The sequence below is a fragment of the Xiphophorus maculatus genome, chromosome 20 (assembly GCF_002775205.1).
Source record: "Xiphophorus maculatus strain JP 163 A chromosome 20, X_maculatus-5.0-male, whole genome shotgun sequence".
Classification (NCBI taxonomy): domain Eukaryota; kingdom Metazoa; phylum Chordata; class Actinopteri; order Cyprinodontiformes; family Poeciliidae; genus Xiphophorus; species Xiphophorus maculatus.
In genome coordinates this window covers 20154092-20220885 of record NC_036462.1, presented here as the reverse complement: position 1 = coordinate 20220885, position 66794 = coordinate 20154092, and the positions used below count along the sequence as shown (strand labels likewise).

The following is a 66794-nucleotide window of genomic DNA, read 5'->3' as shown; positions in this document are numbered from 1 at the left end:
AAAGCACTTTATGCTGCAATCAGTCATTCACCCATTCATACAAACATTCACATGTTGATTGTGGTAAGCTACGTTGTAGCCACAGCTGCCCTGGGCAGTTTGACAGAAGTGAATCAGCCATTAACCGCCCCCCTCTCTATCATAATCATTAAAAATATCAAATCGAAAGAAAAGTTGAAGTTGCAGTTAATATTATGTTGTATTTTGTGCTGTAGTATGTAACATTTTCCATTTTAAATAGATTTTTATTTGTCAGTGAAACTCTCAGCTCAACCCCCCAGCCGACTTGACACAGTTTTGGTCTGTCACACACTCTAAAATCTGAATTAAAATTCATTCAAATTTGTACTTGAAACATGAAAAAAATGCATCAAAGTTTAAGGAATCCTTTTGCGATACCGTGTCTTGTTTATCAGAGGACAGAAGTGATAAAAAACAAGAATTCCAGCCAAATGTGAACAACACAGTCAGCCTGCTGCCTCCTCTTACTGAATCTGCAGCTACGCATCTTGTTTCCTCCACAAAGCGAGGACACAGTAGGTATTACATCAAAGCTGGTGACACATTCCTACTGTAGTGAATGTTTCCCCCACTACAGTACTGCACAGCCCATGTCTTTTTCATTAGATAAATGAAGATCCGTCATTTTACCCCAAAACATGCCTCAGGACAGGAATGTTTTCAACAGTTGGACCAGGAGAAACCTCTGCTACTGGCTCGTTAAGAAGAAGACCTCAACATGTAAGTCTGGATTCAGGCTCTGACTGAAAGACAACAACAATATTTAGCAGCTTGGTGTAACCCTCTCAAGTGTGTGTGGATGGCAGCAGTGAGATCTAGGCACTAAATCTCTTTGCAGCCGCTCCTGTTTCTCAAATAAACTTTTGCGTAACAGTTTGGAAATCTGAAGTTTGTTTTCAAAAATATTTAATATTTAAGAAAAAGTTTTCCCTAAGAGATTTCTTCTGCTTAAATTTTATGCATTAAATCAACGTTTTACATCAGAGAACCATTATCTTGAGTGAGTGACTGCAATTTAAAAATTTTAGAAATGTGAGTACATAAAAACATGTTGTGTTATAAAAAAAAAATGATGCTGTGACAAAACAAAACGAAAAAAAAATTCTAAACATGTTTCTTTTATTCCTTTATCTAGGTAAAGAATGCCTCATGGCTTCATAAAAACATCCTTGGGAAATATCTGAAATGTAAAAAAAAAAGAACAAAAACTCACTCTGGCATTTACGGAAGAGGATTAGGGCCACCGAAGAAAAAAAAAAAGAGTTCTGAGATTAAATTCAGAACTCTTTTTTTTTTTCGGTGGCCCTAATCCTCTTCTGTACTGCCATACATTTTAGTCCTCCTTCAATTTGTTTTATTTCAATTAAGGCCATTGCTTCTCATTTTGAACTAGACCCAGTGGCGCAAAAGGTGGCTATGCAGTGTATGCAACGCATAGGGGCGCTGCACTAGAGGGGGCGCAAAAACGATGTGGGGAATTTATTTTTTATATAGTCAGCATTTTATGTACTTAACAGCTGTTTGTGTATGAAATGATCAATAACAGAGGAACAGCACTGATTAGGCGCCCCCCTCCCATACAGGCAGCTTGGGCAGCGGCTGAGGCGCGTTTTGTTTTCTTTTAAATTTGTAGTAATGCCTCAACAACAGGGAGCTAAAGATGGGGCGCAGAAAAAACTCCGGGGCCCAAAACAGAAAACGGAAGAGGGGGAAGGATAAAGATGTTGGAGAGACGAAGAAAAGCTTTTCAAAGTGGTTGAAAGACAGAAGGTAAGAAATGTCCGTGTATCAACAAGAGAGTTGTAAATATTCAGGTTAGCTTAAGCTAGCCTACAATGATGATGTTCGCATCCACCTCAAAAATATGTAGTTGCGGCCCTGGCTGCAGCAAACACAGTTTGACTCTGATAATGTGTCGGATGAATGAGGATGTGACGTCAGCGCAGCAGGTGCAAAGAGCCCATTGGTACATTGATCTTGTAGCCAGAGAAACTGTAATCTGTTTTGGATTCTTTAAAGTGGACTGCAAACATTTGTTTTTGTTTTATATTGGCAATAAAAATAAAGGTTTTAGGAGCAGAGCTAATGGTGCATTTGAAATCTATGAAGGCTATGTGTTCCTCTGTTTGATCAATGACTATTTAATAAGAGAGTTAGTTTTAGTTTCACTGAATCAATTAAAAGTAAGTCCTGTAGATTTAATATTTCTCTATCTTAATAAAGTTTTGTTCATTATTAAAAGAATGTTAAGATGTCCAGAATCAGCTGCAGCTTGTTGTTTTTTAATCTGCGCAAAGAAAAATTAACATTCTTATCTAATATTTTAATTCTTATAATTCTACATAATTATTACTCAGATTTTTATAAACATCCTTTGGACCATGCAAAGCATTTTAGCTGTTTCTCTATAAGATCTATTTTCTATTTCCAGTTATTAAGTTTTTCCAAACTGCTATGAGAGCAACTTGAACACAACGATCATTTTAATTTGATATTTGTTCAAATCATCTTCCCATTCTCTTACTTTGACTCACTTGCTCCTTGCCTTTCTCCTTATTTCTAAATCACCACATATGCCTACTTACCAAACTACTCAGTTTATTAATTCCTGCAAACCATGAGCTAGTAGTTTTCATCATTATTTTTCTTTCTATGAAACTTTAACTGTTTAAAGTTTCCTCATCCTTTTCCTTCTTAAAAAAACTTTCATATTCCCCTTTCTTGTGTTTCACATTCCTGTCTGTTACTTGTTTTCCTTTATGACTTTTGTTCCAGTTTTCAGATATTTTTTTATTTATTATATTCATCTACTTATTCCTGTATTCATTTAGTTAGTGTTTCATTTAGTCATCTATTTATTTGCCAACACACTGTTATCACAATCTTCTGTTTCCTTAATTTCTTGGCTCTTTCTTTAGTTTTTTATTTTATCCTATAGTTCTAGTTCTATTTTAGTATTTAATTAACCTTTTAACCTGTACTTTACTATCCATTTATTCAGATATTTTGTATTTTATCAGGGTCCTGCCCTTCAACACACTCCCAATATTTTCACTGCTGTTAATCTTCTGATTTACATTTACTGTTGAAATATAAAGCAGTAATTCGTTCAATGGTTGCTATGCCGCCATCTGCTGTGTATTCTCCAGTACTGCAGTTATTTTTCTACCATTCCGGACAATTTAAATGAATTCATTTATAAAAGAAATTAAACGAACACATATTGAAACACTTCTCTCCACTTCCTGCTATTTTTACCCATTTTAAACAATTTAGACCAGTTTGTCAACACCTAGGCTGTTCTAAAAACTGGTTTCTTTTTTATAGTGGGTAACAATTAAAAATACCAATTGTGGTAATCCTTTCTTGGACTCTTACGAGTGGAGGATTCTTGCCTCTGCATCCACAATTGGTTTGCTCCTTCCAAACCCGCTACTTTAAATGAGATAAAATACCTAAAGGTGTTTATACCTCCAATCACACTTCAGTTCCGGAGCTGAAGCGTCTTCACGCAGGACTCCGCCGCCCTGTTTTTTACGGAATGAAACTTTTAAGACGGATTTAAGCGGCTGCTCGCTGGACTCCGCCATCCAATTATCACCACAACAGCATAAAGTTAAAGCCGTTTAGTTTCAGCTGTTAGAGCCCAGGATTCACAGCGTTTCTTACACAGGATTTCTTTTAACGCGAACGCCATCAACTCATTCACGCTTTTCTTTTAAAAGACAATTTACTCTCAGTAAACGGAGTCCCGTCAAGCGTCAGATTCCAGCTGGTAAACCAAATACCAGTCCCGGAAAAAGATCTAAACTCATTCTGAAGAGTTTAGCCGTGCGCACGGTCCTTCTGGATTCGGTCTCACCCGCTGGAATCCTTCAGGATCTTGGGATCCGGCTTGGAAGGACCAAATTAATGTCAGGTTCATCTACCTAAGCATTCTCAAACTGAAAAAGAAGAGAGAGGCAAGTGAGTTTTAGATTTACTTGCAAGGAGAACGGACAGCAGCGTGCTTTAGTTACAATCTACCCGCTCTAAAACAGCTCCTCCCAGAGACTTTCTTTTTATTTCCTTAGGGCGGTCCTAGTTACAGAGCCTATTCAGGGGTCTCAAACTCCAGTTCTCGAGGGCCGCAGTCCTGCAACTTTTAGATGTGCCTCTGCTGCACCACACCTGAACAGAATAATTAGGTCATTAAGGCTCTGGAAAACTGATCTACACAAGGAGGAGGTCATCAAGTCATTTCAATCCAGTGTTTTGTACCTGTGGCACATCTAAAAACTGCAGGACTGCGGCCCTCGAGGCCTGGAGTTTGAGACCCCTGGATTTGGTTATCTTGAGTTAATCACATAGCAGCTGCTTCTTCTGTTCTCTTGAGTCACAGGTGTGTTGCACCTGCAAGCTGCCGTAATGTAGAATGCAAAATTCAGAGTTCTTGTTTATTTCCTTCTGTAGAAACGGTGCAGGAACTGATGAACCCACAGAACAAGGAGGTGTCACTTGCTCCTTGCCTTTCTCCTTATTTCTAAATCACCACATATGCCTACTTACCAAACCTACTACTCAGTTTATTAATTCCTGCAAACCATGAGCTAGTAGTTTTCATCATTATTTTTCTTTCTAAGAAACTTTAACTGTTTAAAGTTTCCTCATCCTTTTCCTTCTTAAAAGGAAAAGGACAGTTCCTCTGTTTCTGGTCCATAAACTTCGACCCTTAATCATCCGTCAGTCATCACTCTTGCTGCAGACCATCTGGTGTCAGCTTCCAGTTTGACCCGTTTAGATGTCTTCCTGCAAGCATCTCTCACTAGGCACAAATTCCAAAAGCAAACAAGAGTATTTATATTTGTAATTAATTTAAACGCATCACTATCCCACAAACATCCTGTTTCCAGCAACCCAAAATATCCTTTTCTGTTAAAAAAAAACCCAGGGTGGCACCCAATACGCCACCGTTGAATCGTACATGTGCATAAAAATTCTCCCTACTTTCTGACATACTGAAAGTTCCTCTTCCTGGATATTTTCCCCGACTGGTTCTTCCCTTTTCTGGACATCTTTTCTTTTTTCTGCCAGCCTGGATTCGATTCTGTCATTTTTAATTTTCAGAGATACAATCTCTTTATTTAACTCCTCATTTTCTCTCTCTAGCCACTCGAGTTTTTCTGTTTTTGCTCTTAATTTGTCCGCTGCAGTGTTTCTCTGTTTTTTCCGGTCCTCTTCCAGTTTAAGTGTTATTCTTAATTTGGCTTCATTATCACATCTTAATTGGCATATAGTTGCATTTTCTTCCTCCAGGTCCAGATTAATTTTTCTGATTTGTTTTTTGTAAAAAGCATTTGATTTTAAAAGTAAGCAATTTTCCTCATGCCAGTTGTGTGTCTTGTCCGTTCTGTTAAGTCTCTCTAGTTTAGTCTTCAGACTTTCTATGGTTTTCTGAAGCTCTTGGTTCTCCTCCTGCAGCTTGCTGCGGTTCTTCTCTAAATTGTTTATTTTTGTCAACACAAAATTATCCTCTTCCATCTTTGCTCTCTGGTTCAAACTGCAAATGAATTTCTCTGTGGAATCTGGCAATACAAAGGCAGCCGCCAGTGATGTCATAGACAGGATGAGTGACATCACTATGACATCAAAGCCACAAGAAGTCTGTTGGGTGTGGGGGAGGGGGGGATGTTTTTTTTAAAAACTTTATTCACAGACACACTGTACAACGACAGAGTGAAACATTTGTTCTGCCTCCAGAACAAAAACAAATACAGATAAATATATTCAAGATGAAGAAAAAGCTACGGGGCTTCGGTTCCCAACTGTTCATTCAAAGCAGTACAGAGTTCAATTGTTTTAATAGCTATTTTCTGTCTTTGATAGTCTGGATATAAAACTTAAGTTCATTGTAAAATGCAGCAAAGCATGGCTTCCCCTACCTGGAACAATGAATATGATATTTAAATAGTGACAATAGAGGATTTATGAGAAACTCTGAACTGTTGGGCTCTTTGCACCTCAGCTTCCGCGTTCGGGGCAAAGCGGCTCAATCTTTTCCGATCTATTGAAAAAGGCTCTTTACACTGGGCGTCTGCAGGGCTTGTCCAAGGTAACAATTAATGATGAACATCGATCCGAAGCCCCGACAATAAGCTGGAGAACGGTTTTAACATGTTCGCCTCGTTATACACAGATACGAAGGTGAGTTTTACTTTCTTTAAACTTTGTGGCTAACATTAGCTTTAGCTTATGCTAGACATTTTTCTTGTAAAAATGTGCTATTTAAGTATCTAAACATTTTTCATCCACTCTAACGGACAATGTTTTTACCTTGTTTTCAAGTATATTACCTGCGTTTATTGTCGTTAGTGTCAGAGACCAAGTAACGGTCTAGGGTACTATAATGTCCCCTCCAGTTCTCCCCGGTTCCTACGCCTACGGCTCTGACTGTAATCCTGGACCTGTGCTTCTGTCTGCTCTGTCCTCTCAACCCTCAGCCGATCACAGTACAGTCACAACGCTCATACTGCTGTTCCTTCCTGTTGAAAGGGAGTTGTTCTCCACCACAGTCGCCCCGTGCTTTAGATGTAGAAATTGTTGGTAAATCAATAATCAGATGGGCTTAATTTATATCTACTAATCAGTTTGTAACAGTGATGAACTAAAATTGTGACTGGATCTGAATCTAAGTATTTTTTGTTCAAATGAATTGAATTGATTTAAACTGAATTTAGACCAAACCAGACAAAAACTGGTTTGGATGAATTTGACCTGGTTGAATTATAAAGTGGACTAAGCTGACAGCAGTGCAGTAAATTCCCTGGTAGATGCTTTGCTGACTTTATATTTGATAAAAACAAAGTGGACATGAACGTTGCTGTCCAAATCCTCTCTGACTGTGGAATAAACTTCACACTGGACTTCAAGCACGGTCGATTCTGTGCCTCCACACTTTTCCTTTAGGTTCTGGGACCTTAATTCCCAAATTAAAGTCAAACTGTATTTTCATCTATAAAGGCAACTGGGCAACTTTATATCACAAGTATGACGCTCATGATGTTGTCAGATTACTTTACGACTAAGAGTCTTCAGTCAGAGGCTTCATCAAGTTTGCTGTAATGCAGACTGCTACAAGAGATCCTTCCTAACAACCATTTGAAGAACCTTGAATAACATGATATTTAACCATATTTTACTTAATTTTAGGATCAATAATGTATTCTTGAATTCAAATTGAATTTAACTTTGTATGTCTCTTGAGACTCCAGTGGTTGTCTACACCTTCTGAATCTCTCCCAAATTCTTTACTGGGCTTCGTTTCACAATCCTGACAAAACTGTGATTGTCCTAGACAGATGTGCACATTGTCCTACCACACTTTCTTTCTTCCACTCAACTTTCCATTAACACGCTTGCATACAGAGCTTTGTGGCGAACCCTTCAACATTTTGTCAAGATAATAAAACTAACGTATTACATAAATCAAATATATAAATGAGTTTACTTTTTCTAACTCAAGTATTCAAATAAAACTTTTAGACAATCTTCTAATTTATTTAAACCCCTCCACATGCTGGCTTGCACGCCGAACCTCCCGACAACTTGCAGGTGTTGTAGCCAGTGGCGCAAAAGGTGGCGCATAGACAAAAACGATGTGGGGAATTTATTTTTTATATAGTCAGCATTTTATGTACTTAACAGCTGTTTGTGTATGAAATGATCAATAACAGAGGAACAGCACTGATTAGGCGCCCCCCTCCCATACAGGCAGCTTGGGCAGCGGCTGAGGCGCGTTTTGTTTTCTTTTAAATTTGTAGTAATGCCTCAACAACAGGGAGCTAAAGATGGGGCGCAGAAAAAACTCCGGGGCCCAAAACAGAAAACGGAAGAGGGGGAAGGATAAAGATGTTGGAGAGACGAAGAAAAGCTTTTCAAAGTGGTTGAAAGACAGAAGGTAAGAAATGTAAGTGTATCAGCAAGAGACTTGTAAATATTCAGTTTTTCTTAAGCTAGCCTAAAACGATGATGTTCGCATCCACCTCAAAAATATGTAGATGCGCCCCTGACTAGACCAAATGAATAAAACCTGTCAGCTTTAGTTGTGTGTTATAAAGACTAAAAAGTCAGTTTTGACCCACTTCTTACCACCTTCTAAAAGAAATAAAATGTGAACTTTTCTTTTGGCATGTGTTGTAATAGTCTTTATTCTTTTAAATATATTTTTCTATAATGATGTTGCTAATAATAAGGGAATAGTTCAACTTTATAAAGTGTGATAGATACATAAATTTATTGTCTCGCCTCTGCTTGCAGGTCCCTGACGTAAACCCTAGAACAAACAACCAAACACATGCATAAACTCATATGGGAGACGTAGATTAGGCACTCAATCTAAAAAGAAAGTTATTTAATGAAAGGAGTCCAGCTGCAATCAATCTGTAAAAATGTAGCTGTCCTGTGAAGGTTGAACAGCTACCAGAAGTAGTGGAAAGGTTTATAGCAATGTTATCTTAAAACAATATGTTGCAGGGTGCTGTTCAGTCCATCATCTGAAAGTGGAAATCTAACAAAGCATGGCCGTTTATTTAATCTCAAGAGGATGTGGAAGGAAGAACATTGACAAGAGAATGAAAGAGGTCTGTGGTAACTAAGGCGGAGCTTCAGATTCACTTTTCAGGTAGGAAATTATGTCAAAGTAACAATGTTAAGTTAATACATAGCAAATCTTGCATTTATAGAAGAGTAAAAAGAAAACCGCAATTCCTGACTGACTTGACACGTTATGATCTCACTTTGTTTTGCTTAGAAATGATCAAATATCTGCTTTCGTACTTGAAACATTTAATCTGAAGTGAAGAATAAATGTTACTTTTAAAGCCCCACACCGATTATATTTTGTCTTAATTAAATATAAACGGCCATTTTTTTTTTTAGATTGAGGAAAATAGAAAAAAAAGAATTTAAAAAATGCTCACGGGTACATGTGTTCTCGCGAGATTTGGTTACTTGATTACGTATGCGGGTTCAAACTAAGCTTTTTAGTAAAATTGTCTCCGTGTAGAAGTTCGTTTTAAAATATTTTTTTGAGCAAATACGACATCTAAAGTTTTTCTTTCTCTAACGAAGTTTCCATTTTGCTAGTCTAGACGGCAGCAGACCGGTAAGGCAATCCGCCAACGTTCGTTGACCTCCCGCCCAGTTCAAATCATTTCTGTCGCCACGAAGAGGTAATTAAACTCACCGTTTCTAAATGGAGCCAAATCCACAAATGGTGTCATATAAGAGCGCGTAATAATTAAGTCTCAACCTGCAGCAATAATGGGATAAATTCCGGTGGTTTTCAGCTCGAACCCTTTAATTGCTAATCGTATGAAGCGGTTAAGGAAGTTTAGCTAAAAATGAAGGCGCTAATTCGCATCTAGATCTTTGTTTTTATTGCTCTGAGGTTGTAACGTACAACTTTAGGTTGTAGGTTTTGATCCGGGAAACTGCTAAAGGGCGATTTCACCTCATTTTTCCGTGTATGTATTCAGAACGTACTTGATTTGCTTCAGTTTAAAAGCTGAAACAGTCTATTTTCAAAGTATTGTTGTTTTTGAGCTGGACTAATATGGTCCAGATCCAGAAAAAAAAAAAAAGCACGAAAAATGTCCATTTGTTAATATTTCTCAAATCAAATAAAAGTTTCACAACTGGGTTTTAAATATTCATCTATTGCTGTAGAATAATCTAGTCCGATTTGAAGTGTAACTATTGCAGTTTTTACACTAGATCAGATTAAAGATGCACATGGTCGTGAAAAAGACGTAGGAGATATGGAATATAAATCATGCTAAAATAGTCTCGCAAAACATTTTGGGATTCGTAAATCTGAAACAGAAATATATAATCTCTAAATGCTCCCATCTGAGAACCTTCCCACGTAAATAGTGTGTAAGGATATGTGGCATTGTAATTTATTAAATGTGCATGTATACAAACAAATCTTTTTAGAAAAAAAGATGACTAATGCAACATTTTATTTGTATAGGTCCCCTTCTAGGTAGGTTGACAACATGAGGTGGTAAAACAAATACCTATCAGGGACTCTTTATTTAATTTTCCAATTAATAGTCATCAATCACATTGCAGCAAGAAAATTATCAAAGGAGGCTCTGGTTCACTTATCTTATCTATACCTGAGCCATCTTCAATCTTAAAATATGTGGTTACTCTTTTTAATTTTTTTTAATGAAAACAACAGTTCCTCCAATGTACCTCCAATTCATTTGAGATTGCTAAGAGTTCCAGAATATTTTCCAAAGTGTTTATAATGTGAAGTTCAAAGCTCTGTTCCCTTTTTGTTTAGCATCCGCTGTAGGACATGGACAGCGCCAGAAAGAAGGTGTCCTTCAAGTGGATACAGACTGCTGCCACGCTACCCAGAGAAGCCGGTCAGAGCAACGCTAGCTCCAGTACTCCTTCTGACCGCAGTAAGCCAGGCCATGGAGAGTCAAGTGCTTTCCCCCTCAGTGACTCTCCAGGGTCGGAGCGCCTTGGAGCTCTGAGTCTGGACACGCCCAAGAGAAAAGCAGAGACGCTCTGTGAAAGTGCGCCATCTGCAGGCAAAGCCAAGCTGAGAAAACTCTCCAGGAAAAATTCTGAGACTTTTAAAAGTATTAAGGTAATGATTCACTGCTGTGTTGTGCTTGACTTTTAATTGTGATCCTTATTTTTTTTTTTGGATGTTTAGGTTTGCGTTTCTAATAAAGAAGATGAGATTGATTTCAGTCTGATTACAAACACAAAACAAGTTAGCTTTATTTTTATTTTGCTCAGAGTCCACCTTCAGCAAAATTACGCCAGCAAGACGAATGTCCAACAAGTCAACATGTTTTGCCAGCTTCACATCATTCTTTCATCTTGAAGAAGAAAGAGAGGACACCGGAGGAGGGGTCAAAGGCTATCTGCCGGATGGCGCTGATTGCAGCTATTGGCAAGACAAGAACGAGGCTTAGCTCAACCGGAGTCCCCAGCCCCGCGGCCGAGAGTGGCTCTTTACCCCTGGAATCTGTTCCTGCACAGACTGTAGGCCAAAGTGCTGAGCCTTCTGACAGCAATGTGGATAGGATCGGCTTCGTGAGGAGTCCTGGAGAGTACGAGGATGTTGAGTCCCTCAGTGAGGATCACAGCACTCCTGTTCGGGTGTTTGAGAACACACAATCACAAAGTTACAGCCCAGAGTCAAAACCATATTCAAGGGTAAGTCTGCTGTTTCCAGGAAACCTGTCTTATATTTTTGAATAACAAATAACTATGCAGTGGTGTATTAGCTCAGTTTTTTTACTTTGTAGTTGAATAACATCACATTGTCAAATTATTTACAACTAGGGCTGAAGGATTAATCAGATTAACTGTGATTAGTCAAGTCCTGCAACAACTGTCAACTAATTTAGTACTTGATTAATTGTTAACTGGAGCACACCGACTTATAAAAAGGCAATTTACTGAAAGAACAACAAACTGAAAGCAGCAATTAAGCCAAAATATATAAGCACTGTGTGTTTAAGATACAAAAAAAACCTTTATCTGTACGTATGTTCTACCCAAAACTCATCAAATGCTTAGATTTGGCTTCACCTGGATGAAACTCTGTAAATTCTTCTACAAAGCCCAGGTTTATGGGGTCCAGGCTAATATAAAAACATATTTTCTCACCTGAGCTGTGCAGCTGCTCCAGTGTTGTCCCCAACGAGTTGTTCCAACACATAAAATCCAAATAAAATAAATGAAGGTTTGTGGCTGTAACTTGACTAAATGTGAAAACTCAGGAACTCATCAGTAGAAAATGTGATAGATTTGATCTAATTTGTGAGAATTTCATGAAGAAGTGACACCGGTGTTTTATTTGATTCAGGAGCTGGTTTTTCTGGAAACCCCCCCCCATGGGAAATCCTTTGTTTCTGAGGATGAGGCTGAGGTTGAAGACAGCAGACTGCCAGTCCCTCAGTTGGAGTTCATGTCAGACTCTGGTTTTTCCACGCAACAGGATAGCCTGCAGAATTGGATTGCTTTAACTTCACCGTCTTCGGCTTCTTTTTTACCGTCTATCGAAAACACTGGAACTGTGCAGACAGCTGCAGACGACACACAGTCATATTTATTGCCAGAGAAGAGGACTGTTTATATTTCATTCAAGCAGCCAAAACAACCAGACTTGGAGCCTCTAAATCCTCTCAGAGCTGAACTCCAGAATTTCCCGTCATCTGTCAAGGCCAATTCATCGGATCCATTTTCTTTGCCGCTTTGTTCTGTTGAAAGATTATCTAACCTCTCCGTGACCTCTGCAGCGCCACGGAGACGAAGTGACTGTTTCCCTTCTATGCGTTTCCCTCCATCCTCCGTATCGGACAGCTCCACATCCGCCAGAAGGTTGTCCTTGGGGGCTGACCCTCTGTGGACCAACTACCCTGACCGCAACGTCCGGGCTGGCTTCATCGACACACATTGTCATCTGGACATGCTCTACGGAAAGCTGGGCTTCAGAGGGACGTTCGGTCGCTTCAGGCAGACCTACAGAAGCAGCTTCAGTCCCGAGTTTCAAGGCTGCATTACAGACTTCTGCAACCCGCACATCATGGTGAAGGAGGCCCTGTGGGAAGGTTTGCTTTCTGAGGACATGGTGTGGGGGGCATTTGGCTGCCACCCGCATTTCGCCAAAGGCTACTCAAACACTCAGGAAAACAACATACTAATGGCAATGAGGCATCCAAAAGCGGTGGCGTTTGGTGAAATGGGCCTGGATTATTCCCACAAAAACTCTACTGACTCTTCAAGGCAAAAACAAGTAAGCTCTAAGTTACGTTCTCCGCAGCAAAACAGTTGTTGCCCCAAACTTGTGATAAATCGTGTAGATTAGTTTCTCTAATGTGCAGAGTGACTCTTCTCTGGAAAGGTGTTTGAGCGTCAGCTGCGTTTGGCCGTGGCCATGCAGAAACCTCTGGTGATCCACTGCCGGGACGCAGATGACGACCTGCTGGAGATCATGAAAAAGTGTGTGCCCAGAGATTACAAGATTCACAGGTGAGGGAGCCTCCTTAAATTCACTCTAGCCATCTATATTTCAGACATTATTTTGTTTCTGCATCTGTTTATCAATTACCATTCAATTCCTTTCCACTTTTACTTGACTAATTCTGCTAAAATAGAATGTATTTTAGCAAAGACGTTCTAAGATAAGGAGGAGAAAGCCATAGCAGTTCAATCCTGTTTCCTTTAATAAGAAAAACAGGATTAGAGAGATTGTTTCCACCTCTCCCCTTTCAGTCATGTCAACCTGTCCAAACTGTTCTTGCAACCTGTTGGTCTGAATATAAATGTTCAAGACTTGATAACTATTTCGCTAAATTCCTTTCATCTAGTATTCCTTAAAATATTAAAGTTTGCACATTTCAGCTGTAAAATCTGAAGTACTGCTCTGAATTTGAATGTCTCTCCATGTGCATTTGACACGAGAAATCTCTTGAACACGCTTGTGTTTTCCAGACACTGTTTCACAAACAGTTATTCTGTGATCGAGCCTTTCCTGACAGAGTTCCCCAACCTGTATGTGGGCTTCACAGCTCTGATCACCTACACCAGGGCCAGGGAAGCCCGAGACGCAGTTCGCCAGATCCCTCTGGACCGCATCGTCCTGGAGACGGATGCACCGTATTTTCTGCCAAGACAGGTATGTCTACTCTGAGAATTAAGGAGTCTAAAAAATAAAAAGGAACATTTATGATCCGTGCTTTCAGACATTTCTGTTACTAATTTCAGCGCTCCGTGTTGAGGATCGACTCTCGCACTTAAAACCTTTAAGTCCTAATTTGGTTTTAGCTTTTCGTTTGCAGATTTAGCGTCAAACGAGTTAAATTTTTTTTCCCCTGCTTTTCCTTATGAGGAGAGAAGGTACACAGCTGTTCAGTGAAGAAATGCTGGACAAAAAACTTTAAGGTTGGAAGAAAATGTTAAGTAAAGCAAAATTAAACTACCTTTAACATAAACTCTCTGATAGAGCTGGGTCTTCCTGAACTAGGTCTGTGTAAGATAGAAAATCATGCAAACCTGTACATAGCAATGAAAAATACAGGTTAGAATGGTAACTGTAACATTTCTAATGATTTTTTAACATCGTATTCAAGAAAAATTAAAACAATATGAGCTATCCAAACTATTAAAAACTCAAATGTGGCGTTTCCTCCTTGGAGAGCAAAGCAACAGGCACAAAGTGCTAAAATGATCCGGTTTTATCTTTGTGTCTATACAACGAAAGCTTCTTAAAGCTGTTTTGTCCTCACTGCATGGCCTCAAGCTGACAAATTTATGAATCTTTTAATTCACACACCTGAAACAAATGGCTAAATTGCCTCCTTACCATGCAGGCAGGCTATACAGGGCACTAAAATAATAAAGTTATTATTTTAGTAAGGTGTTTTGTTGATGTGCTGTGGTGGATTTCCACACTATCCCCCACAATGCAGAGGTTCTCCTGCACCAGTCACCCTTTATTTCACTGTTACTGTTTTCATCTGCTTGGTTCTCCGTTCCCTCAGGTTAGCAAAGATGTGTGCCGGTTTTCTCACCCAGGAATGGGCATCCATACGCTACATGAGCTGAGCTGGCTGAAGGGGGAAGATGAGGCCACGGTGCTCAGCACCATCCGAAACAACACTGCTCTGCTTTACGGCATTTGATTCTTCCACAGGTCGACGCTTAAAAACACGAAAAAAACCCCAAGAAAAAACGGTATGGTCAATCCTCAATGTGTTCTTCTGCTAATGAAACACCCTGCGCTGATTTTTGTTTTAAAGTTATCAACCCAACAAGCTCACATGTTGGAGTTTGAAGAAGCAATTTATTTTTATTTTTATTTTTTAAAGTGAAATACTCATCTTTGGATCTAGTGAATAAGAAATGTTTTAAGAAAAAAGACAAACACATGAGACACTGTATGCGCCTCGCCTGGTTGTATTTTATGTCATCGTTTACGCAAATTAATTCCAAAGCAGTTTTAAGTTTTCTTTTTTTGCATGGAGCCGAATATTATTTGTTCTAATATGTCTGCATGTTTATGTCGTCCGCTTGCTGTGCAGTGTAGTTTGGTTTAATGTGGCGGAGATGCATTAAAAGCCTTTTAAGAGTGATTCAGTTCTCAGGCGTGTTTTTACTTGAATTAGTCATGATCGAGCGTGTGATGAAGCAAGCACGTTCGGAGTTGAGCATGAGTGAAGATGGAGGCGCCTGTATGGACGGTCCATTAGTCTGCTTTTAAAACCTCCTCTTCTTCATCCCACACAGTTGGCCCTAAGTGCTTTTTGTTTTCAACACGATTAGTCATGTCTGATTCTTCTCAAGGTTGGCTTGCCATTCAAGAGGGGTAATAATGGAAGGTCTTTTTCTTGTGCATCAGGTTTGAGAAGAGATATGTTCAAATACATACATCCTCCATTTGTTCGTGTTCCTAATAAGAACTGTTTGAGGGGAATGTAGGTCAGAGCACACTTTGCTGAAGGCTTCCGCACGGACATCGGAGCAGTCTGTGACCCGGTTACCAAAATCTGAAACAAAAGTTTGTTACCAATGTTAGAGAAATTCATGTTCTTGACTCTGGTGGTTTTGTCTGACTTTTTATATAAGAAAAAAACAAACAAACAGTGAATAGCAGCACTACACTTTCAAGATAAAGTGCAGAATAAAATCCTGGAAGCTGTTAAAATTTATTTGACTGAATGGATAAAGCTAGAGCTCCCCTGAATCAAATTAACGCTAAATATTCATTCAGCTGCATTATCCTGAATTAGAGATATGGGTGTACACAAGATTTTCTAAAATTTTCCTCAACCTAAAAAGCTACAGTGCTTGGCAAAAAATATTTACAGACCTTTTACTGCCACATTTTTGTATTACAATCCCAAACTTTAACATAATTTAAGTTTTTATGTGATAAATGAACACAGTAGATATTTGGGGAGTGGAAGGAAGAGAATAGAGGGCCACAAAAATAAAACCTCAAGATATCATGAGTGCCTAAATCTAACTTTATCAAGTCAGTTTCAATTGTGTTGCACCAAATTACTTAATTGCTAAATATTTGTTTCAGAGAAGTTTATAATATTTTAAGAGTTTTAAAGGGATTATTTTAATAAACCCTGCCACATGCATCCCTTTGAGGACATTCAAAATCTTAATATGGTCAGAAATGGAAATGAGTTTGAAGATATTCTTCGGCTTCTTTTGCCTGAACATAAAACTGATTTTAAAAGTTGCTTTGTACCTTTATGTAACGCGTCTTCCTCTGTCATGGCTCACAAAAGCATTTAATCCAAGTTTACTAGGACCTATTCCGTCATATCTTGGCAGAACAAGACTGAATGTTTAATCAGATACAAAAATAAACATTAATCTGTCTGACATGACGTCCTGTTTGTTGATCCTATCACTTCAGAGATGAAGGTAATGCTGCAGCAGAGAGAGAAATGGATACATCAGCCTTATCTGCAAGGCTGCAGCAGCATCACTGAATCCTCAAACAGGAGGATTCCTGTTTGAGGATTCAAACAGGAATCCTCAAACAGGATACTGCAAACCAGTATTTGGTTTGCAGTATTGCAAACCAAATACTGAGCTGTTTGCACAGGATTTAAAATGTTCTGCTCTGCTGAAATAAAACGTAACATCATAGCCTTGTTTTAACAAGGGAACAGAGAGTGACTCGAGGCTTGATCCAGGTTTTCAAATATTCAGGATATAAACAGAAGTCATTACGAGGCTTTTCTTTCGCTGATCTTGTGAGGAAAAGGCCACATTTATTTTGGTAAGAAAACAAAATTGTCACCAGAATTTTTTCTCTGTTACTATAAACCTCTAATACTTAACTCTGGGCAAAACACAGAAAAATTTGATAATTTCATATTCTTTTAAATATATTTTCAATGCATCCAATCTTTTCAGCTATTCTAGGCCTATATATACACACCGTATAATGTTTAATAATTATATTTTCTTTCAGAATAACCCAGATTTAACTTCTGAATGAAAAATAAACGGAAAAAGTCTTCCTAATGTGAAGATTTTGGAACATTTTATGCTGTTTAGATGTCCTCCAAGTAATTCCAGAAAGTGTAAGTGTAGAACGTGTCCACTAGATGGCGCACAAGCGGCAGGCAGCTAGTGATTAAGAATATTAGCAAAGAAGAAGGAGTTGGACCATGGCTAAGCTAATGGTAGCACAGCAGTAGGTTATATGGTCCATTATAGAGTTAATATGGATAAAAAGAAGAAAACTCTTGAAGTAGCAGCTTCGACGGTAAGTTAATCGAAGTCTACTTTAAATAATTAGTCATGTAGGCTTTTGTTATGAAGCTTGGCGTTTTGTAAACGATAAAAACAACTTAAGTTAGCTAGGGCCCTGCTAACGCCAACTATGGACTGATACATGCGCACTTTTTAAGAAAATGTACATTAATTGGTTCGATGTTTCTGCAGCTGGTGGACCTTAAAGCGGAGCTTTACAGAAAGCAGGAACAATTTAAACGGGAGAAACTCGGGCAGGAAAATGCTGAAGCTGGACTCAAGACGAAAGTCACCTCTAAGGTAAAATTGAATTTATTCCCTTAAATATTATTAACGAGTCTTATGGCGATGCTGACATACTTGAATTCTTCTCTTTATTTTACTCGTTCAGAAACCTAACATCTGGATTAAACAAAACGCTGGCGTGTCAGCTAGAGCTGCTAAGGATGCAGAGCAGCTGGCAGAGGAGCAGGTCACTCTGGATACAGCCAGGCGAGTTCATCTTCCACTTCACAGAAAGGTTTAATGCTTTCAGTCAGACAAGAATATTAACTTTTGATTTCTGATCCATCACAGGCGTAAACTGGAGGAGAAGGCCAGACTCTATGACCAGATGACAAAGGGAGACTTTCCAGGTTGATTCTTTACAGACTCTGGATAAGCTAATTATCGAAACCTCATTTGTGTTTATCGGGATTTTATGACAGATCAACACAAAGTAGTGCGTAATTGTGCAGATATTACACAGTTTTAAAAATATTTTTACAGATGAAAACCTGAACTGTCGGGTTAAATGGAGAGTTTCTGTTAACTTTCAAGTCTCGCCACTGATTCTCAACTGGATTTAGATCTGGACTTTGACTGGGCCATTCTTGCACTAAATGTGTGATAACCAAAACTAGTTTTGTTAGACCTGAGAGTTGTTTTTATGTTCTGCTTGATAGTGAAACTTTAAAGACAAGAGAAGTAGCAAGAAAGTTTATACTCAAGTGGGAAAAGTTTAGACCTTTTCGGTTTTTCCGTCAGCTCTGGCTGTGTTTCCTGTCACTGCAAATAACAACAACCTAGCAGCATGATACTGCCATCACCATGTTTCAACGTGATATGCATTGTTTGTATTCCTTTATGTATTGTATTTGGACATAGGCCAAATGGCTCAGTTTGCATTCCCTCTGACCAGAGTACTTTCTTCCGCATGCCTGCTGTGTCTCCTTTGAGGCTTGTAGCAAAGATGATTTTCTAAAGTTTCCTTTCAACGATGGCTTTCATTATGCCACTCTTCCATGGAGGCCAGAGTTTTTTGAGTTCACAACTAAGTGTTCTCAATAGATTCTTCCACCTGAGGCCTGGATCTCTGCAGCTCCTCTAGAGTTACCATAGGCCTCTTGGCTGCTTCATGCTCTCTTTGTGAAGCCTGCTAGTTTACATGAACCACTATTGTTTGCAGCGTACGCTTTCCATATGAAAATGTTTGTTTAAATATTTATTGATTGGGTGTTGTATGAAAGCATTTGACCAAACTTTTCAGACTTTTACTTTGTAAAATTTGTTGAAAACAATTTCATTTTCATTTGCATAATTTACATGTACCTATCATATAACAAATAATGACTGAATATGGATATTTTGCAACCTTTTATTACTGTTCATGTAATAAAAGGTTGCAGTGGCTTTGGGTTGAACTTCTCCTATTAATTGCCAGATGAAGAGACGGAGGCACTATACCTCGTCGACTTCACCCAGAAGATAATCAACAAGAAGAGAGAAAGTTTTGCACAGAAGGAGATGCAGAATGAGGATGAGGATAAAGCCAGGTTGTCACCCATCCCTCCTCCCCAGAATCCAGATGAGGAATGGTAATGTCTGATTTTTGATATTGGGTGAAGAAAGCTCTATTTGTACATACTGCATGATTTATGGGGTTCATGTTTTATATGTTTAAAAAAATCAAGCTGAGAAAAGTCCTACTCACTTATGTTTGTTAAATCTTTAACAATTTCAAGTCAAACATGGCTTTTCAAATCATGTAAAATAATGGTAAATGGTATCTTTATTTTTTCAGGGTGGATTATGTGGATGCTTTGGGACGGTCTAGAAGATGCATGAAGAAAGATCTGCCAAACTTTGTGAAAATGGACCAGGATTTTAACGGAAAAGGGTAAATATTTTAATGAGCTTTTGGTATTTTTCCTCTGATCAGGTTGAGTAGCTGAGAAGGTTTGGATCTGTGCAGAGGAGGGATGGTGAGTGTACTGGACCAACGATGAGGAACACTGAGGATGAATGGAGGAAGACCAAAGACAAGTTTTATGAAAGTAGTGAGATCAGCCACTCAGGCAGCACATAAAGACAGAAGAAGAAGAGGAACCTGGTCATGTTTTTGTCTACTCCTAATGAGAGACGGATAAACATCAATTATATAAAACTGCATGAAACTACTCCTGTTTTTCTGTTAAAATTAAAAAAGATCAAATAGTTTATAGAAAGTGCCATGTTGGACATTCTAGGGTTACACATGTTTATTAAAAGTTGAAGATGAGTGAAACACATTTTGTGTTTCTCTTTTAGTGAAACCAAGGCAACAGTTCTAGTATGAATTTAATTTGGAAAGTGTTTTCAATAAGGTGCCATCATATCAAGTTCAGCTTTTTCTGGCGTCGTCTTTCTGGATTTTATTTATTGTTGCATATAATGTGTTTATGATACCTTGTTGCTGCTCTTTATAGGATAATCCCAAACGACAAGAGCTTACTCTCAGAGGACATGCGTCGAGAGCTGCAGCGGCAGGAGTGGGAGAGGGAGGAGGAGGAGGCCATGAAGAGGCCGGTTGGACCGATCCACTACGAGGACATTAGAGCACAAGGTGAGCAGAAATCTGCCAACACCTCAGTGGTTCAGGTCCAGCACGCAGACTCTTACACCTGGAAGCCGTTTCCTGCATTAATGCACTTTGCATCTGATATGCAGCAAATCAGCTTCCCATTTAAGACAATAAGACATTTGAAGGTCCATTTTATGTGAAATGGTGCTAAAGTGTTTGTTTTTTTTACCAAAATATTTTTATTGAGATTTTCCACTTTGGAAATACAATCATGTAACTATCTGAACAAGTTTTCTTCGTTGTTATTACAGTATTTTTTCCTTCTCATATCAGAGAAATGAAAAACAAAGAAAGAAAGGAAAAAAGACAAGACATAGGAACAAAAAACAGGGATACAAATTACAACCAGGTTAGATATAATTGTACACGTCTATTCAGCATGGCACACTGCAGGTTCCAAAACTCAAACAAACCCTCTGACAAGTCCAAGTCCTTAACCTTTTAAGGTCGACGCCCGCCCTGTGGCGGGCATGACGTCATGTTTCTGTGTGTGTTTTTTGCTCCAATGTGATAATAAATTTTGTCAAAATGAAACAAACACTGTAAAATCACAAAGTTTAGGATGTTCTGAAAATAATGATACCAAACAAGGTAAGGTAAATAGTTTTTATGGTGGAAATATAAGGGTAAATTCAAAATTAGACCAAAACGGCCATTTAGACCCAAGACTCCAAAGGGTTAATAAAATTAGTGAGTCCAAGTCCTCTCATAAAGATATTGTTTGGATTTCCTAATATATCTTATTCTTTCTAGCGGCAAACTAGATGACATCTGCTTTAACCACTGCGTGGCACTAGGTCTGTTGACATTTTTGACAAGCCAAAGCAATAATTTTTTTTTGCAGATAATGAGCTTATATCAATAAAAGTACATTCTGATTTACTAAAGTTATGCTTCTCAGGGTATAAAGCTAACAGGAACAATTTAGGATCCAGTGAGATTTGCTTTGAGAGAATTCTTTTCAATTATATCTTTCACCTCTGTCCAAAACGCATTGATTTGTCTGTATTCCCACATGCAGTGTATTAGAGTCCCTTTAGAATTACACTTTACGCAAAGATCTGGGATGTTATTATTATGTTTATTTAAATGCACAGGTGTAACATAAACATGCATTAGCCATAAATTGTAGAATTCTAAGACGGCTATTTATGGACATTGTGTGGGTTCTCTAAAGTGTTTTATTCTTATTTTTTTTCCAACGATCTCAGAGGCCCGAGAGCTCGGTGTGGGCTACTTCGCTTTCTCTCAGGACCAAGAGCAGCGCAGGAAGCAAAGAGAAACTCTGGACATGCTCAGAGACCAGGTGGGTTCATCGATAAACTGGAATATGGAAGCAATAACAAAACACACACACGATATTTGTAGCCATGAGGCGTGTAAGAAGCAGCATAAACATATTGTCCCATGAGAAAGGACCGAAGCCTCATGATGGGATCAACACTAATTAACAATATGCTGGGATATGAAGTTATTTCATCTGATTATACTGCAGACCAGTCAACTAAGCTGCTCCATGTTGGATGTGAAATGTTTCCCGCTCCATCCGTTCTCTCCTTTAGACGACAGATCAGCGGACGAAAAGAGAACGACTCAAAGAGAAGAGGCAGGCCGTCCTGCAGGCTCGACTGGCCAAGGTGAGGCAGAGGAAGATGAAGAAGGCAAAGCTGGATGGCACTGAGGAAGAGGGGAAAGAGGAAGAAAATCAAGGTTTACATATATTACTCACTGAACTATTAGATATTTTACAGTGAAGTCGACATTTTGTTTTTGGTTGTAACAGACATGTTGGTGAAGGATTGTTGTCAATCACTTGTTTCAGTGGAGGAAGAGGAGGATGAGCCAGTCGGACCGATCCCTCAGCCGGACGTGCCGCCAGAGGTCAGCACTCTGAAGAGGGTGGAGGTGGAGATCCAGGAGAGGAGGGACACCAAACCTGGAGTCCCTCATGTCAGAGAATGGGACAGAGGCAAAGGTAAACCTCATTTAAAACATTTACATTATTAAATCATGAATATAATGAGGGCATATTTACCCAGAATTGTACAATAATGTGATGCGATGGAAAAACAGGAGTTGAAACCAGCATCTGAACCTTTTTTTAGCTAACAATATCAAACTGTACATTAAATAAAAGGCCATAACTTAAAATGTTTTTATGTGAATCTAACATTTCTGTGGGTAAATTGGGTAATAAAACTAACTAGCTTCTGAAGGCATCTTCATTTTTAAATAATTTCCAAAAATATTTAGGACGTTCACAAACTCTTCAACTTAATATTTTGTGTTAGTACTGCTGTAAAGTTCAAGATCTTTGAATTTCCTGAAGTTTACACTTCTTGTTTGCTTCTTTTGTATTATTTTCCCCAGAATTCATGTTTAGCGAATGGAAAACTCGACGTAGAGATGAGCGAGAATCTGAGTTTGCCCCTCCCTCTGCATACTTCGCTGATGACAAAAGACCAAAACCAGGAAAGGCTAAAACTCAGCAGAATAAATCAAACATGTTCTTTAAGTCAACAACATTTCCAGAAAAAGCTCCTGAGAGTGAGACCAAACCAGAACCTCCTGCTGTGTCGTCACCGCCTGAGCCTCAGAAGGAAAATCCCCTAGCATCCTCTCTGTCTCCACAACCCACACCTCCAGGCAGCTCCTTACCTTCAGCTCCACCTTTTATTCCTCAGTATCCGCCGCCTCCTCCTTTTTATCCCCCGTTTCCTCCGCCGCCTCCCTTTCAGTTTGCAGGACCGCCACATTCTTTTCCTCCGTTCCCCCCGATGTACCAGTACCCGACCCAGTACGCATCCCAGGAGCCGCCGCCTCCAGGAGAAGAAAGCCAGACTCAGCAGGTTTCTGGAGGCGCGCCTCAGAGTTTAGACGCCATGTTGTCCTTCTACAGGAACTTTACCTGAGGGCTTCCTCCATGAACATAAATACTTCAACTGAGGCAATAGAAACTGAGTCTCACTAACAATTAAAGTATTTAATAAACAGGTTTTCATTGAAAACTGTTGCTTTTAGTTTTTATTTTGCTGTATTCAAAAATGTTTTATCTTTCATGCTGCTCCAAGTAAAATTCTTCATGAAACTCTATCCAAAGTGGTTTGGATCTTCCTGAAATGTGGAAGATTGTCATATTTTACCTTCTCTGTTGCAGTATAAAAGTAGCCACCAGATGGCGCTTTACCTGTATGTAAAATTAAAAGTGTTCTGGAGCTATAGAGACTGGAATTTCTGATCAATACAATTAAATTAAAACATTTTTTATGTTTTAATTTTAATTAATTTATGTTTTCAAACAACAGAATTGTTTTTGAAATAATAAAACACATTATGTCATATAGAGTATATAAGTCTGGTTAATAAAAACAAGACTGCAGTGTGTTGGCTGAGGACAGCAGCCAACACACTTGCATTTTCACATTAAGAGTTGAATATTAATATTTTGTTACAGAAATGTTCATTTCATGTGCAGTAAATTTACTCAATAGTTGGTTGGGACTCATTTATCATGAATTATTGCGTCAATGCAGCATGGTGATGTTCAGGAAATGTTGCTTTGAAACAGCGTTTTTGCTTGTTGGGTCTGATTATTCTCATCTCAAAATTTTTTAACCTGGACTATTTTAATGAGAAATAAAATAATCTTGCATAATTATTTAGAGAAAACCTTTGTTTCTATAGATGTTTGATAGTTTTCTAAGCTGATCTCGGCAGCAAGAATGAGAACCCTGCATTTAACCAGGATTAAGGTCTGCTTTTCAATAAAAGCCGCTAATCAGTGCTTCTCAATTCCAGTCCTCAGGCCCCCCTGCTCTGCATGTTTTAGATGTGCCTCTATTCCAGAACAGCTGATTCAAATGACTGCATGACCATCAAGTAGTGGAGAAGCCTGTTAATCACACAAATATTCAATACAGGTGTGTGGCAGGAGGGAAACACCTAAAACATGCAGGCTCAGGGGGGCGTGAGGACCGGAATTGAGAAACACTGCGCTAGATGTTTTAAAATTGAAATAAAAGGAAAGAAAAATGATTAAAAGTCTAATACTTTGTCTTGTACCTACATTTTTTCCCATTTAAAGACATTTCTTCTGTGCTGGAGAGCCAGATGTGAATTGAATTGGAAGTCGAGGAGGCCTTAAATACTCAGCTGTTGCTTTAGCACATTTTTCCTCATGCTTTTTCCTACCACTCAATTTTTCACGAATGTGTTTGGATGCAGTGGACATCCAGCGTTTTTAACAATGACCTGTTGTGCTTTTCTCTCCTTGTGGTTGTCCTGTCAACAGATGGAGTGGTACACAGTTACATTTCTGGATCAGAACTCCTTTTTAGTGGGCTTGTGTTGCAGTCAAATTTTCTCAAAAACTGATTTTTTCATTTGTAACTCATAATCACCAAGATGAATAGGAATAAGCTCTCTGCAGTCTGTTTTACTGCATTCGACCTTCATGGTTTTGAGCCATACTGTCAAACCTCTAGGTTGAGCACAAGGCAGCCTGGTTGAAATTCACCACAGGAAAACTGGCACTTTAAATCTGCTATAGTCAAAAACATTTGTAACCTGCTACTTTCAGAAGAGGAAACGTATTTAGAGAATGTTTCAGACCTAATCTAGCTTTATTTATATAATTGTGTTCTCTTATCTTATCTCTAAAGCTTCTTTTGTTTTCTTGCTTAAAGCCTGAGCTGAACATTTTGCCCGTCTCTCGATGAAGCTGCGTCTTCTCCTTCTTTGAGGGTTCCTGGCTGGGACAGGCCAGGTCTGGTCCCGCGTTAACGCAGTTATACAGAGATAAAAGGTAAACAGGGAACAGCCGATCCAACAAGCTGTGATGGATATCTTGTATATATATATATATATATATATATATATATATATATATATATATATATATATATATATATATATATATATATATATATATATATATATTATCCAATCAAAAAGCTTTGATTGGATAAAATGCTTTCCCTCCCAGTGGGATGTATTCAGGGAGTCAAAGAATCCATCTGAAGGTCACTTCGTGCAAAAAGTCCTGTGTTTACTTTATTTGTTTTTGCCAGAATCTGCTCTGAATTGGTTTTCTGCTAATCCTAATTTTTTTTAGCCCTTGCAAATGTTAACCATTTTACTGAAATCCACTTATTTACTCTCTGTAGCACGAAAACGCAACAGTTTTCAGCGCACACGGATTAAACGACACACTTGCTTTTTTTGCAACAGGTTCCCCCCTGAATCCGATAGGTTTGAAACCGCAGATGCGCAGGGAGCTAACCTGCCCCTCTATGAGAGGCTTTTAATCCTTGAGGCAGTTTTATGATGCAGACTTTCAATGACACAACTGGGGACTGAATCTGTGAACCGGGAAAGGGAATCAAACTCATAAATTTCCAACTGTGGGGTAGATGAGACAAATATAGGTTAATTAAAATAAAGCTTTTGAAAGCTTGCCATAAATGAACAGTGTAACTTGAAACTGCATCTATAAACTCAAGAATACATATAATAGTTTTATGTTTTTAGGCAGCAACAGATGAAATCCAAGGGAAAAATGTTAATATCTGAGGAAATAAATTTCTAACATGTCAGTCTAAAACAGATCGCTGCGCTCTTGTTTTCTTTCTGAATTCATCATCTCATCTCCATCTTATGCAGAGTTTCCATAATATAACAATACTCACTGATTTAATAAAACGTATATGTTGAATACCTAATTATGTTTGCAAAATTATTATATTAGAATCAATAGAGATATCCACACCATGTGAACTTTTCACAATTTCTCACCTTACATCAAGCTTCAAGGTATTTTGTTTGAATTTTATGTGATCGACCAACAAAAAGTATCACAGAACAGTGAAAAGAAAGAGAAAATATACATTATTTTCTGCTTATGCATGCATTTGTATTCAGTCCCTTTTACTCCAACATATAAAATCCAGTGCAGCTCATTGCCTTCAGAAGTCACCTACATAGTAAATACTAGTTCACTTGTGTGTAATGTAATCTCAGTGGACATAGCAGGCTTAGATCATGAAAGGATGTCCTGTTTTTAAACGTTTCACAGAGATCTGCTCAATCCATCTTCTGAAAATGGAAAGAGTTAAGCTGCAAACCTACCAAAACTCAAGCATGTGGAGGAAACTGGTCCAGTCAGATGAAACCATTTTTTCACTTTCTGGCTGGTCTAAATGAATATGTGTGGAGGAAAACTACCTGTGCACATCAGCCTGAGCAGATCGAGGAGCTACTTCGTAGTCCAATGCTCCCAAATGTGGCTGTAAACGGCTTAACAGAGAAATGTTGTGATGATGCGCTGAAAGCGGAGTGCTGAAAAGAGCAGGAGCTTCTTAAAGAGGCAGAGTCCAACTTCAAGGCGTTTTTTAAGTCATAGTTGATATACACAGCATTTTATAACAACCAAAGGTAACATAGTTACTTGGTTGTGCTATAAAATGACATTACGACTCCTTTAAGATCCAGACTGGATTTGCAAATTAGCCTCTGGCTACAAAACCTTCATAAAAAGTTTGCTTTGTTTTTCGAACATTGTTTACTGCGCTGTCCTTGTTTAAATGAACTTGAATTCGGTTGAGTCCATCTTAGAATAAGATGAAAGATTTCAACAATGTTTTTCATCCAGTCTGACACTATTTAAGGAACTAAACAAATAAATTAAGTATAAATGAAGGGGCAAAAGTTTCAGCCCCACGATGTGCAAAGTTGGTAGAGATTTGCAGCAAAAAGTGATTCTCCAAAGTGTTGAATCATTGGAACTAAATACATACACCTGCGTGCTTCTTTGTGCTTCTCTGTTACATAAAATATGTGTATGGTTGTAATGTGGCAACATTTGAAAAGAATATAAAGGGTGTGAATATTTATCTTCAACTCCTGGGCCTACATTACCCAACCAGGAATCATGTCTGCAGGGTAAACAACATTGCTGCCTTTATCTCCCTCATCTGCTTAACACATGCACTTGTTTTGCTGCTGTAGGTTCCTTTAATGGCTCATCAGTGGGTAGACATGCAGTGGCATGCATCACCACCTCCACTCTGTGAGAGGACACGCTTCATCAGGAGCCACAGGTCCTTTGGTCAGCATCACCCCACGGTGCGCGGTAATGAGTTGCTGAGCTTAATGAGAGCTAATGTCATCACGGCCATTGAATCCCTCTTGCCACGAGGCCATGCTGTTGCCCCCTGCTGTGTTACCGTTAAACAGCAACGTGGTAACCAGGCTGGTGGCAGTGAGCTCGATAGCAGGCCTGCTGCAGTTTGGGCTCTGAAGCAGATGGATCACATGGAGGAGGACAAGAGCCTGTGGAGTTCGTAATGGATCCAATCACAAGTCAGGGCAGCTGAGTTAATGTTGGGGATAATTCTTTGTCTTTATTTTGACCATGAACTACTAGTGGTGGTGAAATTTAACAGCTTTTCAGCCCGGTGTACTGCAAGATTGGATTTCAGGTTTGCACATAAATGAAGTGATTGCAGAAGTTCTCCAGGTAAAAATCCTGATTTATTTATGTACGTAGAATGAACTACTTTCAAAATTATGCTGTGAAACTGGAGTTACACGGAGTCCCATTTTTGGCCCCTGTGGCATCAGAGATGTTCAAAAACCCCTTTAGAAGCTCTGAAAGTAAAATTAGAAATAGAAATTGAAATATCTTTTATTGTCCCGCAGAGGGGAAATACAGGTGCAACAGTATCAAAGTGACAGGCAATTGAAGCAAGTAGATTCACACAAAGATACAAGAAATATATAAAAAATATATATCATAAAAACAGAATTACAAATAAAAAAATAGTATTTAGTTATTAAAAATAGCATATTCTGATCAAAGCAAATGTGCAACTTAACTGGATAATTTAAAAACATGTACACATGCAACAGCCTAATTACAATAAGTGACAATAAAAACTAAGTTGTAAGTTAATTTTGTCTTATTTCAAGTGTACTAAGATATTTTCACTAGAAACTAGACAAAAAATACTTAGATTAAGTAATAAGATAAGATTTTGGTTTTTTTGGATTAAAGGTAGAGATGGACAGACCCATCAAAAATACTAATAATTTTAATACAAAGATTGATATTTTAGTTACAGATTCCCTCATGAAATACTACTTTATTTTGGCATTGTAGTTTCTCGACTCACCATAAAAAAAGATTTTGCTTTGATTTGTTCTTAAACAATAATTTTTTGCCCTTTGTTTTAGAAAGTAATGCACACTTGCTTCTTTTGTTTTCATATTGTTTGTTTATCATGTAATTATATTATTAAAGTATTTTGTAGACATCTATAAATTTTATTTAAATTCTGTCCTACATTTTAGCAAAAAATAATTCAAAGGACAAACCACAAAAACATATAAATTCTGATTTTTGATAATAATAATAATAATAATAATAATAATAATAATAATAATAATAATAATAATAATAATAATAATAATAATAATAATAATAATAATAATAATAATAGAGTATCGGCATTGGTATTGGCTCTACTGATTCTGTATTTACTTGGTATTGGATCAGATCGATACAAAAAATATGCAGAGGAGGAGAGATAAAGAAAATGAGCGAAGTGATGCGTTAAAATGATACGGGCTGCAAAAGAAGAGACTGGATTCAATGGCAGGAACTGGCAGCAAAAATACTAATTACATAAAGATCTAAAAGATCTGTTCTCATGAGCATTGCAATTTTAATCCACACATAAAAATACTGAATCAAATCTGAGAATTGATCTTTCATTTACTAGGTGTGCAGTCATAGAGTACATCTGTATTTGAACATATTCTGTGACATTTATAGAGAAATCATTAGAAGAGAGAGCGAGGATTAAAACCTGTGCTCTCACTCATATTTTGTGGGATTTGCCGACAATAAGAGATTAAGTTCAGTAATACCAGACTTATTTTTCTGAATGCCGCCGTTGCACCAGCAGCGTAATAAGCGCTCTGCCTGCGATGGCTGAATTTATTTCGGGATTGTGTTGCCACAAGCGGCTTCTGTATTGATTTTCATTCTCTTGGAATCTCACCAGCTTCCCTCTGCCTCAAACACGTTTTTAAGTGAAAAATAATAGTTTGACCGCATTAATTACCCAGCTTGCAGCCTCAACGTGAAGAGCTAATGCGTTAGGGATGCTGAGGCTGATTTAAGTGTGTGTGTGAAGGCGTGTGGGCGTGTGTGTGTGTGTGTGTGTGTGTGTGTGTGTGTGTGTGTGTGTGTCGTACCACGGGACAGTTTGTCTTCCAGGCAGCATGTGTGTCGTCTCACAGCCACCGCCCCTCCTCCTCGTCCTCACCAAGCTGGATAAAGATATTAGCGGGGTAATGTTGACACTGCATCCACACTCGTAATGGCCTCATAAATTTTGCCCGTGTGAAGGAAGGAAAAAAAAAAAAAAAACCTGCAGAGGGGCTCTGGGCTCATTGGCAGTCGGATCAGTTCTCGTCTTTCCTGAACCTCCACATTGAAGGGACAATGTTGACTATTTTCTTGCTTATGTTTCATCTGTAGCTGTTTACACGGGTTTCATTTAAATTAATGAACATCTGAAATTCAGTTTGTCAGAGAATTGACCAGTGGCCGATAAAAAGGCTTGAGAAGACTGCTGACAAAACAGCCATCCAGAAAACAGTCAATAACACAACAGAGGGGAAGCCACAAAGAGTCACTGCTAAAGAAGCAGGCTCTTCCCAGAATGCATGGCAGTGGAAAGTTCAGTGGAAGGAAAAGCCATGGTGGCAAAATATGGGGGAATTTTTCTGCCATAATCCAAGAGCACGAATGTTCAGTCTGAAAACAGGATTTCATGTCTTTTGTCCTCAAAACTTTTAATACTTTTGCTTACAGTTTTATTTTGAGAGCAGAACTTCATGTCTTTCTTCTCAAAACTTGTAATGATTGCACCCATAGAAAAAAACAAATTAACTGCTTCAAAAGCCATCACAAAGAGATGTATGCTATGTAATCTGCAACTGTCTCAATGTTTGAATTAAGACTTTATTCTTCTCACCTGGACAAAGTTTTGGACCGTTCCTCTTTTCAGATAGTAGTCAGTTTTGCTTTTCATTTGAAAATCAGGGTCCTAAATTTTGGAGGGAGATTTTAGAACATTAAACGTACCTTTTTAAAACAGATGTTTTTTGCTTTGTTCTGATCTATTTTCTGACCTAAATTGCCCTGTTTTCATTAGCTGTAAGTGGTAAATCAACACATCTCAGCAGAAATAAAGGCTGGAAAACATCAGCCTATGTATAGTTAATCAATATAATGTGCTTCACTTAGTGAATTGAGTTACTGACATAAATTAACATTCATTTATTAAATATAACAGCATAAAACAAGGATTGAACTGGCATTAGGACGGATGTCATGTTTTTATAGCAACATGGCTCAAAATGACCTTCAGTTATCTTGACTCCTTTCTGTCCGCCTGCCTCTCTTTACAAAACACTTTTATGTGTTTGTCGCCAAATTATCCAGGGAATCGACGTTCTGCTCAGATGCTTTGCAGCATGCAGCTGTAGAGAATACAAACAAATCACCACTCCAGGACAAAATTATTTAAACCCTGTTAAAAAAGAGGAAAAAAAAAAAAGCATACCGAATAATATAAGTAAGTTGACATACTTAGTAGAAGTTGATCTCCTTTATCAGCTGAACTCAATAGAAAGAATATCAGAATAATTTTGTCTACTTCTCACACATATTTGTTTTTTAAAATTTTAATCAATTTTCTTGTTCTCTGTTGAAGGACAAACTCAAGAAGTTGTTATAATCCGCTAGGTTTTTGTAACATTTTCTGTGTTTATTTAGTTACTAGTTAGTTTATTAGTTAGTTATTTATTTAGTTTAGTGACTTGGGTCAGCAAGATGGATAAGATGAATCAGTAAAACTTTACAGTGAGCTCTGTCTTGTGCGGTCATTGACGGTGATATGCGACAGCTAGCGACTTTGTCTTAATTAGAGGCTGTAAAGGGAGGAAGCAAGCTTTCTTGGCAGCAAAGATGTCACCCTCGCTCTCTGCAGAACCCTGTGGCCGGTATTGATTGTAAGATCCAACGCCTGTTAAGGGACGGCTTGCATCCAAATGTGTCCTTCAGTAAAAGATTAATGTTGCCGCTGAAAAACAGACTCAATCTATCCCTGTTTTTCCTCTTCATTATTCATGAAACCTAAATGGCAGTTTGCTGAATTAAAGTAAACTTTGGATTTCAAAATTAAAGAATGACTCTTAGGTTCAACATTCTGTGAAGAAATGGCAGGAAAATGCCTTTGTGACTAATTTAAATTTCAAATGATCTCATCATTTCCATTCGGTCCAAAAATAAATCACTCATGAGTACCGATCAAAGGGCTGCAGATATACTTTGGGTAAATCCACTGAAATAATTAGGTTGAAACTCTTACTTGGGAATGGAAAACATTCCTCTACAACCACAGCGTCAAAATTCAACCTGGCTGCCGCACATATAAAACAAAGCGGTTGTCAGTGGTGGTTCTTCCATGATTGGTGTCCTGGATAAGCTCCTCCTTCTGCCACCCCAACAGCCACTCAAAATGCAGGAAATTATCTGAGATTAAAAACGGTGCAGTTCCACACAAAGCATTTCCAGTAGCAAGCAGTGTCCAAAAGAAATAATAATAAAGTTCTCCAGGCTGCTTAACTATCTGTTACGTTTTACTTATTATGTGGTTCTTGGGTGTCCTCCTTTCTAATGCCGCCCTGGGCACCTGCCCATATCACCCATATTAAATAATTGTTACTTTGTATATCTAATAGCTTATGTCTGGTCAAATCCGTAACACACAAAGCACTAGGCAATTTTCGCTGACCACTTCTTTAGATACACTAGGTCCTGTTAACGTAAATAGCTAATCAACCAGTTAGAAAGAGGTTAAGCATATAGTTGTAGCAAAGATGACTTGCTGAAGTTCAAGCCGAACATGAGGGTGAAGACCAAAAAGTATTTAACAGACTTTGAATGGGCCATTCAAACCGTTACCTCCCTTTGTCATTAGAATAAAATATGCTGTAATGGCCCCTCACAGAAATATAATGTGCTGTGCTACATTTTTCTGCTAACACAACAAATACAAATATGAGGAAATTTTTTTACCTTAACTATAGAGCGGCAGAACCGTCACAGTTCTTTTTCTGCTCCTTTTTACTAAAACTGTGAAAGGCGGAGCACTTTTGGTCATTTCACTTACATTTCTACTCTTTAAAGCTGAAAATGTTGTCTTGGGGTGAAGATTTTTTCCCCTACTGCATGCAAATACGCAGACATATTATGAGATGCATTTGAAGGCAAAACGCAACACTCATCACGCGAGGTCAATCCAGGTTAATCCTCTGTGGTTTTAGTCAGATGTGAGATCCCGGCTCAGATGAGGGAGGTGGCTGCTCATGCTTTCACATGACAAGAACATGATGGATGTATTTATTTCTATTGTTTCAACCAATATTCAAATAGATTCAGAGCCAGCTGGTGGCACTGAGAGCCAATTCATTTAATAACAAGGAGGTGTGGAGATTATTTCGGATATATTCAGGCTTTACTGAGCAAAGTGAGGAGAATTAGGACTAATAACACAAACACTTTCGTCTGACATGCATTCAACTTTATCCAGGTTATGGGGTGTTAAAGGATGCTTGTGCCTAATCCAGCGGATCAGACAACTTTGCACACTGTGCTACGCTAAACTACTCAAACCTTTACTTTTTAGCGATTTTGTTATGTTATAACCACCAACTATAATTTATTTGAAATTGTAGAATATTCTCAACCTCAAAATGAACCCGCTGCATTTATACTGAGATTATAGTTTTTACTGAAGGTTTTGATTTCAGGGTATTTTATTTTAGGGTAACAGAGCCACACTTGAGATGTGTGTTTGCAAAACAAAACTAAACCAAGTCTGATTTTTCTTTCAGCTCGCAGTTGTTTGGTTGTAATATGACAAAATGTTGACATAAGGAGGTAAATGGTTTGTCGTTTTACCTGTGCTTGTAAGTGCGGCAAGCTCTCACTTGTCTAGCCCCTTAAAGCTCTTTCGTACGCGACACATTTCTTCTAAAAAAACAGAGGTCTTGAATCCGACAGTCATCTTTAAGTCTTTACTGAACTTAAAATAAAAATAAAAATAACAACAGATTCAAACAAATAGAAAGTGCCGGTCAAAAGACTGTGTTACTCTCAAGATGCCAGGCTTCTACAATGAGCAAGTACTTTCATCTTACATAAACTAATTAGTCAATAACCAATCAAAAGGCACCACGTAATAAGCTTAAGCACAATACAATTACAGATGCTTACCTTTTTCAAATAGAAGAGTAAAAAATTAAACTCACGTAAACACAAAATAACATTTTGTATTAAGTACCAAAAATGTATATATATAGCTCCTACAGTGCTCCTTAATTTACTGTAGTCCAAACACATTCTTGGCCCTCACTTGCTTCCTCTGGATACACTTCTTGCAAAAAATCCTCAACTTTTTGGAAAGCAAAAGCAGCTTCACTAGGAAACTGCTATTTTAATTACACACGTCTCACACACCTTAGAACAAACATTCTCACAGAAGAACAAAAACAACCTTCCAGCTGTGTTTTCTTCCTCAGCTCGATGTGAAGGAAAGCTAAATTTACACCACCAACACACAAGGGTTTGTTCCTGCATCCACTTGGTTCAACAACTGGACAGTTTACATGTCCGAAAGACTAAACAGTGACAAAAAATATAATCAAAACTTGATGCGTGGCACGTTGACTATGTGTCTGCTGGGTGTAAAATAAAATCATTCCTGTAAAATGAGTTCTTCCCGATATAAAATTAACATCAAACAAACTTAGTTCATTAGCAGAGTGCTAACTGCTTAATACAAAATAAAAATTAAAAGCAAATAAAGTTGCAAATAGTAAAAGTAAAAACTTCCCGTTATAAGCCTTCAATGGAGTAAAACAGCAGGACAATGAGGTCGAAGTTGAAACTATCTGGGATTATCTTTTTAAATTTAGTGACCACACCCTGTGCGCTCTTTGCTGAAAGACTAGAAAACAGTCACAGGAAGGACTATATCAAGATGGAGTTCCTTTTTTAAGTCCCAGTCTTATTGTTCCACCTCGGAGCGGGAGAGAGGAGCAGACGCACTCCTTCCTCGCCTGACGTAAACAGGAGACCCACAAACAACGAGCGACCTCAGGGTCAAACTTTTCAAAATGTTTGCCTTGTCCTCTACCTGTTACAGGGTAAACACAATACATTTGCAATATCCACTAACACGCTCTTCATTTTGGCTGCTTGATCTGTGTTTTGATACCAGAATAGAAAGATCTGGGCCAGATGCAAAATATTAATACATGAGAATTATATAGAGCTTTTTGGGACACTCAAAGGTGCTTAAAATGCTGTTTGATGGAAAACTAAAATTTCACATTACTATGAAGACACCTTTCTCACTGTAAAACATGGTGGTGGCAGCACCATGCTGTGAAGGTGCTTTTCTTCAGTCTCAACAGGAAAGCTAAGCAAGTTTAGTTGAATTGAGCTAAATAAAGGACAAAAGTGGAAGAAAACCTATTAGATGCTGCAGCAGAAAAACTACCATCAACACACAACCTGGGATGCAATGGATTCACACATTAGAATGGTCCAGTCAAAGTTCAGAGCTATATATGAATCTAACTAACAAGCTGTGGCAGAGCGTAAAAAGTAAAACTGATGCTCACAAAAGGAGAGAGTGGGCATTTTTTAGCCACTGTTTTCAAATAAAAAGTCAAAAACAACCCATGAACACATATACCAAACCCAAATATAAGTTATTTTTGTGGTAAAGCTTTTAAAGAGTTAACATGGAGAAAGTCCTTAGTTACCTTGTATGTAGAGGATATGATTCTGTTTATGCCCGAGTCCCACATGGATTTGTGCAAATGCAGATTAAGCTTAGCATAAAACTTTGTTGTACATACATTCAACAATAAACTGGATTCATGTGTGGTAATGACCTTTTCTGCTTTGGGTACCTGAACTTTAACATACAACCCCACTATAATCCATTTTATTAATCTGCTTACACGCAATGTTTGGTCTTCACTTTTTATGAATGAAGAAAAATATGGTATCCCCCTCCTGCATCTTATAGAAGCACATGATGCTGAACTGCTGTGGTTTGTTCTAATCCTGACAATTACATGATATTTCACTTCAGCAATATAATACAAACTTTATGTTATCTAAGCGTTGTGATTGTACGTCTGCATGTGAAACCTGCTGCTCATCCAAAACGAAATAAATTTGAGCTTCTCGATGTTGTCAGAGTATCTGCCAGAGCTGGTTGGGGCCACAGAGCACAATTTATCATCCTCCCCTTTATTGACTCAAGATGAAAACTCAATAATTGCACCAACAAAAACGAGGCCAGAGGTGCAACCACATAATGTTTGTTAATGAGCTGAACACCCACTTAGTCACAGCACATTTGTGGTGCATTTGGCTAAAATTAGCCATAAAGTTTAAGTTTCTTGTTTAAGTCTATAAGGACTTTCAAAAACAAATCATACTGAACTATTGTACCAGAGAGTTTATCAAAGAATGACAATCATATGCCAGCAGTTACAGCCCGATTGCCTGATGTAGAGAGGGATTGACTTTTGCCCTATAAGTGCGATGCATTAATCATTTTCTGCTATTGAAGGGGAAAGCCTCAGTGTGCAGCAAAGCTTCAGATGGATTGCACTTACAGTCCCAGTCGTCCAAGTGTCTGATTTTTTTATATAAATGTGTCTGTTGAGCGATGGACTCCTATTCAAAAACTGGAGCAACTACAGTGGTATCTACAGCACTTTCCTTAAGATCTACAGCACTTCACATTATGTGAAAATGATTGCTGCATAACTCTGTAGCTGGGAGCGAAGAGGCGTACGGATGCTGTTCAGAAACTGTGAAATTGCATTATCAAATAGGGATTAAATAAATGAACTGTGGTGTCGTTCTGATCACAGACTTTCTGAGCCTCCCGTTGAGAAATTTGTATCTGAAAAATGCAACCATCCTCATCCATTTTGATGTAAAAATGGAGCACTTTTACAAATGAGGTCAAGCCTTCTCTGAAAACAAATGGACCCAAATATTAAATAGTTTGATGCGATGCACGGCTCAAAACAACCCGTAGTACTCTCCGGCTGTTTTTCCCCTCTGCAGCTGCACCAATCAGCCTTAGAGTCACCGCCCTTATTAATGCAGTTGTTTGTTTGCGGTGGTCCACTGCACACATGTTTTTAGTGTAATAAATCTTCACCATCTGACCACAATTCAGTTTTTTTTTTTTTTTTTTGTCTTTATTTCGGCGCTGCTGAGTCACAGTGAATATATGGTTAAATAGTGTCCATGGGCTGCTAAGGATGTGGAGCTGGGCTGAGCAGGAAACAGGGAGAGCAGTTTCCTGTTTTGTAATAAAAAAAGAGCCTGTTGTGCAGCAATCAAACAGACAGATGGGTGTGCAGTGGGAACAAGACTGGTTTATCAATGTGGGGGGCTTTATTCCAGCTTCAGGATACGTTCATGAGAACTATTACTTACCAGAGCCACTCTGTTAAAACAAATAGCTAGAATTCAGTCAATAAAAGTGATGCGACAAAGCACTGGGTATCTGATCCAACACTTCAGAGTAGGAATTATGTACATTTAACAACTAAAATGTTAAATTAACATGCAACAAATAGATCAATCACATTTTTAGCGACACAGCAAGGCTGGTTAACTATTAAAATAATTTTCTTTATTTAGTTTGTTCCCATGTTAGAAAAGAAAAGTAATAATAAAGTTTTACGAGGTCAAACCTCTTCCTGAAAAGCACCACTAGATATGCATGTATTGACAACAAACACCCTCCGTTTGCTATCAAGTTTGACTTTAGCATTAGCTCTGAATTGACTATTTTTGAAGATGTAAAAAGAGAATACAAAGGTAGGCCCATTGTTAATAAATAAGTTTTATTTGTAAGAGAATTTAATTGTTGTTGGTGTCCAACTGGTTAGTAGTTTAGCTCTCATCACTTGAACAGTTCGAAATTACCCGGATTATAGCATGTATTTAATATTTTTAATCAAGCATCATCTTGGTTTTCAGGAATAAAGTGTACAATGCCAACTTATTAGAGCAGATTTAAGTTTGAATCCAACTTAGCAGATTTAAGTAGTTTAGCAAAGATGCTAATGCTAACATCAAACCTGGCTAGCTGAGCTTCTGAAGTTTCCCAGCACTTCATTTAAGTTGTAGAAATTTCTCAAGGATGATCAGGGAAATAGCAAAAATTTTGGGCTTCATGACAAAGGTTGTAAATACTTATGTAAATGTGTTTTTTTTTTTTTTTTTTTTTTTGCTTTTCTATTTTTAGGAAATATGCAAAAAATCTCAAACTTTTTTCCACATTGTAATAATGGGTTATTTTTCATAAAGGAGTCATTTAATACAATGGAATAAAGCTGTAATATAACAAAATGTGGAGGAAAATGTGAATGCTTTCTGGAGCCTTTTCATCGTCTAAATGCAATCAATTTCAGCAAAACTAGCTGAACAGTCTATGTAGAGGCAAGAAATTTATTTCATTTTGTGGAACCTTTTTTGGACCCATATGGACTAGTTTTTGTCCAGAGACTCACACCAACCTTACATAGCCAACTGAGTGCTAGCAGTTCCAATGGGGCCTATTTTCCACTAATAAGGGGCCCATATGTAAATGTTGGTAAGATTGAAAGCCCCTCAAACCTGGGGCCATCTCTGGATAGTGATGATACTGCAGATGTTCTTCGCTTAAGATAATTTCTAAAACAGAAATGGACACGTATTGTATTTTACTTGTAATATTTAAATCAGCATAAGTTAGATATAAACCAATTTCAGAGATTAAATACATTTTGAGTAAAATTATTTTAGGAAATAGAATTTAAATAGCTTTAAGAAGTAAAACTATTTTGAAATTAGAAATTTGTTCATTGCTGTGTTTCAGTCGTTCAAAGAAAAAAATTCTTTGCAGAAATAAATTATGCATAAAATCCAGACAAATTTATGAAAATCAGAGTTTAATAGATTCAATTATAACTGTTTGTTTCATTATTGTACCATTAATAATCAACATGTTGTTAGACTGACGATAAACTCTCTGGATTACAGTTGTTTCATTTCTCCATGCTGCACAGTGGATTTTTGTGAAAGGTTAATACTGTCAGATGTTATTATGAATTGAGGTCATTTTTCTAATAGGATTATTACACAACTTTAACGTCATTAAAGCGTCCCATCATCTGCGGCGTAGACGGCTGCCCTTTTACCTCTGCACCATGTACCAAAGAGCGCTCATAAGACAAACAACTAATCAGCACAGAGTTTGCGCTGATGTTACGGTTCTCGGTTGCCTCGGTACTTGTCCGGACCTGCAGCGTCTGTGTGTCTGCAGAGGGATGTCAGCGGTGGTGTGTGTTATCAGATCGAGTCCCCACATTTGGTTTCCAGTCGCGTCCTGCGCGCTGTAGGACGCGCGGGCGATCAGCTGAGCAGGAAAGGAGACGGAGCCAGCGGTGAGAAACAGGCGCAGTCACTCAGCGTCTGTGCGGACATTTCAGCGGAGTTTACTGCCGGGATCCGCTGCCAATTGTTGGCCTGCGCCGTGTCTGCTTTTGCGGACGGGATGTTGGAGGTGGTCGCCGCGCAAAAATGAACACAGGTGAGAGGATTTTTTTTTTTTTGGTTAACAGTTTCCATTACAATATTTGACCATATTTTCTGAAGATCAGAGAAAAATAGTTGTTATATGTTGAAAGGTTTTCAGTTTTTACATTTGTTTTTGAACTCGGAATCGAATCAAACACCAGGAAAAGAAATTTTCTTTTCTTCAATAAGACATAATTGTGCTGTTAAAGTAAACCGTCTGCTTTGCGTCTGATTTTAAAAACTGTTACGATTAAAACTCAAATAGACTGATCCTACTGTATAAAAAGCAGCACATTTATAAAAACCCTGAACATAAGTTATGTAAAATTGTGTGTTAGAAAGTAAAGGCTCACAATATTTGATAAAGTTTATAGTTTCAGTAAAATAACTGTCTTGTTATTTTGAAGGTTTGGGGATAAAATTGGCTTACAAGATCCATAAAAGACATATTTTGGTTCATAATGGTTTTACCTATTGTTTCATGTATTGTTCTTAAAGCTAACGGCCTCCTGACAGGGGTCTCTTTGGCTTGAATCACAGGAAGTGAGTCAGGGAAATCCCTCAGACCTCTTTGTATTCTTTTGGAACTGTGTCAAAGCATGCATTACTCATTACCAGTGCGTTATCGCCTTTCTATAGCACCAGATTTCAACAAGCCCACTGTAGTTTGGGGAATTAGCCATCCTATTGACAAAGACTGACCAAGGAAACCAGGTGTTGGCACAATTTTGCTTCTCTCTTTTAGTGGTTCATTAAGATTAAGATGGACATTCTCTTCCAAAACTGCTGGAAGAAAAACAATATAGTTTGGGTTACTCTACAAAATTAGTCCTTGGTCAAATATGGTATTTTATTCCTCAAAAATACTTCCAGTGATAATCAGAGCTGTGTCTGCTTTTGTAGAGTTTGGTTTTTTATGGTCAGAGAGCCAACTCTATGAAACATCTCATATATTAAATGTATCCATACAACCCACTGAATAACCTCTATCCGTCCATCCATTCATCTATCCACTTCTGTTCATCATGTGTTGATTTGAAGGAGCCTAAACATTACTTTACAGCATTATTTTACTCTGAATACTATGATACGGATGTTTTAATGAAAAATGGCATTATGTGAAAATTGAAGGAGGTCCTTCCACTCCAGCCCAACAAACTTGGGTACAATGTTTAGTTAAAACTAATTGGCATCTGTCCTAACGACATTAACAAAGAATTAAGGTTAAGCAAATAGTTAAGAAGTTTGTAGAAAGTAAATTTGTTTGGTTCTGTGTGTACAAGAGACCTTCCTTGTCTTATAACAGAGATCTTAACCATATTAAAATTTCTCTGTTGACAATCTTTGGCAGCCTAAATTTAGCTAGCACCTATTTGAGACTGAAAATGTGGGTTGTGTTTGGATCATTACACATGCAATACTTTTGCAAAACATTGTTGGATTCCTTATATGGCAAAACTCTTTTACTACCCTGGGTGGTTAACATAGCAGATTGCCAGAAGGAAATTAGTTAGTTTTACTCATTTTGTTGAGAAAGTGTTTTACTGTGATCTCACACCATTTACTTCTATGTCTTTGTAAGTTTCTGAGCCATTTTAGGTCACAGGAACAGCACACAAATGACCCTGTAAGCTATTTTAAAGTCAATAATCTTACAGTTTCCTTTTCCTGTTGTTCTTTTAGACTGCACCCAACCTTCAGCGGTTCCAACGCCAAGATTTGTTTGTCACGCCAACCTGAAGCTGCTTTCCCCTCTTACTTCTGCATCCAGGGGTCCTAAACCTTCTGTAGCCCCAAAACCTAAAGTCAAAGTGCTGATAAATGGCAACCAAGGAGGGTTCAGTAATGGGAGTGCACAATCTTCTGATGCAAGAAGTGACAAAGCAACTGTGAAGCAGAATGGCCTGAACAAAGTTATTATGAACGCATCATCTGGGAAGAAACACTTAAATCTCAGTAGTCTCAAATTCGACAAAAGAGATCTAGAAACTATATCAAAGGGGACGGTGGACAGTGGAGGCACAGAAGCGGAAAAGGAGGAAGATGAAAGTAAGAACATGGATGATTGCAGATTAACAGACAGGGCCCTTACAGAGGAAGGGGACTCCCTGAAAACACTATGGGTTAGTGACGACAGACTCACAGCTGACTCCGAGGAGGCAGAGGAGATTACTGACACAGACGACATGGATGCTGAAGGTTGTGATGGAGGTGAGGCACTGGCTGACGCAGACGGCCTCTCAATGGGAGACATTTCTGCTAGTGGTGAAGATAGATTGTTTTGCCACTCCATCGTAACTCAGGAGCAGATTCAAACAACTGGAGACAGAAGTACTGCAGATGATTTATCAAAGTCTTCTGATGAAAATGGACTATGTCTTAAGGAGAGAATGATGGACACTCAGGGAAGAGAGAAAGAGCCAGGTCCAAATTGGTGTTGTAATAGCCTGAAGTTGATGTGTGGCCATCAAATTAATGGAAAGGGTGAAAATCAGCAGGAGATTAGTTTGTATGACTACATTCCTAAAATCCACCAACAAGTTTGTTCTGAAGCAATTGAGCCTTTTTACATCTGTTCAGAGGATATTATTAACATGACAGCTACGCTCTCAGAAAGTGACAGTACCTCTGTAAAAAGAACTGGAGTACCAGCTGGAAAATACAATGAAACACCTGAGAATGGACATTTAGTGGACTGCATGAACACTGATAAAGGTATTGATTATGGCAAGGCTAAAGAAATGGAGGATATGTTGAACCACTTGGACTGCCAGCCAAGGTTTAGACAGGTTGCCATCTCAGTGCCAACAGACACAGACACCTCATTGACGTCTTCTTTCTCTGAGAGCCAGCTGCTCTCCCCAAATGACTCTGAAGTCTTCAAAGATGACGAGGATTTGGAGGGTCACATTGTGCCCTTTCTGGATGAGACCAGTGACATGGAGCTCCACATTACAGATGAGCATGTTTATGAGGAACCAGGGCAAAGTTCATGTACTGAAAGTGGTTTTCTTTTGGATAGCAAGACTGCTGGTATTAGAACACACTCTTTGTCAAATTATATTTCCACTACTGTGGGGGATCGGGGAGTACAATTTCTCCATAAGACCTACATTAGTGGATTAGGACAACCTGCATTGAGCAGCAGCCCAGTGTTAAATTCAACGCGGCACAAAAGCTATTCAAAACCCAAATATTTGTCTCTGTACCCACGCTCCCTGTCCATGGAGGGACACAACACACCTCTCTGTATCTACAAGGATGACTCCTACAGACATAGAGATGGGGTTTCCTCATCTGAGAGCTTCTCCAGGTGCTCACCTCTCTCATCTAGTGCACTGTCCACACCTACTTCTTTGATGGATATCCCCCCTCCCTTTGAGCTGGCCTATATCACCAAAAAGCCTATCACAAAGAGTTCCCCCTCTCTTCTTACTAGAGAAGAGTTTTCAGAGAAGGACAGGAAAAAGAAATCCTCCATTAAGCGCTTTCTACTTAAATTTGGGTGGAAAACGGAACATAAGTCTGGAACAGATGCCAAGTCATCCTCTTTGAAATCCTCGGCTGAGTCCAGCCATTGTTCACACAACAGACTGTTGGCGTTTGATCGGCAGAGCATGAGTGGTTCTCCACAACTAAATTTACGTCAGGCAAACAAGCCTCAGGGATCACCCGAGTCTTCATCCCACTTTCTGTTCCACACAGAGAGTAAAAGGAAAGGGAACTCTGTGGCCTTCCTCAACAGAAGTGTTGTCCGAGTGGAGTCCTTCGAGGACCGCTCCCGAGTGCCTTTTGCACCTCTTCCTTTCACCAAACCCCGCTCTATCTCCTTTCCCAACACTGATACCTCTGATTATGAGAACGTCCCTCCACTCAACTCAGATTATGAGAATGTTCAGATGCCACAGTGGAGGCCAATTCGACAGATGCCACTCACACACTTCTTTGACCGTCCTAGTCGAGTTTTGTCTTCAACAAATGAAACAGATGGTTATGTCGACATGAAGAGTCTTCCAGGATTTGAGACAAAAACACATTTACCTGAAGAGGAAACTGAAAGGTATGTTAACAAGGTTGGCTGAATTAGAACTGAAATTAGATTTGCTTTAATATGGTAGAAATCTGCTTTGTTTTTTGCTCACTTATTAGCTGAAAGATTAATCTGCTTCATCAAGGTGAAGGGACTATGATAGAGTTATTTGTCCATTCCTATAACATTTAGCAATTCTTGTCACACTCACCTGCACCTCTCATCATTTCTACTAATGTACTGGTATTTTAAAATGGGCAAACTTTGTGTGGCCCGTCTGTTAAGCAGCCAAATGACGCCTTATTTATTAACCAGCTAATATCAATTTCTTATACATTTAATCTCTTCTAAAGAAATAAGCATTTCAAAAGTGCTGTTAAATGTAGAATTTTAGTAATAGGTTTCATTTTGATAAGCAACTGTCTTTTCATAATACCGTTCATACTCAAGGTAATTCAAGGTGACTCCATTAATTTTCTGAAAATGAAAGAAAATACATTAAAAATATAAGAAAGCTTAATATGTAAAACACTTAAAAGCATTGGCTAAAAAGGAAGAAATATTTATATGCAATTTAAAAACAGATTTAAAAAAAATTACTGTCAATTGACAGCCTTTAATTCTATGCTTCAATCACTCATCAGTGTCTGGGGAAATAGTTCATTTGTGTGATTCGTAAATCAAATGCCACACTAAACAATTTTATTTTCACTCCCAGTTAAAAGGAGCTGGCTGGTTGTGCACATCTCAGGTTTCCAGTGAGTTTGTTTTAGAGCTGAGGAGAATAAAAACTAATGCTGGTTCACCTAAGCAGACCTCTGCTGACCAGAGTAGTCTCCATAGTTCATACATGACTTCAATTTTTGGTGTAGTAAAAAGTCTGTGACAATGTTTTGCAGAGTAAAGTTTAATTACATTTCCCCAATTCCACAATCTGTGCAAAAAACCACAACAGTAATGTGTGTTTTGGGTTGCTTTTTTAAAAACTTTTGTCTAAATTTGTTTTGCCTGCTTCCACTAAACTTCAAGAAGTCAATAACTTGGAAGAAAAAAAGTGCAATAGCATGAAAGAATCTGAAGTCTACCTTTGGCATAGCCACGTTTAGGATCTTCTACTTTTGATTTGTGACATCATTAGTGTCAACATTATTGCCTCCTGCTGGCACTGCAAAGATATTGCATAATTTTTGATTGGAATCCCAGAGTTTTCATATGGACATTTTAGTCAAAAACTGAGGAAAACAATATAACCCAGACTATCGTGGTGAGGGCCTTAATGAACTCTGGCTGTGTGTGCCGATGTGTTGTTAGGACATGTTTGGAGGGAGACTGAACAATGCTGTTGTAAGGATGGTCTTTTCACGTCTGTGTCCCAGATTCAGTAAGAAATGTTGCCTCACTGATTTTTAAAGTTTCTTGTCTCTTTAACTTGGTATTATTTGTTTTTATGATTGAGTATGCTGTGTTGATGTGTGCCCATCCCCCTCTGAATTCCTGCTTGTTTTGCCCATATCATACAGCCCTCTTAGGATGAATAATAGTCAGAGTAGTTTGGACTCATTGCTCTTCTCCAGCCAGGCAGCTACATCAGGCAGAGATACAATCTCAAGGTGCTCTGTAGTCAGCAGATGGTGTCTGCAGAGCTTCCCTCTTCGTGTTCACAGTCTCTTATTGTGTATGTGCAACAAAACAATACAATATCGGGATAGAAATTGCAATTAATTTTATTTATCAATACGCTGATATGTAATTTGAAATCAGTTACTGTGTTTTATATATTGTTACTACACTGATATAATAACAACCTGCATATGTAAAAGCCCTAAACGAGTCACAGACACATTCTGTCATCTGCTCAGGTGTGTATGTCCTGACTTATTGCAATTTAACTACAGAATGATGAGTCCAAGCTTAAAACACCAGTCTGGTTGTCTTATAAAGAACCGTAGTAGACAAATATGTCAGCAACAAATCACTCCCTGGTGAAAAATTAAATACTAAGTATGTTAAATTTTAACATACTTGAGCATACTTTAAGTCAGACTAATCATGAGTATACTTCAAGTTCACTTAGGATTAATTAACTTAAAGTGTGATATTTTGGAACAACTAATTTTGTGCTATTTTAATAGTATTTAAATTGTATTAAAGCACAATTTAAAGCAGGGGTGGGCACTCCTGGTCCTCGAGGGCCGGTGTCCTGCAACTTTTAGATGCATCTCTACTTCAACACACCTGAGTCAAATAATGAGGTCGTTAACAGGACTCTGGAGAACTTGACTGCACTTAGGAGGAGATTCAGCTGTTGGATTCAGGTGTGTTGGACCAGGGAGACATCTAAGAGTTGCAGGACACCGGCCCTCGAGGACCGGGAGTGCCCACCCCTGATTTAAAGAGTACTAAGGGTACTTCAACGTACTTTTTTTTTGGACAACTTAAGTTAAACTTAGTGTACTTTAAGTATATTGCTTTTTATGTAATATAAACGTGCTTGATTATTATATTTTGAGTGTACTACTTTTGTGATTGAATTACATTTAAAATGACATATTTTCTATATTAGTAGTGTGATTACAGTATGCTACAATTACACTTTTGGTTTATTATAATTGCTAATGAAGTCCACTTTTTAGTTACTTTTGCTTTGCCACTTTGTACATTACATGCTTCATACACACTACAGTACTGCAAACACATCAGGCTACCAGAACACAGAAGGATCAATTACAACACACTTTACAGGTGAAATTAATTACATTGTGCTTTCAATAAATTACCATTTTGGTAACACTATTTGATGAGTGTGCATAAGGCTGACATAATACTGTCATAAACATAACACCTGTCATCCAACTTTTAAAGCAACTTCTCATTAAAAGTGTCATTATTTACTGAATGACACTTCATAACACCTGTTAGTATGTCCCTAACAGGTGTTATGTCATGTTTATGACAGTATCATGTCAGTCACACCCCATCGAATAAAGTGTTACCCACATTTTTCAAGAGTACACTGCCAATATACTATAACAGAATTCTTCAAATTATCAATACATTCAAAGTTTACATACGACATGCTTATGAAAATTAGCACAATAAAACAATAGGTACACTTTATAGGACATGTGAAAAATATTTCACCACGGACAGAGTATTCACTGCACCACTGCACTTCACAGAAACCTACAAAAAAGGACAACAGAACAATCAAACAGAGAAAGCACTTGTGTTTTAAAGAGTACAGAAAAATGGCAGAGAAAAATTTAAGACTTACAATTTTAAGACGCTGTGGACTCGCTATGTATGTGACATCATCCGAACTGATGATGATTGGGACCGGATGCCTGGAGTGAAAAAACATTTCTGGGTGAAGTAGAAAACAAATAGTCAGCAATATCATAGAATCAGTTGATGCTGGCATTAACTATGAACCTGTTTTAAGTGTGGACTTAAGGGAGACAATCTACCTTAAAATGTTTCCATCCATGATCTGAACACGTTGATCCTTGCAGGGTGGTGAGGGGGGCTGGTGGTGCCCGTCTCCATCAGTCATCAGATGAGAGGCGGGGTTCACCCTGTACATGTCACCAGGCCATCACAGGCCCTGAAAGCTGACAATGAATAAAATGTATGAAAGAGAAATGGCAGATTTACAAGGGGAATAAATTCTGTCCAATTATTTTTTAAATCAAATCATGTTTATTAAGCACTTATTGTTGGTAACACACCAGTTTTTGTTGTTAAAACTGTGGCCAGCTGCTCAGTGTAAAAAAAAAAGCCTACCACCATGAAGACGATGTGGAGGTTCATCCTCAGAACTGTTTTTTTTTAGGTTTTCTAATACCTGATCTCTGGTTTCCTCTTTCATCTTCATTTGCTTAGACTGCAAAAATATGTTGAAGATAAAAACAATGATGAACGAGTTATAACAGCAGCCTCACAATATCAAAGTCTCTTTGGCATACTGAGCTTAATTAAAACCACCTTACGTTTATGAAGAAAACTGTATTAAGTCGCAACAAACAGAGCCTCCATACAGTTATAACATGAAGCTGAATGATTGTTATAGTAATAATCATAAAAGTCACAATAAAATTGATAAAATAATTATTTTTGAAACCAACGTAAGTTTGTTTATATCTTTACTGCACTGTAAACCCTATCAAAAGGGGTTTTTGGCAATAGATGTCCATGACAAGCTTGATTTGCCTTACCTGCTTTTTGTGATCCTGCCACTTTTGGTGGGTTATTTCATTGTGTGGGGATCAACGTTTTAGTGACAGACCTTTCAGATAGGATGTTGTGTCCAAACCCCTGGAGACTCTTGCAGTAAAAGGTGAAATTACTTTTTATTCAGCTTTGCTTTTTTTCCGAGTTAGGGAGAGGTTTGATATCACTTGATCCATTGTCCTGGCCTGAAGTACAATCTGCTGCTTACTTTTGCCTGTAGGTGTGAATTCAAATTCAGTCTTTTGATAACTGAGTTATAACATTTATTGATTAATTGTGGTTGTTTTTTGTGTATTAAAATAAAATTACCTGGATGCACTGAAAATAGAGTTTATCCCCCCACTCCTGGTATTTAGCAAATACAGATAATCTGGGTGACTCCAGCTCACCTAAGGGAGTTACAGTTCAATCTGATTTCATCTTAGGCAGTGATCAAAGATGGCTACATGTCTTTTTAAACATGTATGTGAATTCTTAATTCATATAAAGAATGGTCTCTTTTTATTCGGATGGTGAACTGATCCAGCGTTGACTTTAAACACTTCATTGTAAAATGATTCTTTAAGTATTTTGTCTGTTTGAGCCTCTGCTGAACCCACTGGCGGGTTTTACCACAGCACTGTAAAATCCAGCTGGACTGAAGTGGTTTAGCCTGCAGAAACCATATTAGTTAATTATTAGTTTAAAAATCATGTCTGATTCACCAGAAACTATAGCCGAAGGAGAAGTGGCAGCATTATTTTTTTTTATCTCCTTGTGTGATTTGTATTCGTACATCTTCCTCCTGGGGCTTTTTCATGTGGTAGCAATGGAGTGAGGAGTGGTAGCGGTTTCTGTGGGAGTGATATAAAACCTTAATATAGAAAGCGTTCATGTGTTGTAGTTCCCTAACTCCATCCCCCTGGTGTCTCATTCAAAGTTTGTTCCAGTAAGCAGTAATGGGCCATGCAGGCTGTAATCTGTGTGATGCAGAGAACCAAACAGCTCACATATGTGAATCGTATGGAGCTAATTTGCATCTCGGTGGGGTTAAATCCAACAGCACTGGGAATAAAACATGGCAGGAGGGTTGGCAAGGCGGATATCCGTTCGCAGGAACTCAATGTTACACCACTATAAGTTAAAAGCCCGGTTTTATTTGCATTGCTTACATTCCCCACTGTGCTACAGCCATTAGCATATTCATTTTGGTTTCACTGCAGAAGAAAAGCAAGCAGCATAAAGTACCAACATGTGTCTCTGGTTGGCAGCGGTTGTCACTGGAGGGTTTTCTGAACCAGTTTATTGCTTTTTACAATCCTTCAATCTTTTATTTATTCACATTGTCTACACTAAATATGCTTATTATAGTGATAATTCAATGTAGAAGATTTTGAAGGACTGCAAATTAAAATTTGATGTTTAAATTAAATTCATGTGATTTATTCCCAGATGACTAAATGTCTGAGAACAGAGCGAGGCGTACATTGAAAGCATCTAATTGCAGAGACAAATGTAAAATTGAACAAACCCTGGAAGTTCGGTTCTCTTCAAAGTCACTATTTGACTTCTTCTCTGATTAGGTTTAATGAAATTAAATCACACACGTTGACGCTGGTTAACAATTAGGTGGTTGTGCTGGATTTTATTTGGGGGGGATCACAGTGAAGCAGTTTTATCACATGAAATCCTATTAATATACTGAAATTTGCAGTTATTACCTGACAGAGCAAAATTAAAGGATTTGAATCCTTTGTTGAAACATTGCACATGTCATAAATTGACTTCTCAAGATTTTTGTAAAGAAAAACAAAACAAGTAAATCAGACACGTTGACTTCATGAGGGATTTCCGATGCGAAATCTGTAGACCTATATATTTGTTTGCATCTTCAGTTGTAACTGAGATCTAATCATTCAGGACGGATTTCAGCAAAAGGTCTGAATAACTGCAGAAAACTGTCCATCTGCATCTAAACAAGCAAGGACACGTTAATGCCCCGTCTGGGAAGTCCATTTCTTCATGTGATTCTTCCTACATCCTCATTTATAATGTCCGCTTGTCTTTTTTCCTCAGTGCCTACACAGAAGCCTACAACGTCTGTTCGGTGGCTGCCAGTGCCAGGAGTGACGATCGGGGAGAGACGGTGGGGGACGAAGACCAAGGACGCACCTCTGAGGAGGAAGACGTGGGGACAGACGTCAACTATGACCGACAGGTTGGCTCCCACCAACACTGAGTCTGGGAAAACCAAATTATTTTAATTAAAATCTTACATTTATTTCCCAATTACTGCTTAAGGATCTTTTAATTTAAAATGTGACTTATTTATGTAGTTATTTTGAGTAGCCTGGTGTCTGATATTGGGAAGGAAATTAGAAGAACACGACAACAAAAAGTGGATTGCTTGTGTTCCACCTCCTTTTATTGCACAAAGGGCCTCACAAATCAAGATTTAGAGGCAGATTAATGGAGAATAATGGGCTTCTTGAAGATTGTCAGAGTTATTAGGAATTTAAGCACCGCTTTGAGATGCTGTGAAGAGGGGAGACAGTTATTGTACATTTGTTGAACCTCAGCCAAAATGAATGAATTACTTGTGATGCTGGGCCAATTAAAAGTTAATTATTTACTATTTACAGTCCGATGGTCGATCCAGAGCCTTTTACATCGTTAAAGAGCTGGTGGATACAGAGCGACTGTAAGTGTAAATATCTAGTTTCATTTCACGTTTGTCTGTTAAAAATAATCATGCTCCCATATGAATCCTGACTAAATCAATGTTTTTATTTTGGTGTTTAGGCATGTGAAGGCCCTCAGATTGCTTCAGAAAGTGAGTGAAGTGTCTTTATTGTTTTTATAAAACTTGTCCAATATGCATTGTACACCGTGCAGAAGAAAAGTATTCGCACCATGCCAGATTTTTTTAATTATTAAATGAAGCCCTCCACTTTTGCTACTGTGTTAGGACTTTCGGAAAGTTGTGGGGTCTGCAGTCGGGGATGACGGGCAGCCTGCGATGGACGATGAGAGACTCAGAGAGATTCTCAATGAGCTGCCTGATGTCTACATACTGCATAGCAAAATCCTCACCGAGCTGGAGAGTCGAATCGGGCATTGGTGAGTCGATAGGCAACAAATGACACTTTCCTGCAAAAAAAACAAAAAAAACCACAAAAAAACCCTGGTTGACATAAAAGGAAAACGAGATGCACCAATCAAAATTATTGGGCCAATTTCTGATATCCAGTTTTTGTAAAGTCTTGAATTGCCAGGAGCTATTTTAGTCTAAATTTGAACAGCATTTAAAATATTTACTTACATTTCCTGCTGTGTGTGTTTGTTTTTATAGGATTGAACTATTATTTGAACCAAACATAACATTTTACATTATATTAGCAATTATTACAATTACTGAAACCTCAGCTTTGAATATAGTAGATAACGTAGAGCCTTACGGTAACTGAGATCTTAAAAAAGCTGCTGACATTTTCAGCTCTGTGTTTCAAAACTTAAAGCACAAATAGATCAAACTAGACATCTTTATTGTACTGCAGTTAGCCTTCCCATTATCTATAAAGTCTTGCTCTCTCTCATAGCTTCATACGTCACAGAAAACCTATTTTGAATAACTTCATACACCTCTGAGCTTAAAGAAATCTAAGTAGAGAGAAATTTTCACTCTCTACTCAGACTCCTCCTTGTTCAGTAAAAGCTTTCAAATTGGAGTGATGTTATTCATTAGCACTTAGATGTGCTACATTTACCAATTTTTTTTCAGTTTAGAACCTGCCAGTAAAATCTTGTTACTTTTCAATAACCAAATACATCACACTATCAGTGAGAAAATATCCTCTTCCATGATCTCACCTCAGCAGACTTGTGGACGGTGCTTCCTCTGTTTAGTTTTACCTTTGGTTTCTTTCCATTCAGGGAGGACAGCCAAAGGATTGCTGATATTTTCCTGTCCAGGAAAGCAGAGTTTTTGGTCTTCACCACTTACATCGGCCATTATGATCGAAGCATTAGTTTACTGGAGGACGGCTGCAGAGCTTCACCTGCGTTTGCAGCTATAGTTCAGAAATATGAGGTCAGACTTGCTATTTCTCTCATTCAAAATTTACAATCTTTGCTTGTAATTTTTCATTTCAAATGTTGGGGGTTCTTAAAATCTGAATTTAGTCTTTTTCATACAGTATTACCTTCTGGTAGGCACAAAAATCACAACTATGAATGCATTTTCTCATTACAGGGTGACTTCCTTTCTAATTTCTTTGCTTAATCTCTGTTTAGTTTATGAAATAGAGCTGCAGCATCTGTTCACTACTTAAAACAATAAAGTATTTTCGATGTCGCAGATCAATGCTGAGGTTGCTTGTCCCCCTCAGGGGCTAATAATACAAACTATCACTGTCCTTTGCAATAACGTAACTGAATTGTGGATTGATGTCCAGTGGGCCTGAGTGTGTTTCGTTTATGAACACAGAAGTTTTAAAGGTTCTCTCTACGTTTTATCGACCACTGAGGACAAAGCTGGCATCAAGTCTTTGCAGAGCTCTGCAGTTTTTTACCAGATTTAAGTGCCTGGACGTTGAAAATGTCCTTTGATTCCCTTGAACGCTTTGTTTATTACTGCCAGCGGCTATTTTGTTTGTCCTTTAAATGTGAAACTGGTGATAAAATGTTTGTGCCCCACACCTGGGCTGGTCTAAATCTGATTGATTTTATTTTTCAAGCTGCTGTTTAGGACTCAAAAACACAAGGCTGCTGAATGCTGAGGCAAATATTACACAAACAAATGTATCCATACTGCTAAGGTGTGGACTGAACCTTAAATTAAACTGTATACATAAACTATATGTATAAGCAATTCCCTTACACTCACTTATATGAATTGTTATACATATAGTGAATAAACTATATCTATAATTATATTAAAATGTGTTGCAGTCCTAGGCCTGTATGCTAACCTCTGATGGGTTTGAGATACAAATAATTCTACCATATAAAATGGCTACATAAAATAAATCCTGAAGTAATGTGTTTTTTTTTTTTTACATATAATATATGTTTAACATAATAACTCCATTAATTTATGTGAATATAGAGATTTCATTTGATTTTTATTGTTTTATTCATTATTCTCAGTAAAACAAGTCCTACATTAAATTGGTCTGAAAGGCCACACAGGGAAGAAGAAGTACTTACTTCAAAAGCGATGTAAAAGATAAATTTAGTGATTGAACAATCTAACATTTAAACTTTATAGGCTCTGATTAAACTAAAATTAAATTCTTTGAAGTGTTTCTTTTACACTATGATTTATTGTTTTAGGAGCAGAACCCAGCCGGGGAGAGAGTTCCTCTTCAACGTCAGCTCCTGCAGGTTATTGTGCGCGTTGCTCAGTATCGTCTGCTCCTCACAGGTGAGTCATTGACAAAAAAATTAAAAAGTAATTGATTCACATTGACACATATATTATCAAAACAATAAAAGATGATGGTTTGGTGAATTTGTTTTACTCTGAAAGTCATCATTTCTCCCTCTCCACTCAGATTATCTGAACAACCTTTCCCCTGATTCCAAGGAATACGAAGACACCCAAGGTACAGTGAACATGCGGCGAAACCACAAACAAAAACTACCCAGCTGCTGCTCCGTTCACGCTCTCTCTTGGTGCCAAGGGAGCTTTACATGACTCTGTGTGTGGCTTTGTGTTCACTGCAAACCTATTTGTGCTCATTTGGCACGGAGGAACGGCCAAGAGAGAGCCAATTAAGATTTCTTTGTTTGGAGTGGAAACCCACTAGACAGCCACGGCAGCTCCTTTCTGCCTGGAGACTGATGTGTGTGATACACCAGGAGGCAAGCCACTGCAACACTATCTGATGCTGCAGAACCGATAAGGGAGCCGTCTCAGTCGAAACATGCAGACACTTCCAGACTCCTCACTTACTGTACCGTTTACACGCAGACAAAGAGTTTCGAAACTTCCTAGCAGCTATGAGAGTTTGTTGAGACTGATCATTCTCCGTTTCATTTATCTTTTACAGCTGCAGTAGCGATCATGTCTGACATTGCAGATCAAGTCAATGACAGCTTAAAACATGGGGTGAGTATCAAATAAATCTCTGAGACAACAAAAAGGATTTGCTGTAATGAAATTAAGTGTTTTACCTCATTTCTTAATAAAGAAGAAAATACATCACTTAGCACAGAATTAGCTGAGCCTCCAAGTTAAATAAAACAAACAAGCAGAAGAAAGAGCTGGAGGAAAGACATGGATACATTTCGAAATGAATAAAATAACCAGAAGATTCAGAATCAAGTCCATGTTATGGGTCCTGCACTGCGGTTCTTCTGTGTCCTGCTTCATATTGTGGTCAACCTGCTCAATCATGTTAAGGCAGCAGAATAATGTTATTGATATTTGGGAGAAACAATAAGTGATTACATGCTTTGATGTAACACAAATGACACAAAAGTTAAACACCTAAGTTTGGATGATTCGCTCATATGCCACTCAGTGTAATTTATATGAGAAACATATTACCATGATGAAATATTTCTCCATAATCACGCAGGATTTTTACTGAGTCTATATTATTATTTAATTTATGCATTTACCAGATGTAAATTAATATGGAAAAAAATCAAACATTTGGAAAAAGATGTTTTTCCAGACAGTATTCCTGTTTGTGTTCCCTAAATATCCATCTTGTCTCATGTCCATAAGCTCCATACCAATGAAAAGACACTAGAGTCTAGAAAAATGTGCATTTACTGTGCATAAAGTATAGAACGTAAACATTCGTTACTATGTAAAAGTGAAAGAAAGAAAACCGAATGTATTCCCTTAAACTTACCTGTAATTTATGCTTCGTTGTTTGGAACAAGACATAAATTTAGGAAACAACCTAACGCAAAATCCTGCATCTAAAAATGGATCTGGATTAAACTTTTTCTGTGATTCCCAGTTTTATAGTTCCTAAGGTGACATTTTTCACTCTCTACTCATACGTTCCAACTAAAAACACTACTATTTGATCCAAAGTCAACAAAACGTGTCCTGTCTTGTGATTCAGGTGACGTCAACCGTAACTTCTGACTCTTTCATCTCGTCTCTCGTATTTTGACTTGTCATCTCTCTCTCTCTGCTGTTTTGTCTATTTTTCAGGAGAACCTGTTGCGTCTGATCAACATAGCGTACAGTGTTCACAGCCCACGGGACCTAATTCATCCTGGCAGGGTATGACTCTGATAAGAGCATTGTTTTCTGTCTGAGTCTTTCTTTTTTGGCCAACCCACCCTGTCTGCCCTCCACCACCCCTTGTTGTTGGCCTTTTACACAATCAGCGAGCTGGGAAAACCCTGCCAGCCTGGCCTAAAATAACACGGCCGGACGGCTGCAGATGCACTGCGTTTGTCAGGATCAGAGGAGCTGCCAGGGGTGCCTGGTTTGATTTAACCATGTTTTTTTTTTCTTTTCTGAACTGTCAGGTTTTTGTGAAGGAGGGAACCCTGATGAAGGTCAGCAGGAAGAGTCGACAGCCCCGACATTTGTTTTTGGTAAAGGCTACTTCCTGCTTGCAATTACACAGCAACACACAGTTTATATCTGTGTTTTTGTGGACATACTAAAACCTGTACAGTTTGCAGAATTGTTGTTTTTACTTCAAACATACGTTTAAAACATAGAGTGGGGAGTTTTCAGCCTGATCTATTTTCATGTCCAGACTGAGCTATTAGGAGCAGGAGTTTCCTGGCAGGATGTTTCTGAATGTTGAGTTCCTGAATCGGAGCTTTACTGCCGGCAGAAGGAAGGCTGCATGGATCTTTTAGCTCTTTAAGACCGGAAAGGTCCACACAGACATCTTGCCATGCTTCATGTGTGCATCATATTAGCTACTTAACTGTAAACTCACTAAAATGATGTGAGAGTGAACACATAAGGACTACGGAAAGAAGTATTTAGCTGGTTAGTGGTTAAATACTATGTTGCAACATCACCTGTTAAAGTATTACTAACAGTATAAGCATTTTATCCATTTTATTGAGATAATCCTAAAGTAAAAACAATGATAGAAAGTGTTCAAGAAGTCATTTCATTGTTTTTTGGCAATAAGTTGTAAGACTTTCACCTTATATAACTATATAAAGTCAGAAGCCCATAAATATTACTCCCACAATAAAGCTTATACTCTTTTTGAAACAGGTCAGGTTGGCTAGAAATGTTCAGGATCAAAAATAAAAATAGACACAGTACTAAATGCATACTTTAGCAGTTTTTTATATTCTTCTTCATAGAATAATTTCTGCATCGAATTTTCACAAAAAAATAACAACAGTACCCTTTATCATCAACATCCAACAGAAAAAAAATATTTATCATATATTTGCAAATGATTTATGTTTTCTTTATTTTGAAACCTAAAAATGGAAATAAAATGGCAATTCTTTAAAAATGACCACAAATTTCATATAGCAGATATTCATCAAAACAACTGAAGTTGTATATTTTTTCAAAAGGTTGTGTAACATTTGCGGCTCTAAATGAGGTTATTCTGCTAGATTGAGGGTGAAAATGGCTTTTATTTTGTAAAGGTTGCAGACTCCTTGTGTGTTACATAAGATCCCAGTAAAATATTAGGAGAATGAAAAAGTCAAGGGCTTCCCTAAAGTTGTTAATTATCCAGTAATCAATGTGTCTTGCTGTGACATTTAAAGTTTGTATTATTGTCTCAGATCCTAAAGAGGCTCAGAAGTGTCTCATCTAACAATTACTGCAAAATTAATCAGCAGGAGAAGGTAGTTTGTGTAAAATTAGGTTTCTAGACTCTGTGGCAAAAAAAATCAAGTGATGTTCTGTTAATGTAGTAAAGGGTACAGTGACGTAACTTCAAACGGATCCAAGGTAAGGTGTTTGATTTGATCTCTCTCAAAAAGGTTTTGCTGCGTACACACAGGATTTTCTCTATGTTCGTTCTAATTCTTTCCTTTACTGGAAAATTACAAAGTTATTTTTATGAGATTTAAAAAGAGATTGAATGCATGTTCTAATTGGATCAGATTATTGTTGTGATTATTCGATAATGACAACATTCAAAACTCAAGACCTGCTTTCATGTGGAAAATCTCGCAGTAGAGGAGTTCTTTATTAGTCTGAAGTGACATCTACTGGACAGTTGCAGCAAATACACAAGTACTTAAACCTGGCCTGGTTCTGTTTCCCCATTTTATTTTTAATTTTTTTATTCATTCATCTTGTTTCTTCTGCAGGGTTTACAGTGAGTGCTTTGTCTTTTTTCAGATGAACGATGTGCTGCTCTACACCTTCCCCCAGCAGGACGGGAAATACAGACTGAAGAACTCGTTGCCACTCAGTGGGTTGAAGGTCAGCTTCTCGTCTTGTGTTGCTCTCACTGTGATTTTCAACCACACATTTTCTTTCAAGGTCTCCTCCTGCTATATATTTAATTCCTTGCATGTTTCCCCCCTCCGTCTCTCTCAATCTAATATTTGATTAATGATATTTTTGACAAACTAAACAGGTCAGTAAACCCAACATTCCAAATGTGGAAAATGCCTTGAAAATAGAGGGATCAGAGATCTTCATTGTCCTGTCTGCCAGGTGGGTCACTCTAAAGTAACATAACAAATATAAAATTGAATAAATAAAATCATTCAGATCAGATGAGTAGTGTGTGTGTGTGTGTGTGTGTATTTGCAGCTCTTTTCTTGAAAGAGAGGACTGGTATTATACTCTCAATCGCACTGTGACTGAACAAGCAAGAGGCTCTGCAGCCAGCTCTGGAGAGGTGAGAAAATTAATTAAATTAAACCTATAATTAGATGCACAAGTTTTTGGGGGGTTTTTTGGTGTACATTTGAATGTAACTGTAGATACTGGCTTAAAAATATGCATTTCTAACCAAAAAGTGGTTAAATATCCAAGCACAATTACGACAAAAGCTCATTCAAACAACAAAGGGACAGCCATTCAAACTTTTAATTAATGTATGTAAATATCAGTCCTTATATGACAAGTACTTCAATCATTTAAATTCTTTCTGGATTTGAAAAAATTTGTAAAAGCAGTTCTTCTCCACTATGAAAACTTTACCTGATTTATCACTAATATTGTACTTTAAAATATGCGAGCATCTCCCATTCCAAAGAAAAAATGGTTAAATATCCAACCAGGATTATAACATGGCTATAGAAACCATAGTGTTGAAAGTGTAATTAATAAAGTGACATTCATTCACACATTTCGTTGAGTATTTACATATCCGTATCTATATCTATGATTTCAATTCTTTCTCCATTAGGGTGTTTCAGAAGTGTTTTCTAAAAGGAATCGTTCAGTTAAGACATTAAAAGCCCCTAATTAATGACATTCAAAGCTATGATTGGTGTATGTAAACATCTTGCTGGAGCTGCATCACAGCAACGTTCAGTAAGATGTGTAACTTCCTGCCGTCTGTTTATGAAGCACTGATAGTTTCTGCATGTCTTGCAGACCAGAGATCGTCTTTGGCTTACTCTGGGAGAAAAAGCTCCCACTCTCGTTCCTGTCTCACAAGTGATGATGTGCATGAACTGCACTGCAGATTTCAGCCTCACTGTTCGCAGACACCACTGCCACAGCTGTGGAAGAGTAAGTCATTTACTCTAAGATACTGTGGGATACTGAACTCTGTTTTGACAAAAAGTATATCAGGGAAGAAACTGATAGATGTTTGAAGACGATAGTCAGCTAGACACATTAAGACTTGACTGTCTGTGTGGAATGCTGCTAGTGTTTTTAGAAATTGTTTAATATTTTGTCTTCATTGTCACAACAGATTGTTTGTCGAAGCTGCTCCAGGAACAGATATCCACTGAAGTACATGAAAGACCGCATGGCCAAAGTGTGTGACCACTGTTACAACGAGCTAAAAAAGAGAGGTAATAAAAAAATCTCTTCTTTTTAATTGTGTTGAGGCTTATTTCACATAACAGATACATTTGGTCCCATGTCTGAAGTTTATAAATACTGTATATAGTATATATAACAATTATATACAGTATATATATAAATGCACATATATATTTGTATATATATATATATATATATATATATATATATATATAAATTCCCTTCTCACCCACCGCGGGTGGTTCTTATCCTCTGAGCTCGGGTCCTCTACCAGAGGCCTGGGAGCTTGAGGGTTCTGCGCAGTATCTTGGCTGTGCCAAGGACTGCACATTTCTGGACTGAGATGTCTGATGTTGTTCCTGGGATCTGTTGTAGCCATTGGTCCAGTTTGGGGGTGACTGCCCCGAGGGCCCCGATGACCACAGGCACCACTGTGGTCTTCACCTTCCAGGCCCTCTCCAGTTCCTCCCTGAGGCCCTGGTATTTCTCTAGTTTCTCGTGCTCCTTTTTCCTGATGTTGCAGTCGCTTGGTATTGCTACATCTATCACAACGGCTTTCCTCTGTTGTTTATCCACTACGACAATGTCTGGTTGGTTCGCCATTACCATTTTGTCTGTCTGGATCTGGAAGTCCCACAGGATCTTAGCTCTGGCGTTCTCCGCCACCTTTGGGGGTGTTTCCCACTTTGATCTCGGGGTTTCCAGTCCATATTCTGCACAGATGTTTCTGTACACTATGCCTGCAACTTGGTTATGTCGTTCCATGTACGCTTTCCCTGCCAGTATCTTGCACCCTGCTGTTATGTGCTGGACTGTCTCAGGGGCCTCCTTGCACAACCTACACCTTGGGTCTTGTCTGGTGTGGTATATCTGGGCCTCTATTGCTCTGGTGTTTAGGGCCTGTTCCTGGGCGGCCAGGATGAGGGCCTCTGTGCTGTCCTTGAGTCCAGCTTTTTCCAGCCATTGGTAGGATTTACTGATATCAGCCACTTGGGTTATTTGCTGGTGGTACATCCCATGTAGGGGCTTGTCCTGCCATGATGGTATCTCTGGCACCTCAACCTCCGTTCCCTGTTGTCTGAGATATTCACTGAGCACATTGTCTGTTGAGGCTTTGTCCCTGATGTATTTATGGATCTTAGTTGTTTCGTCCTGGACTGTGGTTCTCACACTCACTAGTCCTCTGCCTCCTTCCTTGCGGCTCGTGTACAGTCTCAGGGTGCTGGATTTGGGATGGAATCCTCCATGCATTGTTAGTAGTTTTCTAGTCTTAATATCAGTGGCTTTTATCTCCTCCTTTGGCCAGCTAATTATTCCAGCAGGGTATCTGATTACTGGCAGTATATATATATATATATATATATATATATATATATATATATATATATATATATATATATATATATATATATATATATATATATATATATATATATATATATATATATATATATATATATATATATATATATATATATATATATATATATATATATATATATATATATATATACAAAAGAAGTGACAAGACAGTTGAGAAAATAGCTGAACTTTGCCAAAGAGTGAAGATGTTATATCTGGAACTTAACCCAGATATCAATACATAGCTCAGAGGCCTTCTAGGAAAAATGTGCTTGTAGAAAACTCTCCATACTGAATGTGAGCTCATAAGATCAAGATTTATAGGGTGATTTAGGGAGAAGAAGGACGTCAGCAGGAGTACTGTGCGGTGAAGCAGTTGGAGACCTAACAAACTGGCACCCTACCTAGAGATTTTAAAGTAATCAGTTGTAATCCCAGTTATTTTGTAATTTACCAAAGTGATAAATGGTTGCTGGTGACGTAAACCATTATTAAAAAAATCTAATTCTGGCAGCAGTCAAGTTGAAGTTACAGTTTCTGCTGATTTTCTGATCACCGTTGTTATACAGCCATTTACCGGCCCTACCAAAATGGTAGGGCTACTGACTGAAACCAGCAGAAATCTCACTGTTCTACACCTCATCAGCCCTCATCTTATTCATTAGGATATTACTGCACATAGCTGTTGTTCTGAGGACACCATTTATCACGCTACTCAATCTGTAGTCTTTTTTCCCCCTCGTTTGTCTCTAAAAAGTCACTTCAAGCAAATACTACACATGTGGTGCTTGAAAGGGAAAGTAAAAATATACAATCTGTCATTCATTTGGCTCAGACAGAAAAATTAGTTGCTGCTTCATCTGATTATCATGAGAGGAACATCTTCAGATTCCACCTGTTCAATTTTCCAGGATCAAAAAGTGATTTCAATGTAGAGACTCTTTTGGTTGGTGAAAAATGACAAGAAAAGTTTATTTAGTTTCAGTGTATTTTTCTACATTAAGATGTTTGTGTCTGATTTTAATATTTACCTTTGTTTTCTTTATTTCTGAGGGTTAGATATGGTTCTAGTTGTCTGTTTTGTTGCCCTAGTTCTTGTGTTCAGTTGCTGTTTGTGTCTGTAAGTTCCCGAGTTTTGTAATTAAATATTCTTCATCGTCCACTGTCCGCCTGCCTTCGTCGTGCTGCATTTGGAAACTGTTTTCCCACAAAATCCAAACTGACTTTTTGATGACTTTGTCTGTGAATAGTTCATTCCTAATCTGTGGTCAGAAAAACATGTTTGCTCTTGCAAACATGAGGAAATGTAAGATTCCTGTAAGCGACTCGCTCCTTGGGAATGAATCATTCACATATCTTGCTTCCTCTTTTGGGTAAAAGGAAACCGTTTGTCTTCGCAGGAGGAGAAGCGTCCGAGCTCTCAGCCAAATGTAGCCCTCGGCTGACCCGCTCCAGTCGTCCCCTCTCCACCGTATTTCAAAATATTCATCCCCCCAACATATGGAGACATCGAAAAGGCACAGCCTCTTTCACTCAGGTAAAAGGACAAAATGCCCCACTCAGAAACCAGCAGCTTTCCCTTGTTGTGATTAGTAAGAAAAGCTGCCGTTGTTTTGCAGGCAACCGTTTCGGAGGAAGGCTCCATCAGCGGGACTCTGCAGCGGAGCAAGACAAGCAAAAAGAACTGGAAAAGACTGTGGTTCCTGCTGAAAGACAAGGTGCTTTACACCTACCGAGCCCGAGAGGTGAGGGGAAACATGCAATCCCCTTTGACCTGCACAGCACACAGTGACACGCAGACGTATTCATGCATATTGTGTACATTTAGTGAAATTACAAACGCAAATATTAATGTACTTGTAAGTATCCTTGTGCAACTGTTAAAATGTGAAGTGAAAGGAAAGCTTGAAGCACTGTATGCCTTATTTTATGTCTTTAGTTAACACTTTACCAGTACATCTGTAAGTGTTTTGGAATATGTTTGCACATGTATAGACGGAGATTTTTGCAGATTTGCTCAAGCTCATTCTTTGAGGTCTGGACTTTAACTGGGCATCTTAACTTGTGAATAATTTTTTGCAAATTGCAGCTGTATTTGTGCTTAGACTTAATTATACATACAGGAAATACTGTCGCAACTGGGCGCTCCTTTTATGTTGGGCAATCACTTAGAATCCCCTTAAATGATAGTTTGCAGCTTTTAACTTGACGAAATTTGAAAAAATTCAAGTGGCATGATTTCTTTTTTAAGACACTGCTTTCACACTTAAAGAAACACTTGCAACAGCATTATTCAATATTTATAAGATAAATGAAAACAAAATAACTGCATATCACAATTGTTTGTTATCCTTGTCGTTTTTCTTTTTTTCTTTTCATCTTCAGGAGAAGGTAGCGTCAGAAAGTTTACCGCTTCTGGGTTTCACAGTGAAGCTACCTGACAAGCAGGGAGGAGACACAGAGGCCAACATCTTCCAGCTTTACCACCAAAACACTTTGTATTACACCTTTAAAGCTGAAGATAACTTCACAGCTCAGAGGTGAGAAGCTTGTTTAACTTACAGTTCATGATATGGCATTAAAATGTTATGTCTGTGGAAATGGTGTGTTTTTAGGATGTTGCCTCCTGGACAAAATGCCAGATTAGTTTAAAATATTCCCATCTGGTGATTTTTGGCCATGTTATTCTTCAGCTGAAGTTCATTTCATTTATCTGCTGACTTTTCTGGGTCCATATAAAGAAAACATTGAGCTCTAACAGAAAAGAAGAAGACAACCTTTGCCAAATATTTTTCTCCAAAGTGAAAATAACTAGTTCAGATAAGTATTCTGTATACTGATACAGCTCTGGAAAAAAAAAAAATATATGTATTTTATATAAAATCTTTTACCTTCACAGGTGGGTCAATGCAATGGAGGAAGCCACAAATTTATAGACTCAACCCTTCTGCTGCCTTCACCCTCCTACAAACCCCCGTCTCTAAAAAGCGACTGGACGTAAAACCAAACTGGAAAGACCGGAGAAAGGCACTTTTCTGTTTGGCATGTCACAACCCTCCCAGCTAAGCTGAGGAGAAGAAGACATGGTGTTCTTTAAAAAGAGGACACAATCTACCTACTTTGTCCTTCTGCAGTGTTCTTCCCTCCCTGCTGTCGCAGCAGGTGTGACACCGAGGGCTGCAGGAGATGTTGGCCCAGATACTTGCCAGCGTGGAGCGCCGCCTGTCAGCTGTTACTCACCGCCCCATTTCCCAGAATCCATCGGAATTATTATCACATCTTACACAAGATACACAATACAGTCAATTCACGGCATGTTTGGACTTGGTTAATTTATTAATCTGTTTGAAAACACTGAACAAGGAAATGAAAAGACGGATTTTGCTCTTGTTTACATGAAAAAACACGCTGAAGCCTCAGTCACTACTCTCAAATGGCCTCATATTTACTTTGATGTAGTTATGCCTTAATTTCAACATGTGCTTTTTGTACTTTATTTAAAGCATAAAAATACTAATTGGTGGGAAGAACAGATTGATCAGACGAGAGAAAAATATTTTCAAAAGACTGTTATCTGTGTACCATATTGTTGGAGAGAGTCCTTCCTGTAAATCAAATTTTTTTTTCTCAGTTTGCACTGATATTAAAGGCATAATTCAGATTTTTTAGGCAGTTCACCTTCAAAAAGTTATAATTAGTTGATAATTTACCTGCAGTAAATACAACTATTTGCATTTTGATTTAGTAAAACCCCAGATAAGCTGGTCCTAGAGACCTGAGAAAAAAAAAAAAAAAAAAAGAAAAGCTAAAACCGTGGCAAACTTCTACTGTCTCAAAATAAGTCCAGTTACCTTATTTTTCGGACTATAAGCCGCTACTTTTTCCCCACACTTTGAACTATGAGGCTTTTCTGTGGATTTTTTCTTCAACCACCAGGGGGCTCTTTAGCAGGAAGTGAATCATTGGAAGTCAAAATTGGAAATCAAAGAAGAATGTGCTGATTTTCATTTTCAACTACATGCTAGCAGCAGGCACGATGGAGAAATTTCTTCAAACTCATATCATGCAGCTTTTAAGTTGAGAGCTATTGATCTGGCAGTACACTAACATGGTTTTCCTTAATGCAAGTAATATCAGCGTTTTAGAGTCCAAACTTGAATTCAATAGAGAAACTGTTGAGGGAGCTAAAGATTAGGGTGATGACAAAGAGGTGTTCCAACCTCATCGCTAAAAATGATTAGACCTAATAACTGTGAAAACGCTTGTCAGCAAAATGCAAACTATTTGGATGTTGTAGTATTAGGAATGGCTGCTCAGAAGCATACAAATATTTTTTGCAATGCATTTTTTAAATTAAAATGCAAATAAAAACAATAAATGTGTTATTTCAAAACTAAAACTCCCTTTAGATATTTTTTTTATTCTTTGAGAGATGACTTCCTCATATTCTACCAGAAGAAAACATATTAGTTATAAATAATCTTAATTCTTAATCTGCCAGGGTTCTGAATAAGTTTTTACCTTAACTGTAATTAATCTATTTGGAAACACTTTCAAAGTTTTGCGAGTTATTATATTTCACACAGGAACATCATTGGTTGCACACTGCCTTCAATCTCCATTTTCTACTTGAATATTCATTGAATTATTTGCAAAAAACATGATAAACACTCAATGCAAATAGATAGCAATATAAAGGTTATAAAGTTGCATTTGCATGAACTGCTACGATATCTTTAAGCGTTGTTTGGTGTCTTCGCTCTTGTACTAGACGCCAGCTTCAGCCTGTGGGACTAACTAATTTGGATTTAAACTAAATAAAGATGCTTTAGAGGTTAGCTACTGCAGGTGAGATATTAAATCTGTGCTACATCAACAATTCTGAACTATGCCTTTAAAAAAATATGAACAAACAAAAGGGATTACAGCACAGGGACCAAAATCTTTGTCTACCTACTGAAAAAGTATGTAATTTTTAAATATCTTATAGCAAGTGCAATGTAAATCCATTTTTGTGTAAAGAGTCACCATCTGTCTGTACACAGAAGCGCTGGCTTCGATTGAAACGTGAAACTCAGATTGACTGCACTGAGCTGCATAATCAGTGTCTTGGGTTTTTGTACTGTACCTAATGATTTATAACATTAATTTGCATTTTTAGGCAAAGTAAAAGAGACAAATGATGGAAAACTGGCTTCGTTCTTTTACGTTCTCCTTGTGTCCTCTAGATGGCAGGTGAGATTAATTTTGAAGTGAAGCAGAGAGCTACCTACTTCCTGTCTCAGGGCCCTTGTTAAGTGAACATGTAGCTCTCACAGACCAAAACTCCTGCTGCACTTGCAGGACTGCAGCTACTACAGGTCTGCCATGAGACGTCGAGCTGGCAGATGTCTCAGAGCTGCGGGAGGAGACGCAGAAGAGATTGAGGGACACGCAGACCCGTGCGCCGTGCGGCCAATGAAAGGCCAGGCCTGCTCTGCTTTTCATCTCCCCCCTGAGGCTTCCTGACCCAGAATAATATCAGGCACAAAGTTTGCTTTCTGGGGCTGCTGAAAAGTTGCAGACACCTCGTCCTACATAAAGGACAGACCATTTATCACTCTGCTCTGCCTTTCCAGCCCCACTTCTGCTTTCTTCTCTTTGTTTCTTATATTGTGTACATTTTTGGCCTCTGCTGCTAATAATCCAAAAGACTGGAGCTTTACATTTTATTTTACATTAGAAATGTATTTTATAGAGATTTCATGTGATAAATTAACTCGTGTTAATTGAATACATGGTTTTGAAACACATTAAACGCATTTGTTTTCGACCTCCTTTTCTGATACCCCAAAATGAAACTCAGTGCAACCAATTGCCTTAAGTAAATTAAACCTTTCTGTGTGTAACTTAGCCCTTTCATGCATGAATTATGATCCTTATGTCCCATAATGATGGGGGAAATTAAAAAAAACAACAAAATTATAGATTTTTTTTAGGTAATCAATTGTAATTTTCTCCTAATACAAAGTTGTTATTTGGAAAATACATCAGTAGTATTGTTCTTTAGGGGTTACTTGATTCCACAATATATTTTTTTTACCTGCAAGAGTCGTCTACAGTAGAAGAAGGGACTGAGTTGGTCGGCATGCTTTATGTTTGTCTGCCATGTTGGATTTAACAAAAGTTTTCTTTGCAGTGGATGACCAGTAGTTGATAGTGTATTGTATTGCATGATGCGCTAGTGTCCATTTCAGTGATCTGTGTGCATTTATATCATAAAAATCCACAAGAAACACTAAATGGCTTTTAGATAGCTGTCCACTGCAGTGACCACTATGCATGAAAAGGTTAGATGACTCAGATGGGACCAAAGTCAAACTTTTACCTACATGCAATATGCTATGTAACTCAAAATGTACATCACCCTGAACACACCACTTGGTGGTGGGAGCATCATGCTGTGGGGATGTTTTTCCTCCGCAGGAACGAGGAACTTACTCAGAGCTGACCGGAAAGTGGACTGACCTATAGAGCAATGTTGGAAATAACCTGCGGGAGGCTGTAAAACACTTAAGAATGGCGTGGAGGTAAATGTTCCAGGAGATTAATAACCTTAAATGTACAGCTAGAGATTCAACGGTTTTGATAAGAGGATATTGTTGGAATGGCTTAGTCAAAGTCCATACCTAAATCCATTGAGAAACTGTTGCTCTCCATCCAACCTGATGGAGCTTCAGCCATTTTGCAATGAAAGTGGGTCAAAGATTTTGGTTCCTAAATATGCGGAGCTTGTGGAGAAAGAATCTAAAATACTTACAGCTGTTCTTACCATTGAAGCGGTGTTACAAAATATTCACTAAAGACGTTTCTAAATTTAATTTGTGAATAATTTTGAAACCATGTATGCTTTACTTCCTTTTCAGAATTCTTTGCAACTTTGTGTTGGTCTACCACAGAAAAAAAAAAAAAAGTCCAAGTCAAACAGGACAAAATGTGGAAGTAGCTCTTCAGAGTTCAGTGCACTTTGCAAATACAAGAATAAATACGTTGTATTAATCAGACATAGTTTTTAAAATTCAAATAAATTAGAGATGACTGGTGACTTTTTTTGGATTTCATCAGGCAGTGAGCATGTGCAAAACGGATATTTGCTGCTTATTTTTTAACTTCTGCTTGTTAAGGTTTCAGAGACAGGAAGCTTTCATTGCTCGTTGAACACCAAACGGAGTGGATGCTGGCTGCCCTTTTCATACTTCTTGTGCTTCAATTAATACTGAAAACAAACTACTGGAGTTTGCAGCTCCCACTGTGTGGTGGGATGTCTTTCACAGTCATAAGCTGGTCTTTCTTG

The 66794-nt window shown here is 38.2% G+C and overlaps 3 protein-coding genes across 4 annotated transcripts; all 3 read left to right on the top strand.

The window, feature by feature from the left end:
- The first annotated feature begins 10930 nt into the window (after window positions 1-10930).
- tatdn2 (TatD DNase domain containing 2) lies at window positions 10931-15164 on the top strand. Its single transcript, XM_023325442.1, has 5 exons — window positions 10931-11244; window positions 11900-12829; window positions 12938-13065; window positions 13528-13711; window positions 14577-15164. The coding sequence occupies exons 1-5, from the start codon at window positions 10957-10959 to the stop codon at window positions 14715-14717; spliced, it is 1671 nt and encodes a 556-aa protein (XP_023181210.1). The 5' UTR covers window positions 10931-10956; the 3' UTR covers window positions 14718-15164.
- Window positions 15165-17217: 2053 nt separating this feature from the next.
- Window positions 17218-23290, top strand: ccdc174 (coiled-coil domain containing 174). The gene is made up of 11 exons (XM_005799902.2): window positions 17218-17329; window positions 17509-17616; window positions 17708-17808; window positions 17893-17951; window positions 19019-19172; window positions 19379-19474; window positions 20043-20179; window positions 21409-21503; window positions 21760-21907; window positions 22020-22172; window positions 22568-23290. The coding sequence occupies exons 1-11, from the start codon at window positions 17267-17269 to the stop codon at window positions 23107-23109; spliced, it is 1656 nt and encodes a 551-aa protein (XP_005799959.1). The 5' UTR covers window positions 17218-17266; the 3' UTR covers window positions 23110-23290.
- Window positions 23291-38692: 15402 nt separating this feature from the next.
- LOC102229142 (FYVE, RhoGEF and PH domain-containing protein 5-like) lies at window positions 38693-63260 on the top strand. 2 transcript variants are annotated; one of them, XM_023325643.1, is made up of 21 exons: window positions 38693-38952; window positions 40623-42999; window positions 49255-49396; window positions 49821-49879; window positions 49981-50011; window positions 50147-50298; window positions 51112-51268; window positions 52513-52603; window positions 52734-52784; window positions 53232-53290; window positions 54356-54427; window positions 54679-54747; window positions 56489-56572; window positions 56730-56809; window positions 56909-56996; window positions 57701-57838; window positions 58026-58128; window positions 60862-60998; window positions 61081-61179; window positions 61847-62001; window positions 62361-63260. In XM_023325643.1, exons 1-21 carry the CDS (start codon window positions 38943-38945, stop codon window positions 62395-62397), a joined length of 4191 nt encoding a protein of 1396 aa, XP_023181411.1. In that variant the 5' UTR covers window positions 38693-38942; the 3' UTR covers window positions 62398-63260. The 2 variants fall into 2 exon arrangements, with proteins under 2 accessions (XP_023181411.1, XP_014324554.1); XM_014469068.2 differs by having other exon boundaries at window positions 61081-61206.
- The last annotated feature ends 3534 nt before the right edge of the window (window positions 63261-66794 follow it).

Coding starts and splice junctions, on each gene's coding strand:
- tatdn2 (XM_023325442.1), top strand. CDS start 10,957: ATGGCGCTGATTGCAGCTATTGGCAAGACAAGAACGAGGCTTAGCTCA. Junction 12,830..12,937: donor ACTCTTCAAGGCAAAAACAA/GTAAGCTCTAAG, acceptor TTCTCTGGAAAG/GTGTTTGAGCGTCAGCTGCG. Junction 13,066..13,527: donor AGAGATTACAAGATTCACAG/GTGAGGGAGCCT, acceptor TGTGTTTTCCAG/ACACTGTTTCACAAACAGTT.
- ccdc174 (XM_005799902.2), top strand. CDS start 17,267: ATGGTCCATTATAGAGTTAATATGGATAAAAAGAAGAAAACTCTTGAA. Junction 17,809..17,892: donor GTCACTCTGGATACAGCCAG/GCGAGTTCATCT, acceptor GATCCATCACAG/GCGTAAACTGGAGGAGAAGG. Junction 20,180..21,408: donor CGAGGACATTAGAGCACAAG/GTGAGCAGAAAT, acceptor CAACGATCTCAG/AGGCCCGAGAGCTCGGTGTG.
- LOC102229142 (XM_014469068.2), top strand. Junction 54,748..56,488: donor AGCCCCGACATTTGTTTTTG/GTAAAGGCTACT, acceptor GTCTTTTTTCAG/ATGAACGATGTGCTGCTCTA. Junction 61,207..61,846: donor ACACCTACCGAGCCCGAGAG/GTGAGGGGAAAC, acceptor TTTCATCTTCAG/GAGAAGGTAGCGTCAGAAAG.